This window comes from Helianthus annuus, chromosome 9, assembly GCF_002127325.2.
Source record: "Helianthus annuus cultivar XRQ/B chromosome 9, HanXRQr2.0-SUNRISE, whole genome shotgun sequence".
Lineage (NCBI taxonomy): Eukaryota > Viridiplantae > Streptophyta > Magnoliopsida > Asterales > Asteraceae > Helianthus > Helianthus annuus.
Window position 1 is genome coordinate 83237240 of NC_035441.2, and position 72089 is coordinate 83309328.

General features: G+C 39.9%; 3 protein-coding genes across 7 annotated transcripts; 2 read left to right on the top strand and 1 right to left on the bottom strand.

Annotated features, from left to right (window-relative positions):
- The first annotated feature begins 21560 nt into the window (after nucleotides 1-21560).
- Nucleotides 21561-26571, top strand: LOC110878007 (glucose-6-phosphate isomerase 1, chloroplastic). Its single transcript, XM_022126257.2, has 13 exons — nucleotides 21561-22219; nucleotides 23085-23207; nucleotides 23276-23374; nucleotides 23455-23538; nucleotides 24399-24542; nucleotides 24613-24678; nucleotides 24759-24827; nucleotides 24934-25041; nucleotides 25164-25216; nucleotides 25331-25626; nucleotides 25705-25783; nucleotides 25951-26017; nucleotides 26248-26571. The coding sequence occupies exons 1-13, from the start codon at nucleotides 21707-21709 to the stop codon at nucleotides 26380-26382; spliced, it is 1836 nt and encodes a 611-aa protein (XP_021981949.1). The 5' UTR covers nucleotides 21561-21706; the 3' UTR covers nucleotides 26383-26571.
- Nucleotides 26572-27643: 1072 nt separating this feature from the next.
- LOC110878006 (chaperone protein DnaJ) lies at nucleotides 27644-29502 on the top strand. Of its 2 annotated transcripts, none has more exons than XM_022126256.2 (6): nucleotides 27644-27785; nucleotides 27901-28034; nucleotides 28108-28185; nucleotides 28271-28346; nucleotides 29092-29165; nucleotides 29234-29502. In XM_022126256.2, exons 2-6 carry the CDS (start codon nucleotides 27927-27929, stop codon nucleotides 29303-29305), a joined length of 408 nt encoding a protein of 135 aa, XP_021981948.1. In that variant the 5' UTR covers nucleotides 27644-27785; nucleotides 27901-27926; the 3' UTR covers nucleotides 29306-29502. The 2 variants fall into 2 exon arrangements, with proteins under 2 accessions (XP_021981948.1, XP_021981947.1); XM_022126255.2 differs by having other exon boundaries at nucleotides 27701-27785; nucleotides 27865-28034.
- Nucleotides 29503-29731: 229 nt separating this feature from the next.
- On the bottom strand, nucleotides 29732-34777 carry LOC110878004 (pentatricopeptide repeat-containing protein At5g18475). 4 transcript variants are annotated; one of them, XM_022126253.2, is made up of 4 exons: nucleotides 34575-34776; nucleotides 34454-34478; nucleotides 33374-33517; nucleotides 29732-31589 (listed from the first exon to the last, which is right to left on the bottom strand). In XM_022126253.2, exon 4 carries the CDS (start codon nucleotides 31572-31574, stop codon nucleotides 30012-30014), a length of 1563 nt encoding a protein of 520 aa, XP_021981945.1. In that variant the 5' UTR covers nucleotides 31575-31589; nucleotides 33374-33517; nucleotides 34454-34478; nucleotides 34575-34776; the 3' UTR covers nucleotides 29732-30011. The 4 variants fall into 4 exon arrangements, with proteins under 4 accessions (XP_021981945.1, XP_021981943.1, XP_035833333.1 ...); XM_022126251.2 differs by having other exon boundaries at nucleotides 33374-33583; XM_035977440.1 differs by lacking the exon at nucleotides 33374-33517 and having other exon boundaries at nucleotides 34575-34777.
- Nucleotides 34778-72089: the final 37312 nt, after the last annotated feature.

A 72089-nucleotide genomic window follows, 5' to 3' on the forward strand; every position in this document is an offset into this window, starting at 1 on the left:
TAAAAGACGTAACCGTTGGTTTACCCACCTCAGTTTTACGTAATGTGGTGTGTCTATTAAACTTTAACCCGGCACGACCCGGGCGACCGAACGCATAGCAAACATGTAATTCTTTACAAGATTTAATTATAAATTATCCCAAGTTATAAAAGAGTTTGTGCCTTGTGCATCCAAATCAATTTTAGTAAACATTTTACGAAAGTGTCGGTTGAATGTATTTACCAGTGTAAACTGACGTATTTTCCCAAAAAGATTAAATGCAGGTACTAAACGTAATCGGCTGGCTATAGCTGCTTAGCATCTTAAGAAGTCTCGCAAGCTTTGATGCCTTGTCTGTTGAACAATACTTTCTATTATTTTGATCCCCCTGTGGATACCATTCAACTATTTGTGATACATTCGATATTACAATCAATGGTTGAATTATATTTATCTTTATGCTTCCGCTGTGCATTCATATAATTGTGTGGTTTGACTATATTGTTGCCAACTACGTCACGGTAATCCCCCACCGGGCCCACCGCTGATACACGTGGAAATCGGGGTGTGACAAGGGATCAGGCTGGGATGATGTTCCCTCATTTTTCTGTGAACTATCTAAATGATGATAAGCGTCCGATGTTCCTTGATCACTCATACTGTAAACTAACAAATAGTCAAATAACACATAACACATAATCACATAAATTATTTCTTAACACAGAATTTGAAATTCCAGTGTCAGCTGTGACAACTCGTACTTCAGAACCCATCTTTGTGTTTAATGTAACGTATGTGGACTCTATGTGATATGTGAACTATGATGATTAATGAGATATGTGTTATTATGTTATGTGAATATGTGTTATGAGTATGTATGCATAATAAACTTCATAAGCCCTTTGGGCCGCACGCCTTCACACACCTCTCTCTCGGCTCACTACATTTGGCCGACTCGAGACCAAGGGGCAGCCCATGATAGGGTTCGGCCCACTCCTCTTGTGTGCACAACACATACCCAATATAGGGGTTTGTTTCTCATAACTTGCAAAATACTAAACACACACAAAACCCTAGAACTCTCTCCTTTCCTCTCTTCCTTGTGCGACGGCAGCCCCCACCCGAAGCCACCCATCTCGAGCAATCTAGTCTTCAAGGCTTCCTGGTTAGTGTTAATTCTTTGATCGTTTGCCATGCTTTTAATGTCACATTGTTATGTGATGAGCTAGGGTTTTCATGATAGTAAATATATGGTATGATGAAACTAGTTTGAGTGCTCGTGCAAATCGACTTATGCATGTAAAACAATCGGTTAATATAGGGTCTTGATAATTGACGATTTCATAATTTAATTATTGATATGTTGTATGCTATTGTGGAGATCCATGACCGATTACATGTTGACGGATTAATAATTTTGAACATAAGTTGTGTTGTATTATTGGTTTGGTGAACATAAGAACTAGGGCTGCATGTTAGTATTTGAAATCACTCACTTGTGCGATCCGATTCAATGTTTCGGGATGTTGATTGACTGTTTTGATAGATGATGATTAAGTAGTATGAATATGCATGATTGTTGAATTGAATGTTGTTTGATCTGATTTGTGAAACTGCCAAAGTTGTTTGCTGATATTACGGAATTGATGAGTTGCAAATTAAGGAAATCAGGAAATCAGTTACATCTCCGGTATCGACACGGGTTGCGAGTCGAGAACCCACAGTCTCGACTCGAGACCACGCATCATCAGCACAAACATCATAACTCGAGACCATGGTTGCGGGTCCTGTTGCGACTCGAGACCGTCTAGTCTCGACTAGTACATGCATGACTCGAAACCTTCTTGGTTGCGACTCAAGATCTTTAGGCCAACAACTCGAGACCACACTGTCTCGACTCGAGATCCTTAGTCTCGACTCGAGATCACATAATCACACTTCCGGTTCGGACTTTCACTGCTTTAGACTTGTGTAATTGGGCTGCATGTTTGGGCCTTTGTTTGTTACGTGCTTTCTACTGTTGAATATATAACGTATAAACTGTTAACTGCCATGATTATGCATGTATGCCATGATCAATACTTGTATGCAACTAGATGGAATATGTGTAGAAAACATACGTGCACTACTTGAATACGAACCTGACTCGTATGGTAACCATGGTAGGACGTGGTTGACCACCAAATAGCTTGATTGACTTTTCTGTGTATCTACCGAGCAAACCAAGGTGAGTTCACACTCTTACCAAGGCATGGGATTCCCGGTGGGTAGGGAATGGGATTAAAGGAATGGGACTGAACAATTACTTGGACTTACACTGTTACTAGACTATCTACCATCGTCCTCGGATGCGAAGGACCCATACGTAAAACCTACGTATACTTGTACTTATCACTGTCCTCAGGCCGCGAAGGACACTTACGTAAAACCTACGTAAACTAATACTCACTACTGCCTCGGGTTGTGAAGAGCACTTACGTAAAACCTACGTAAACCCCCGCGTACCACTGTCCTCGAGTTAAGAAGGACACTTACGTAAAACCTACGTAAACCTCATACGTACTACTGTTCTTAGGTTAAGAAGAACACTTATGGTTACCCCTAGTCTAGTACATATACACATGGGAAGCCCCCACTAAATGAACTTACAAATGACTTAGCTAACGACGCATGATGATGCAACGAACTTACTATTACGAACTTGCTTACTGTGAACTCGCTCAACTAGTTGTTGACTCTCTGTTACATGCCTTGCAGGACCCTAGGTACTCAAGGAGCTTGCACGGGAGGCGCGGTCGTTGTGGGCACATGGACTGTTGAGCTCCATGTCAAACATTTACTTTTTGTGAACTAGATACTTAAGTTGAACTTTACGATTATGCTTCCGCTGAATACGTAAACTTTTTGTGAACTAGATACCAGAAAACGTCAGGGCTGAAGCCCTACGCGGCTCAAGACAACGATTAGAACAAAAGGAAGACGGCGCCTATTATGTAACGGGGCGTATCTGGGTCCCACTTTATGGTAACTTACGCGAGCTAGTAATGGACGAAGCACATAAGTCTCGCTACTCGGTACATCCAGGTTCGGATAAAATGTACCACGATCTCAGGACTACGTATTGGTGGCCTAGCATGAAGGCCCACATCGCAACTTACGTCGGCAAATGTTTGACTTGTGCGAGAGTCAAGACAGAATATCAGAAACCATCGGGCCTACTTCAGCAACCCAAGATACCACAATGGAAATGGGAGGAAATTTCCATGGATTTTGTTACTAGCCTACCTAGATCTCAGCGGGGAAACGATACTATTTGGGTGATCGTGGATCGACTCACTAAGTCTGCTCACTTCTTGGCCATCAAGGAAACGGATAAGTTCTCTACTGTCACACCCCCAAAATCCACCCGCGGAGTACCACCGCTTGGAGGCGTGACATGACTAGGATCAAGCCACCAATCATATTGAACATATAATTAAATAGTAAAAGTCATTCATCAATACGAAAGGTGTTTTCAAAACCAAACATAAACAAGTGTGTAGCGGAAGCATTAATGTAAAAATCCAACATAAGTATCATGTTCTCATAAGGTAAATGTTTAACATGGAACTCAACAGTCCATGTACCCACAACGATCACGCCTCCCGTGCAAGCTCCATGTACCTATGGTCCTGCAAGGCATGTAACAGAGAGTCAACAACTAGTTGAGCGAGTTCACAGTAAGTAAGTTCGTAATAGTATGTTCATGTCGTAACAGGTGGCTCTACTAGGCCGCTAATACGTTCTATTGGTGGGGGTTTCCCACATTTGTATATACACTAGACTATTTGTAACCATAAGTGTTCTTCTTAACCCAAGAACAGTAGTACGTATGAGGTTTACGTAGGTTTTACGTAAGTGTCCTTCTTATCCCGAGGACAGTGGTACGCGGGGGTTTACGTAGGTTTTACGTAAGTGTCCTTCATAACCCTAGGACAGTAGCAGGTATGAGTTTACGTAGGTTTTACGTAAGTGTCCCTCGAACCCTGAGGACAATGGTAAGCACAAGTATTACGTAGGTTTTACGTAAGGGTCCTTCGCAACCGAGGACGATGGTAGATAGTCTAGTAACAGTGTAAATCCAAATAATTCGTCAATCCTTTTCCTTCAATCCCATTCCCTACCCACCAGGAATCCCATGCCTTGGTAAGGGTGTGAACTCACCTTGGTTTGCTCGGCAGATACACAGCAAAGTTCAATTAAGCTATATGGTGGTCAACCACGTCCTACCATGGTTATCATATAAGTTAGGTTCGTATTCAAGTAGTGCACGTATGTTCTACACGTATTGTACACAAGTAACGATCATAGCATACACGTATAATCATGGCAGATCAACAACAGTGCTAGTTCAACAGTATAGTCACGTAAACAAAGTCCAAGTATGCGGCCCAAACGGTTGGGCTCGTAACAGTGTGCAAGTCCAAACGTGTGCACGTGTTCCTGGTCTCGAGTCGAGACTAGAGATCTCGAGTCGAGACAGTGTGGTCTCGAATTGTGCTGGCCTCAAGGTCTCGAGTCGCAACCAAAAAGGTCTCGAGTCATCATGTACTAGTCGAGACTACACGGTCTCGAGTCGCAACCGGACCCGCAACCGTGGTCTCAAGTTGTGCTGCCTGTGTCGGTGTTGTGGTCTCGAGTCGAGACAGGGGGTTCTCGACTTGCAACCTGTGTCGAGACTAGATGTGTAACAAATTTCCTTAATTGCAGCTCATGATTTCCGTAACAATTGCTAACAGTTTTGGCAGTTTCAAATCAGATCAATCAACAGTTTCTATCATGTTTTCAAACGAATCAAAACAGCAAATCATAATCATTTATCAACCCTATTCATGATCTAAGCAAGAATAATCAATCCACTATCATGAGGAACATACAATCGGATCCTTAAACCAACCGATTCTAAACTAGCATGCACCTTAATTTATGTGTACATCAAATCTGTTAACATGTTTTTCAATCCATTCAAGTTATACAAACACTATCCGATTTATACATACATGAGCCGATTCCAAGCACATCAACCTTAACAGTTTATAATACTTTTAGCATGAAGAGCATGTATAAATATCACAACATCATGTATAAAACAACCAACCAATAATCATAACACTAACCGGTTGAGAGTGTGTAACGAGGATGATCCGAACACAAGGATCTTCGAGAGTTGGGAGGTTGCCGTCGGGTTCCAAGGGAAAATGAGAGAGAGAAAGAGAGCTTAGGGTTTGGTGTGTGTAAAGTGTTTTGCAACAATGAGGAGTATACCCCAACTCCTAGTGTTATGCGTGTAATTGGAGTGGGCCGAACCCTTACTTGGGTTGCCCTCTTGGTCTCGAGTCAAGCATAGTGGGCCGAATGGGTTTGTGTGATCGAGTTATTGTTCAAACATTCACAAAACATAGCGTTCACTTAATCAACAAAATTCACGTAATCACATAGAGTTCATACAGGTTAACACGTAATACAAAAGACGGTTCTAAAATACGAGTTGTCACATTATCCCCAACTTGAAAGAAATTTCGTCCCGAAATTTGGTACGTACTCACTGAGGAAGCTAGTTAAGCTGCATGGTTTTCCTAGGGTGTCACATCCTCCCCCCCGTTGATCTGGAATTTCGTCCCGAAATTCCGTGGTAGCTTCAGCCTCAGTAGTGGTTGTACTGTTCGCGAACAACTGGGGATACTTTTCTTTCATCTGGTCTTCGCGTTCCCAGGTGAACTCTGGGCCACGACGGGAGTTCCAACGAACTCGAACAAGAGGTATTCTCGTGTTCTTGAGGACCTTGACATCCCGGTCCGTGATTTCTACTGGTTCCTCGACGATTCACAACTGCTCGTCGATAGTGAGCTCCTTCAGGGGAACTATGAGGGTCTCATCTGACAGGCACTTCTTCAGATTTGACACGTGAAAAACGTCGTGAACTGCACCGAGTTCAGCTGGTAGGTTTAGTCTGTAGGCTACCTTGCCTATTCTTTCTATGATCTCAAATGGTCCAACATACCGCGGATTGAGCTTGCCCCGTTTACCAAAACGAACCACACCCTTCCAGGGTGAGACTTTGAGTAGCACTCGCTCCCCAACTTGGAATTCGAGTGGTTTCCTGCGCTTATCAGCGTAACTTTTCTGACGGTCACGAGCCGCCGCCATGCGTTGCCGTATCTGAGCAATCCGTTCAGTAGCATCAACTACCATTTCTGGACCTGTGATTTGACTATCCCCCACCTCTGCCCAACAGAGAGGTGACCGGAATTTACGTCCGTACAATGCCTCGAATGGAGCGGCTTGGATGTTGGTGTGGTAACTGTTATTGTACGAGAACTCCACTAAAGGGAGATGTTTTTCCCAGCTGTTGCCGAAATCGATAACACATGCCCGAAGCATGTCTTCTAGGGTTTGAATCGTGCGCTCAGACTGCCCATCCGTCTGAGGGTGATATGTTGTGCTCATGTCTAGCTGTGAGCCAAAAGCTTTGTGCATTGCTTGCCATAGTTCTGAAGTGAATCGTGCATCCCGATCCGAAATAATAGAGGTTGGCACTCCGTGCCTCGAAACAACTTCTTTCAAGTAGATGTCTGCTAAGGTAGGGAACTTATCCGTTTCCTTAATTGCCAGGAAGTGTGCAGACTTTGTGAGTCGATCCATGATCACCCAAATGGTATCGTTCCCACGCTGGGATCTAGGCAGGCCAGTAACAAAATCCATGGAAATTCCTTCCCATTTCCATTGTGGTATCTTGGGTTGCTGAAGTAGGCCTGACGGTTTCTGATATTCCGCTTTGACTCTCGCACAGGTCAAACACTTGCCAACGTAAGTTGCTATGTGGGCCTTCATACTAGGCCACCAATACGTTGTCCTGATATCATGGTACATCTTATCTGAACCTGGATGTACAGAGTAGCGAGACTTGTGTGCTTCATCCATCACAAGTTCTTGTAAACCGCCAAATAGTGGGACCCAAATACGCCCTGTTACATAATAGGCACCGTCTTCCTTCTGTTCTAATCGTTGCCTTGAGCCGCGTAAGGCTTCTGCTCTGACGTTTTCTGGTTTCAGTGCTTCTATCTGAGCATCTCGTATCTGTGCAGGAAGACTGGATTGAATAGTAAGCTGTAGTGCTCGTACGCGTCGAGGTAGAGTGTCCTTTCGACTGAGAGCGTCAGCCACAATGTTGGCTTTGCCTGGATGGTACTTGATGGTACATTCGTAGTCGTTCAGTAGTTCAACCCATCGACGTTGACGCATGTTCAATTCCTTCTGCTTGAAGATATGCTCGAGACTCCTATGATCGGTGTAGATAGTGCACTTGGTACCGTACAGGTAGCGTCGCCATATCTTGAGCGCGAAAACAACAGCTCCCAGCTCTAAATCGTGCGTCGTGTAGTTCCATTCGTGAACCCTGAGTTGGCGCGAAGCGTATGCCATGACCTTGTCGCGCTGCATTAACACACATCCAAGGCCCTGAATGGATGCATCACAATAAACCACGAAATCATCCGTACCCTCTGGCAATGAGAGGATAGGTGCACTGCAAAGTCTATCCTTTAAGTGCTGAAAAGCGGTTCCCTGAGTATTACCCCAACGATAGGTGACACCCTTCTGTGTCAGTAGCGTAAGCGGCTGCGCAATCTTCGAGAAATCCTTAATGAACCGTCTGTAATAACCCGCCAAACCCAAGAATTGGCGTATTTTCGTTGGTATACGCGGTGCAGGCCAGTTCCTGATCGAATCTACCTTGGATGGATCAACATGAATCCCATCCTTGTTTACCACATGGCCTAGAAAATGGACTTCATGAAGCCAGAAGTCGCATTTTGAAAACTTGGCGTACAGTTGTTCCTTTCGAAGAAGTTCCAAGATAAGCCGTAAGTGCTGCTCGTGTTCCTCCTGAATCTTGGAGAAGATCAGGATGTCGTCGATGAATACAATCACAAACTTGTCTAGATAGGGTTTGCACACCCTGTTCATAAGGTCCATAAAGACTGCAGGCTCGTTCGGTAGCCCAAATGGCATGACTAGAAACTCGTAGTGACTGTAGCGAGTTCTGAATGCTGTCTTAGAGACGTCCTCATCCCGGACTCTCAACTGATGGTAACCTGACCTCAAGTCTATCTTGGAGTAGTAACTCGACCCTTGCAACTGGTCGCATAAATCATCAATACGTGGAAGAGGATAACGGTTCTTCACCGTCACCTTGTTCAGTTCACGGTAATCAATACACATACGGAAGGTACCATCCTTCTTCTTCACAAATAGTACTGGAGCTCCCCAAAGCGAAGAGCTAGGTCGAATGAAACCCTTATCCAAGAGTTCTTGCAGCTGTGCAGAGGGTTCTTCCAATTCTGTTGGAGCTAGTCGATACGGTGCGCGAGCTATAGGTGCTGTTCCAGGAGCTAGCTCGATTTGAAACTCGACCTAGCGATGAGGCGGTAGACCAAGTAAATCTTCAGGGAACACCTGAGGAAAGTCACGTACAACCGGAATATCTTCTAGTTTCTTTTCTTTCGCTGATGCATCGGTAACAAGTGCCAGAATGGCAGTGTGGCCCTTACGCAAACACTTCTGAGCCTTAAGAAAGGAGATGATGCCTACCACAGCACCACTCTTGTCGCCTTGAACTTCGAGAGGTTCCTGGCCAGAACGAGGGATATGAACAATCTTCTCTTTGCACAAGATCTCTGCGTGATGTTGGGATAACCAGTCCATACCAATGACGATGTCGAAACTACCCAGAACTATAGGGATAAGATCGATGGAGAAAGTCTGACCAGCGAGGATAAGATTACAACCCTGAACTATGTGCGTGGCCTCTAGACTCTTACCATTAGCTAATTCTACAACATGCTTGGTGTTTAAGGGAGTTGGTGCACGTTTTAACATTTGGCTAACTTTTAGAGACATATAACTTGTATCCGCACCCGAATCAAACAAAACAGTAACATAAAAGTCGTCGAGAAGAAACTTACCCATAACTACGTTGGGATCATTCCTGGCATCACCCTGCCCCAGCACAAATGCACGTCCTCTTGCTTCGTTGCCGTTGTTGTTCCCACCGTTGTTGTTTCCGTTGCCTTGGTTATTGTTGTTGTTGTTGTTGTTGTTCTGGTTTCGGTTTAACTGGGGGCAGTGTCTTTTGAAGTGACCTTCAGCGCCACAATGAAAACATCCTTTGTTGCCTTGTTGGTGATTCTGATGTGCTTGATGTTGCTGCTGATTCTGATTCGCAGGTCGCGGGCTCCTACAATCCTTGGCCTCATGACCCATCTTGACACCTCTGGCAACGACCCTTGTTGCAGTGGCCACTGTGGTGTCTGTTACAGTTGTTGCACCTGGGGTGATTTCCGCGATAAGCTCTCTGCCCGCGACTACCAGACGACTGTTGACTGGGACTCTGGTAGTGGTCAGTCTTTTGCTGCTGAACCTGAGACTGAACTGTAGCTGAACCCTTGCTGGAATCCCCCTCCCATTTTCTCTTGTTGTCACTGGGAGTAGCAGGAGTAGCAGAAGTGGTAGTGATAGCAGTAGCGCTGATACGTTTAGGCAGCCTGTCTTGTTCCACTGCCTGATCCGTGAGGCGATGAGCAAGTCGCTGAATATCCTGGATATTGTCGAGGTTAGCCGATGTCACGTGGCTCTAGATTTCTGGCGCTAGACCCTTGAGATACAACTCAATGCGCTTGATTGGAGGGTCCACCATAGTTGGACACAAGATGGCCAGTTCGTTTGACCGCCTCGTATAAGCCTCGATTTCCGATCCAGTCATTTTCAAATGGTAGAGCTCCACTTCCAACTTGTGGATGTCATCACGCGTGCAGTATTCTCGCTTAATCAGTTCCTTGAAATCGTTCCAAGGGGTGGCGTTAGCAGCCGCCAGCTCTAGAATCTGAACTTGCGCATTCCACCAAGTCAGCGTAATTCCTTCCAAAGTACCAGTGGCGTATTTCACCCTGCGAGCCTCAGGGCATTCACACATCTCAAATACCAACTCGAGCTTCTCAAACCAATGGAGGAGTCCAACCGCTCCTTCTGTGCCACTAAACGTGCTTGGACGACAGTCCATGAAATTCTTGAAAGTGCAAACTGGTTGCGGTGCGTGTTGACCTATTGTGTACGAATAGGACAAGGTTAAACACAAGAGTTGGTCTAAAAGTGTAGGATCTAAAGATCCTAGTGTGAGATACGACTGCAGGATATACCTCCTGCCTGTGCGGCTGCAAGTGCCGCAGCAACTTGTTCATTAATGAGAGCCGTCAACTGGGCTTGAGTCATGTTAACGCGTCCATACATGATCTTCATAGTAAAGGTAACATAGTGAGAGAGGTTAGCAAAAAGTGCGATGACAGAAAAGAGTAAGCACACAAATGTTCTCAAGCAATAGTGTCATGTGTATCTAAGCATACTACGAGCAAAGTTCTATGAAATCTAGCAAGTAGGCAATATAACATGTACCATATTACCTAGAATGTTGAGTCTTGCACGTGGAGCGAGGCGTCGTTGTGGATCGTTGAGCATTGTTATGGTTATATTCTGGTTTTAATAAAAACGTTTTTCCCTTATTAAAACCGAGTTCTCTATAACTAATGGCTCTGATACCAATCTGTCACACCCCCAAAATCCACCCGCGGAGTACCACCGCTTGGAGGCGTGACATGACCAGGATCAAGCCACCAATCATATTGAACATATAATTAAATAGTAAAAGTCATTCATCAATACGAAAGGTGTTTTCAAAACCAAACATAAACAAGTGTGTAGCGGAAGCATTAATGTAAAAATCCAACATAAGTATCATGTTCTCATAAGGTAAATGTTTAACATGGAACTCAACAGTCCATGTACCCACAACGATCACGCCTCCCGTGCAAGCTCCATGTACCTATGGTCCTGCAAGGCATGTAACAGAGAGTCAACAACTAGTTGAGCGAGTTCACAGTAAGTAAGTTCGTAATAGTATGTTCATGTCGTAACAGGTGGCTCTACTAGGCCGGTAATACGTTCTATTGGTGGGGGTTTCCCACATTTGTATATACACTAGACTATTTGTAACCATAAGTGTTCTTCTTAACCCGAGAACAGTAGTACGTACGAGGTTTACGTAGGTTTTACGTAAGTGTCCTTCTTATCCCGAGGACAGTGGTACGCGGGGGTTTACGTAGGTTTTACGTAAGTGTCCTTCATAACCCTAGGACAGTAGCAGGTATGAGTTTACGTAGGTTTTACGTAAGTGTCCCTCGAACCCTGAGGACAATGGTAAGCACAAGTATTACATAGGTTTTACATAAGGGTCCTTCGCAACCGAGGACGATGGTAGATAGTCTAGTAACAGTGTAAATCCAAATAATTCGTCAATCCTTTTCCTTCAATCCCATTCCCTACCCACCGGGAATCCCATGCCTGGGTAAGGGTGTGAACTCACCTTGGTTTGCTCGGCAGATACACAGCAAAGTTCAATTAAGCTATATGGTGGTCAACCACGTCCTACCATGGTTATCATATAAGTTAGGTTCGTATTCAAGTAGTGCACATATGTTCTACACGTATTGTACACAAGTAACGATCATAGCATACACGTATAATCATGGCAGATCAACAACAGTGCTAGTTCAACAGTACAGTCACGTAAACAAAGTCCAAGTATGCGGCCCAAACGGTTGGGCTCGTAACAGTGTACAAGTCCAAACGTGTGCACGTGTTCCTGGTCTCGAGTCGAGACTAGAGATCTCGAGTCGAGACAGTGTGGTCTCGAATTGTGCTGGCCTCAAGGTCTCGAGTCGCAACCAAAAAGGTCTTGAGTCATCATGTACTAGTCGAGACTACACGGTCTCGAGTCGCAACCGGACCCGCAACTGTGGGCTCGAGTTGTGCTGCCTGTGTCGGTGTTGTGGTCTCGAGTCGAGACAGGGGGTTCTCGACTCGCAACCTGTGTCGAGACTAGATGTGTAACAGATTTCCTTAATTGCAGCTCATGATTTCCATAATAATTGCTAACAGTTTTGGCAGTTTCAAATCAGATCAATCAACAGTTTCTATCATGTTTTCAAACGAATCAAAACAGCAAATCATAATCATTTGTCAACCCTATTCATGATCTAAGCAAGAACAATCAATCCACTATCATGAGGAACATACAATCGGATCCTTAAACCAACCGATTCTAAACTAGCATGCACCCTAGTTTATGTGTACATCAAATCTGTTAACATGTTTTTCAATCCGTTCAAGTTATACAAACACTATCCGATTTATACATACATGAGCCGATTCCAAGCACATCAACCTTAACAGTTTATAATACTTTTAGCATGAAGAGCATGTATAAATATCACAACATCATGTATAAAACAACCAACCAATAATCATAACACTAACCGGTTGAGAGTGTGTAACGAGGATGATCCGAACACAAGGATCTTCGAGAGTTGGGAGGTTGCGGTCGGGTTCCAAGGGAAAATGAGAGAGAGAAAGAGAGCTTAGGGTTTGGTGTGTGTAAAGTGTTTTGCAACAATGAGGAGTATACCCCAACTCCTAGTGTTATGCGTGTAATTGGAGTGGGCCGAACCCTTACTTGGGTTGCCCTCTTGGTCTCGAGTCAAGCATAGTGGGCCGAATGGGTTTGTGTGATCGAGTTATTGTTCAAACATTCACAAAACATAGCGTTCACTTAATCAACAAAATTCACGTAATCACATAGAGTTCATACAGGTTAACACGTAATACAAAAGACGGTTCTAAAATACGAGTTGTCACATTATCCCCAACTTGAAAGAAATTTCGTCCCGAAATTTGGTACGTACTCACTGAGGAAGCTAGTTAAGCTGCATGGTTTTCCTAGGGTGTCACATCCTCCCCCCGTTGATCTGGAATTTCGTCCCGAAATTCCGTGGTAGCTTCAGCCTCAGTAGTGGTTGTACTGTTCGCGAACAACTGGGGATACTTTTCTTTCATCTGGTCTTCGCGTTCCCAGGTGAACTCTGGGCCACGACGGGAGTTCCAACGAACTCGAACAAGAGGTATTCTCGTGTTCTTGAGGACCTTGACATCCCGGTCCGTGATTTCTACTGGTTCCTCGACGATTCACAACTGCTCGTCGATAGTGAGCTCCTTCAGGGGAACTATGAGGGTCTCATCTGACAGGCACTTCTTCAGATTTGACACGTGAAAAACGTCGTGAACTGCACCGAGTTCAGCTGGTAGGTTTAGTCTGTAGGCTACCTTGCCTATTCTTTCTATGATCTCAAATGGTCCAACATACCGCGGATTGAGCTTGCCCCGTTTACCAAAACGAACCACACCCTTCCAGGGTGAGACTTTGAGTAGCACTCGCTCCCCAACTTGGAATTCGAGTGGTTTCCTGCGCTTATCAGCGTAACTTTTCTGACGGTCACGAGCCGCCGCCATGCGTTGCCGTATCTGAGCAATCCGTTCAGTAGCATCAACTACCATTTCTGGACCTGTGATTTGACTATCCCCCACCTCTGCCCAACAGAGAGGTGACCGGAATTTACGTCCGTACAATGCCTCGAATGGAGCGGCTTGGATGCTGGTGTGGTAACTGTTATTGTACGAGAACTCTACTAAAGGGAGATGTTTTTCCCAGCTGTTGCCGAAATCGATAACACATGCCCGAAGCATGTCTTCTAGGGTTTGAATCGTGCGCTCAGACTGCCCATCCGTCTGAGGGTGATATGCTGTGCTCATGTCTAGCTGTGAGCCAAAAGCTTTGTGCATTGCTTGCCATAGTTCTGAAGTGAATCGTGCATCCCGATCCGAAATAATAGAGGTTGGCACTCCGTGCCTCGAAACAACTTCTTTCAAGTAGATGTCTGCTAAGGTAGGGAACTTATCCGTTTCCTTAATTGCCAGGAAGTGTGCAGACTTTGTGAGTCGATCCATGATCACCCAAATGGTATCGTTCCCACGCTGGGATCTAGGCAGGCCAGTAACAAAATCCATGGAAATTCCTTCCCATTTCCATTGTGGTATCTTGGGTTGCTGAAGTAGGCCTGACGGTTTCTGATATTCCGCTTTGACTCTCGCACAGGTCAAACACTTGCCAACGTAAGTTGCTATGTGGGCCTTCATACTAGGCCACCAATACGTTGTCCTGATATCATGGTACATCTTATCTGAACCTGGATGTACAGAGTAGCGAGACTTGTGTGCTTCATCCATCACAAGTTCTTGTAAACCGCCAAATAGTGGGACCCAAATACGCCCTGTTACATAATAGGCACCGTCTTCCTTCTGTTCTAATCGTTGCCTTGAGCCGCGTAAGGCACCGTCTTCCTTCTGTTCTAATCGTTGTCAACCCTATTCATGATCTAAGCAAGAACAATCAATCCACTATCATGAGGAACATACAATCGGATCCTTAAACCAACCGATTCTAAACTAGCATGCACCCTAGTTTATGTGTACATCAAATCTGTTAACATGTTTTTCAATCCGTTCAAGTTATACAAACACTATCCGATTTATACATACATGAGCCGATTCCAAGCACATCAACCTTAACAGTTTATAATACTTTTAGCATGAAGAGCATGTATAAATATCACAACATCATGTATAAAACAACCAACCAATAATCATAACACTAACCAGTTGAGAGTGTGTAACGAGGATGATCCGAACACAAGGATCTTTGAGAGTTGAGAGGTTGCCGTCGAGTTCCAAGGGAAAATGAGAGAGAGAAAGAGAGCTTAGGGTTTGGTGTGTGTAAAGTGTTTTGCAACAATGAGGAGTATACCCCAACTCCTAGTGTTATGCGTGTAATTGGAGTGGGCCGAACCCTTACTTGGGTTGCCCTCTTGGTCTCGAGTCAAGCATAGTGGGCCGAATGGGTTTGTGTGATCGAGTTATTGTTCAAACATTCACAAAACATAGTGTTCACTTAATCAACAAAATTCACGTAATCACATAGAGTTCATACAGGTTAACACGTAATACAAAAGACGGTTCTAAAATACGAGTTGTTACATCTACCTTGGCAGACGTCTACTTGAAAGAAGTGGTTTCGAGGCACGGAGTGCCAACCTCTATTATTTCGGATCGTGATGCACGATTCACTTCAGAACTATGGTAAGCAATGCACAAAGCTTTTGGCTTACGATTAGACATGAGCACAGCTTATCACCCTCAGACGGATGGGCAGTCTGAGCGTACTATTCAAACTCTAGAAGACATGCTTCGAGCATGTGTTATCGATTTCGGCAACAGCTGGGAAAAACACCTCCCTTTAGTGGAGTTTTCATACAATAACAGTTACCACACCAGCATTCATGCGCTCCATTCGAGGCATTGTACGAACGTAAATGCCGGTCACCTCTCTGTTGGGCAGGGGTGGGGGATAGTCAGATCACAGGTCCAGAAATGGCAGTTGATGCTACCGAACGGATTGCACAGATACGGTAACGCATGGCGGCGGCTCGTGACCGTCAGAAAAGTTACGCTGATAAGCGCAGGAAACCACTCGAGTTCCAAGTTGGGGATCGAGTGCTACTCAAAGTCTCACCCTGGAAGGGTGTGGTTCGTTTTGGCAAACGGGGTAAGCTTATTCCACGGTATGTCGGACCGTTCGAAATCATAGAAAGAATAGGCAAAGTGGCCTACAAACTAAACCTACCAGCAGAACTCGGTGCAGTTCACAACGTTTTCCATGTGTCGAATCTGAAGAAGTGTCTGTCAGATGAGACCCTCATAGTTCCTTTGAAGGAGCTCACTATCGACGAACAGTTGCGATTCGTCGAGGAACCAGTTGAAATCACAGACCGGGATGTCAAGGTCCTCAAGAACACTAGAATGCCTCTTGTTCGAGTTCGTTGGAACTCCCGTCGTGGCCCAGAGTTCACCTGGGAACGCGAAGACCAAATGAAGCAAAAGTATCCCCAATTGTTCGCAAAAAGTACAACCACTACTGAGGCTGAAGCTACCACGGAATTTCGGGACGAAATTCCAGATCAACGGGGGGAGGATATGACACCCCAGGAAAACCATGCCACTTAACTAGCTGCCTCAGTGAGTACGTACCAAATTTCGGGACGAAATTTCTTTTAACTTGGGGATAATGTGATAACTCGTACTTCAGAACCCATCTTTGTGTTTAATGTAACATATGTGGACTCTATGTGATATGTGAACTATAATGATTAATGAGATATGTGTTATTATGTTATGTGAATATGTGTTATGAGTATGTATGCATAATAAACTTCACAAGCCCTTTGGGCCGCACGCCTTCACACACCTCTCTCTCGGCTCACTACATTTGGCCGACTCGAGACCAAGGGGCAGCCCATGATAGGGTTCGGCCCACTCCTCTTGTGTGCACAACACATACCCAATATAAAGGTTTGTTTCTCATAACTTGCAAAATACTAAACACACACAAAACCCTAGAACTCTCTCCTTTCCTCTCTTCCTTGTGCGACGGCAGCCCCCACCCGAAGCCACCCATCTCGAGCAATCTAGTCTTCAAGGCTTCCTGGTTAGTGTTAATTCTTTGATCGTTTGCCATGTTTTTAATGTCACATTGTTATGTGATGAGCTAGGGTTTTCATGATAGTAAATATATGGTATGATGAAACTAGTTTGAGTGCTCGTGCAAATCGACTTATGCATGTAAAACAATCGGTTAATATAGGGTCTTAATAATTGACGATTTCATAATTTAATTATTGATATGTTGTATCCTATTATGGAGATCCATGACCGATTACATGTTGACGGATTAATAATTTTGAACATAAGTTGTGTTGTATTATTGGCTTGGTGAACATAAGAACTAGGGCTGCATGTTAGTATTTGAAATCACTCACTTGTGCGATCCGATTCAATGTTTCGAGATGTTGATTGACTGTTTTGATAGATGATGATTAAAGTAGTATGAATATGCATGATTGTTGAATTGAATGCTGTTTGATCTGATTTGTAAAACTGCCAAAGTTGTTTGCTGATATTACGGAATTGATGAGTTGCAAATTAAGGAAATCAGGAAATCAGTTACATCTCAGGTCTCGACACGGGTTGCGAGTCGAGAACCCACAGTCTCGACTCGAGACCACGCATCATCAGCACAAACATCATAACTCGAGACCATGATTGCGGGTCCTGTTGCGACTCGAGACCGTCTAGTCTCGACTAGTACATGCATGACTCGAAACCTTCTTGGTTGCGACTCGAGATCTTTAGGCCAACAACTCGAGACCACACTGTCTCGACTCGAGATCCTTAGTCTCGACTCGAGATCACATAATCACACTTCCGGTTCGGACTTTCACTGCTTTAGACTTGTGTAATTGGGCTGCATGTTTGGGCCTTTGTTTGTTACGTGCTTTCTACTGTTGAACATATAACATATGAACTGTTAACTGCCATGATTATACATGTATGCCATGATCAATACTTGTATGCAACTAGATGGAATATGTGTAGAAAACATACGTGCACTACTTGAATACGAACCTGACTCGTATGGTAACCATGGTAGGACGTGGTTGACCACCAAATAGCTTGATTGACTTTTCTGTGTATCTGCCGAGCAAACCAAGGTGAGTTCACACTCTTACCAAGGCATGGGATTCCCGGTGGGTAGGGAATGGGATTAAAGGAATGGGAATGAACAATTACTTGGACTGACACAGTTACTAGACTATCTACCATCGTCCTCGGATGCGAAGGACCCATACGTAAAACCTGCGTATACTTGTACTTATCACTGTCCTCAGGTCGCGAAGGACACTTACGTAAAACCTACGTAAACTAATACTCACTACTGCCTCGGGTTGTGAAGAGCACTTACGTAAAACCTACGTAAACCCCCGCGTACCACTGTCCTCGAGTTAAGAAGGACACTTACGTAAAACCTACGTAAACCTCGTACGTACTACTGTTCTTGGGTTAAGAAGAACACTTATGGTTACCCCTAGTCTAGTACATATACACATGGGAAGCCCCCGCTAAATGAACTTACAAATGACTTAGCTAACGACGCATGATGATGCAACGAACTTACTATTACGAACTTGCTTACTGTGAACTCGCTCAACTAGTTGTTGACTCTCTGTTACATGCCTTGCAGGACCCTAGGTACTCATGGAGCTTGCACGGGAGGCGCGGTCGTTGTGGGCACATGGACTGTTGAGCTCCATGTCAAACATTTACATTTTGTGAACTAGATACTTAAGTTGAACTTTACGATTATGCTTCCGCTAAATACGTAACCTATGTTTGGTTTTGAACACCTTTTATATTGATGGGTTGAATTTCATTTAATACATATTGTTCCATATGATTGGTGGCATTGATCCTGGTCATGTCACGCCTCCATGCGGTGGTACTCCGCGTGTGGATTTTGGGGGTGTGACATCAGTAGAACACTTCTTTGGCTTAAATCAGTGGCTGTAGCTCTGATACCAACTTCTGTCGCAACCCCCGACCCCTGCCCGGGAGCGGGCGGCCGCGAGCTACTCAGAATGGGTGGTATCGGTGTTTATTAATTTGGCAGCGGAATACATCAGGACCGTAGTTAGAAAATATTGTATCAGAGTAAAACACCTCATTTTATAATTAATAAATATATTGGGATAAACCCAAGTTTCCATTACAAACACGTTCATAGGGATAAACCCTGTTTATTGAAAACAAAATGTCTTGTATATTTAGGTAACTTTTATAGCCACTATTTCAAGCCTTCAGTGCTCTCCAGCTGGCTTTTATTGGGCTTTCACATTAAGTTACCTGAAACGCGTTTTAAAATATTTTGTCAGCAAGAAATACTGGTGAGTGCATCCCAATTTAATCAAAACGGTTTTAACACTTTAACAGAATTGAGGGCAACCCGCAATTACATTTGCTTGATCTAATCAATTACCCAAATGGTACTATCAACCCGACTTGTGGGTAATATTACTCATTGGCTAACTCTTAGTCTAATGGTAACGTCTCACAAATTTTGTATACAAAACTCCAACGTACCGATAGTAATTGAAGACTTACAAATACTCAATTACTGTTAAATATAATTTAAAACAATTGAGGTTTTATAAAAACAGTTTATAAAAAGCAGATGAACTCACATTGTAAGTTTAGATAATACTAAGACTTCCTGAGAATCTCCTGGTTATTATCTAGTAAATCAAATAATGCACTCGTGTTAGTAAAATAACTCAATTTAAATTAACCATACAACTCGAGACAGAATTCCAATGACTGAGTCGGGCAGAGCTGACATGCATTACAGAATCCTAAATCAATCGGGTGTATACACGAGACAGAATTCCAATGACTGAGTCGGGCAGAGCCGACATGCATTACGGAATCCTAAATCGATCGTGTAGGGTAATAGCAAGGTTATAGTACTTACAACGAGGCAGAGCTTCGCTATATAGTGGGTATTGAGCTAGGGCAGAATTTCTACTACTAGAGAATTGAGAGAGAATCAGAAAACTGAACGAATTGAAATGAATTCGTCGACTGCTATTTATAGGCTCGGATTAAGGCGGCTCGCACCCCGCGAAGAAGAAGGTTAGGGCCTTCGCGGCCCGTGAGGGACTGCGTGTCAACTATAGCTTCGACCAGTCATCGTTATAGCCCCGGTGAGTCATGTGCCACGTGGCCCTATGACTTGCCTGACAATTAAAGGGAGTCGCGACCCGCGACAGACCTAATTAAGGTTGTCGCGCCCCGCGAGCGACTCCTGAACTTCGTTTTTTCTTGAATTTAATAAGTGTAGGGCAATTTCGGGTCCGGTTTTCACGTACGGGGTATATTTTAGGACATTTCGGCTGCCCAAAATATTTTAGGAGGGTTGTTATATATACATACTGGGATTTCAAAAAAAAAGTTATTATCTTATTGTTATATCGATTGGTATCTAATTTTGTACTGGTCCCAAGTTGGGACTAGACACATTATTAATTGTATCGAGTTTATTAATTTATCGAGTATTAATTTATAGAGGTTTTACTGTATGTTGTATTTTTTTTTTTTTTTTGACAATGTAATGTTAAGTGATGAAATGAAATTTGAGATTTTATATTTATTGTTACGAATATACTGTTAGGTTTTCTTTGAAGAATCTTGTTCATCTCGTCTTGATGTTTCCACAATTGACTGGGGTGTGAGATATATAATCCACATCTTCAACTTCAACTTAGCTCCACATCTAGCGCGCACATGATGTTTGGCATTGATACTCCTCGTATTTGGAATTCATAGAACTAGATGATTTTCCGCCCACGCGTTGCGGCGGGGACCCAATGACTGCAAAACACGTGTCAGCAACGACAAGCAAATATCGAATATCAAAACATAAATAAAAATGACGTGGTAAAGATATTCACTCCGTCCTAAAAACGTTTTTAAATAACCTAATATATAATAATAGGACCCACACGTCTTACACGTTGGAAATTCGGTTGTTTTTAGTTCAGTTATTATGGTGCAAACACGTTAAAATATGGATGAGCTCGGTACCGGTAATGACACCGAAAGTACCGATCCGGAGAATCTTGAAATTAGGTACCGGCACCGAAAATACTCGGTACAATAATGTATGGTATTTGAAGGTACAAATCAATAAATACAGGCATGGTGCTAGACCGGTATTGAACCGAAAGTAACGATTCTGAAAACGGCAAAAGGTGGGTACCAAATTGGTACCGAAAATGATTTGGTAGAGTAAATTTGGCACCGATACGATACCGGTTTGATTACAGGATTTGATACGATTTGCTCATCAATAATCTAAATACCCAAGTTAATTTTAAATGCTACAATTCATTCATTACAGAAAAAGACAAAAAAGAAAGCAAAATAAGTTGTTATGTATATAAAACCTCATTCAAACGAAATACAGTTTACTTACTATGTGTATGAAAAATAATCTAAACGGTGCAATTACTTGCATTGCTACATTGCTACAGGAATTGATAAGCTCGGTGCCGAAAATACACCTGATTTGATAAATTTAATACTGATACCTGTACCCGATACCATTTGTTCATCGGTCAATGATTTTACTATTCATTCATTTTGATTTTTAATATATAGGGCAATTTTATTAATATAAGGTCACCAATAAATGCTTAATATACGACCCAAGTTATAAGACTAGAAGGTATGGGGGTCGGCCCTGTCCGGCGCCGCACCCCCACACTGCCCCTCATTGCTCCGTCCCGTCCTCTTCGTCACCCGGCCGATGCTCGCGATGGGTCATTCTTTCTCTCTCTCTTTCATTTTCCTCTCTCCTCTCTCTCTCTCTTTAAAATCAAATCAATTTTTTTAATTGTTTTTATAAATAGTGTGGGACCCCATCCTCCACCACATTAGTCCATCCCCTTTAAGACTTGACGTCCTACGTAGCGGCCCATCCCATCGGGGATGACGCTCACCAAACCCACTAGCCTAAGTTATAACCGGGCGGCGGCGGTTATACATGATAAAGAAAGAATATCCGAGGGGAGCTTTTGGTTAATCTGAAAGGTGCAATTAGCAATTAAATAAACAGTCGGGCCCTCTTCAACATATAATATTATTACATCCAACAAAAGCATAGCATTGTTCATGTGTGTCAGTGTGTGAGAGAGAGAAAGAGTTAAAACCTAAAAGGCTCCAAAAGGTTCCTCTCCTCAAACAACCAAGCTCATTTCCATGGTCTCTCTCTAAAATCAAACCTCCATTGTTTTCATCGATGGCCTCCTCAATATCTGGACTATGCTCCTCATCATCGTCCACTTTGATCCGAAAGCCACACTTAGCACCACCACTACCACCACCGAAATCACACCTCGCTGAGACCTTGAAACCTTCATTTTCAGGTAAAAGCAGACACATTTTGACGCATGCGGTGGCGCGTGATGCTCCAGTGGAGAAGAAAGGAGGGCTAGAAAGAGACCCGAAAGCTCTGTGGGAGAGGTACACCGAGTGGCTGTACCAGCATAAGGAGTTAGGGTTGTATTTGGATGTCAGTCGGATGGGCTTCACTGATGAATTCGTGAAGGAGATGGAGCCTAGGTTTATCAAGGCCTTCAAGGCCATGGAGGACCTGGAAAAGGGGGCCATTTCGAATCCGGATGAAGGGAGAATGGTGGGCCATTATTGGCTTAGAAACCCCAAGTTGTCGCCTAATTCCTTTCTGAGGTTGCAGATTGAGAATACACTTGAAGCTATTTGTGCCTTTTCTCAAGACATCATAGCTGCTAAGGTTAGTAGTTTCTTTCTTTCTTTGCTTGCTCCTCCGATCCGATCTCTAGCTTCATATTAGCTCAGTTTGTTAGATGTACATGATGATCTTCTTGGTGACCAAGTGCTTCTTCTTCATCTTTACGATCCAAAATGAACATGGATGGGTTCTGCAGTTTTATTGCTGTCTTACTTTGACTTCAGATATCATCAAACAAGCTGCTTTTAATAATTAATAATTACATATAAGTTGTCATATTTTGACTTCAGATATCAAACACACTACTTTTACTTGAAAAAGTTTAAGCAAACATTGAATTATATATCAAGAAACGTATGATTAGTTAGTTGGGAAATAGAAGTTTGACATTTGATTTAGAAATTGGGATATAGGGGCCGTTTGTTTACCTCTTAATGATTCAGACCTCTTACTAGTTCAGCACCTAATGGTTCAGATTGTTTGTTTCGCGAGCAGATGTCTGAATGGTTCAGACATTTGCCTCTAAATGGTTAAGCATTATACTAACTCTGAATGGTTAAAACCTCTAATCTGAATTGGTCAGACATTTGCCTCTAAATGGTTAAACATTATACTGGCTCAGACCACTTACTGATTCAGCACTTAATGGTTCAGACCACTTACTGATTCTGCACTTAATGGTTCAGACCTCTTATTGATTCAGCACTTAACCATTCAGAAGTTTTCAGACAGTCCCTATAGTATATAATAGTTTTGATCTTCAGCATAACTTTAGTTTCTAATAATAACTATTATATTATGGTTGTAAAATGACTCCTGAATTTTTTCAATCTAAACTAGTGCTATAGATGTATACACACATATCTTTTTTGCATTACAATAAAATGATTGAGCTATATGATTTCAGATAAAACCACCTTCTTCTCCGGATGGGCGTTTCACACAAATACTCTCAGTTGGAATTGGAGGTTCGGCTCTTGGACCACAGTTTGTTGCAGAGGCTTTAGCCCCTGATAATCCTCCTCTTAAGGTAATGCATTTATGATGTTTGTTTTTTAACTTGACACTCTGTTTAATGGTATGACTGGATTTTACCAGATAAGGTTCATCGACAATACAGATCCAGCAGGAATTGATCATCAAATTGCTCAACTTGGCCCGGAGTTAGCATCCACACTTGTAATAGTGATTTCAAAGGTCTGTTAAGGAAAAACACATAATATATCTTATCTAGTCTTAAATAGGCTGCTTATCTTTTATTGTAAAAAATGGGTCAGAGTGGAGGCACTCCAGAAACGAGGAACGGTTTGTTGGAAGTACAAAAGGCATTTCGTGAAGCTGGGCTCAATTTTGCAAAACAGGTTTTCATCTCAGGTTCTTCTTTTTCATGCTCCAGGGCGCATGGACCTACATTTAGAGGGTGTAAAATGCTTAGTTAAAATTTTCATTTTAGGCTGTGAGGAGAACTTAAGATATGATTATGATGGGTGATAGACACATGACCTGCAATGAATAGAATCTCAAGACTTAATTAGGCATCAACTTTGATTTGGAATAGGTTGAAAAATATGAACTTTACCAAGAGCGCTGTATGGGAAACACTTGATTATGATGTCTTCTTAATTTACAAAAAAAAGAAAACATTCTCGGAAAAATTACGAGTTTTGTCCTTTATCTTTATACCACTTTTCAGGCGGTGTCCTTTTTAACGAATGTTGACAGGCGGTGTCCTTTACTAGGTAGTTTGTTGCAAGTTTAGTCCTTTACACCCAACCCAATTAAAAAACCCTGTTAAATGTTGGGTGTAAAGGATTAAACTTGCAACAAAATACCTAGTAAAGGACACCGCCTGTCAACAATTAACAGGGTTTTTTAATTGGGTTGGGTGTAAAGGACGCCGCCTGTCAACATTTGTTAAAAAGGACACCGCCTGAAAAGTGGTATAAAGATAAAGGACAAAACTTGTAATTTTTCCAACATTCTTTCACTATTTGATTATGATAAGAATTGAAGTTTCGTACTCCAAAACAGGTTCCTTCTTTTTGTACTTTTTAGCATGTTTTTTTTAATTAAATATAAACATCCTTACCAAACGTGTGATACAATAAGGGGTTCTTGGCTTTAATGGATGCATGAATGCTCATGTGTATGAGTGTTAGCTCACCTTCTTAGGCCTGTTTTGGTTTAGTATTATGTTTTTGAGTTTGATATTATGCAATAGGGTGTTGCGATTACACAAGAAAATTCATTATTAGACAACACTGCAAGGATCGAGGGGTGGTTAGCTAGATTTCCCATGTTCGATTGGGTTGGTGGAAGAACATCCGAAATGTCTGCTGTTGGTCTACTGGCTGCAGCACTTCAGGTAAGATTCAGTGAAATTGCATTTTAGCAAAAACAGATTTTCAGATATTTATTAATATTGTTGTATTCAGGGAATTGACATCAAAGAAATGCTTGCTGGTGCGTCACTCATGGACGAGGCAACCAGGACTCCAGTGGTAAATAATGGAGTGTAGACAAGGTGTGCATTTATTTAATCGGGAACGATAAAACTAATGTTGTTTATACTTTATGTTAGGTGAAAAACAACCCTGCAGCATTGCTGGCATTGTGCTGGTACTGGGCTTCTGGTGGTGTAGGATCCAAGGTAACTACTACTAGCAAATCATTTCTCTGCTTTCTGCTATTTTCTCCTTCCAAAAATGAATGAATGATTTTTTTTTTTTTTTTTTTTTTTAAATTGGTTTGAACAGGATATGGTGGTACTTCCGTACAAGGACAGCCTTTTGTTATTTAGCAGATATCTGCAGCAGTTGGTCATGGAGTCCCTTGGCAAGGAATTTGACCTTGACGGTAACAGGGTATGCATGCTTCATCATCTTTATTATGTCCCTAACATTGTTAATTTAATAATAAAGTTAATAATCTGGAACATGTTCTGCAGTTATGCTAATCTTAACTAAAGCCATCATCATGTTTATAGGTAAATCAAGGGCTTACTGTCTATGGAAATAAAGGGAGCACGGATCAGCATGCGTAAGTTTCATATACGCCTGGCCTTGCTGTAATAGTATCATATTTTCAGGGTACTGGTACAAATATACTAAAATAAAAAGTAAAAAATGGGTATTTTGGTTTGAACACGACCAGGTACATTCAGCAACTGAGAGAGGGTGTGCACAATTTCTTTGCGACATTCATAGAAGTACTACGGGATAGACCCCCTGGTCACGATTGGGAGCTGGAACCAGGTGTCACTTGCGGTGACTACCTGTTTGGAATGTTACAGGGAACGCGGTCTGCACTGTATGCAAATGGGAGGGAGTCTGTTACAGTCACAGTGCAAGAAGTCAATCCTCGATCCGTTGGGGCTCTAATTGCTCTTTATGAACGTGCTGTTGGTATTTATGCATCACTTGTCAATGTCAATGCTTACCATCAGCCTGGTACATACATATTCTTCTTTTCCTTTTCTAGTTAATGAAAAGGATACCGTCATGATATATATAAATTTGGCAAATCAGGAGTTGAAGCCGGGAAGAAAGCAGCTGGAGAAGTCTTAGCTCTACAGAAGCGGGTTCTTGCTGTTCTCAATGAAGCCAGGTATGCTAATTAGTGTCTTCTTTGTTTATTATGGGTCCCATGTACTTGGTGTATCTGACTTGCTAGTAGAATGTCTTAAATACCCTTCAATGATGACAAAAGTAAACCTTGGTAACTGGGTAGTAAAATTTATCTAACAAAGATTCACTGGCATTGTTTTTTCTCAGTTGTAAGGACCCTGTAGAACCATTATCAATCGAAGAAGTAGCTGACCGCTGCCATGCTCCTGAAGATGTATGTACTTCGCCTTTTTGTATTTATGTTCCAGCATATCAATTGGGGTTGTATTCCTATCCCTAATGGTCGAATGGGTGTAATAAAAAAAAGTATAGATAAAAAGCTGAATGGGTCAAAACATTATATTTAATAATTTAGAAGGACAACAAAAGCCGTGCCAAAAAAATTACGCAAATCACATAACTGTTTCGGTTCCCTGTTAACATCTCGTTTCCCATATTTGGCAGATTGAAATGATCTACAAGATAATTGCACACATGGCTGCCAACGATCGAGCTATCATTGCTGAAGGGGACTGTGGTTCACCTAGAAGTGTCAAAGTTTTTCTTGGCGAGTGTAATGTTGATGCGCTGTACGCGTAAGGGTGCTCTTGGGAGGTGTGTTGGGACGATACTTTTAGTTATATTTGAGGATAAATTGTGATCTCAAATAAAATAAGAATGTTCATTCAAATTTGAGGAATAACACATATTTTGACAATACTAATGACTATGGTTTTGTTTGTTTGCTGCCTCTTGACAAATCATAGAATGATGTAGTCACTTTGGACATTTTTTTCGTTAATAGTTAATGGGATTCCTTGTGCTACAGGTGTGGGAATTTGGTCGGTCTTGGTTTGGTTTGGTTCGTTACGGTACAACACTCTTTATAGCAACCGAAAGAGAAGCTAAATTGGTTAAAGGATTTACATCAATAAAAAACCATACAAATAAAAAACGATCGAATATTTGAAGTTGATGCTAAACTCAACTGAAGAATTCATTTCTTAGGGGGTAGGGGTGCTCCACTTTCCATCACTCACCACACCCAATCATTGTTTATCACGTCATTAAGCTTGATTCCATCACTAGTGATGGATTTTAGTAGGGGTGCCCATCACTAGTGATGGATTTTAGTAGGCGTGAAACTTTGTTTGCCCCTCCCGTCGTAACGTTCTTGAAACCATTCTTCGCTTGCTTTGATGTCTCCTATAATCTTTAAAATAAATCTTTGGGTAAACGAAACCGATCTTTAAACGTCTCGGAATTGTAGACCGGATTCTCCACAAAATAATCCTTCATTAACACTTCATTGGCATGTATACGATCACAATCCACCATTTTCTTCTTTGGGCGGCTCAAATCTTCAAGTTCGTTATACGCCTTCTCGAAAAATTCAAGCGTGTCATTGTCGGAAGACGAAGAGCTATCGGTGTCTAGCGGAAACGAATCGGTTGGAAATTCCATTTTTAAAATTATGCAAGAAAGTGGTATAAAATTTTGTATTTGTTTGGATGGTATATATATAGTGTTTATTTAATTTTTTTAATTTTCTCATGGTTTCAACGGTAACATCATCTCAACGGTAACATATAACGTTCGAAATCCATCATATTAAAGCGTGATCACTATAACGCGTTTTGAAGACCACACGTGGTCGATCTGAGCGACGGCGGTGTATCACGGTACTCCACACGTGATCAATGGTCCATAACGCGACGCCCCGGGTGCCTTATAGGATGCAAAGCTATGAATTCTAATCCGAACAGTAACTTTATAAAAAAAAAGATTATATATTAAAAGTTATAAAGGAAAAGGATTGGCTTGTTTGAGTATTTTTTGTTGATGTAGAATACACATTCCCTAAATACTAGTATGGTGGAAATCCCTATCCCTAAAAGTAATATATAATGGATTGAGAGAAGCAAGTAGAGGTTGGTGGATAGATGATGATCTCGGTGGCAACATAATTTTCACAATAAACAAGCGGTTAAACAGAATTACTAGTAAGTAACCCCCAATCCATCCATACATATACATAGGAAACAAAAGAATCTCATCTTATTTTTTTCTTTTCTTCTTCTGGCGCCGCATCCATCATCCAACCCAACCCCTTTGTAGGAACAACGGCAACAGCAACAGAGACGATGAGATGGGACGACGAACAAGAACCCCAGCAGCAGCAGCAGCAGCAGCAGCAAGACGACTCTTCCTATCTGGACTTCGATACCCTTTCTCTCATTCATAAACCCAAGGTTTCCGCTTTTCTCGCCTTTTCTTTTTGATTCTAATCTCATTTCCTCACCTCTTTTTCCTTCTCCTTCTTAGGATTATTATCGTATCCTCGAGGTGGATTATGAAGCTACGGAAGAACAAATTCGATCCAATTTTATTCGATTAGCTCTGGTTGGTTGGTTTCCCCTTTTCTATTCTGACTTGTTTCTTTTAGGGCTTGACAATAATAATTAGTTGGTTGTTTTATCTTTTACAGAAATGGCACCCAGACAAGAAAAAAGGCGAGGATGGCGCTACATCCAAGTTTCAAGAGATCAACGAAGCTTACCAAGGTAGGTAGTCCGCATTCTAATACTAGTTGTTTACCTCTCAAAACCTACACCATTTTTAGGGCTTTGTTTCTTGTTGTTTTATTCAATCAAAGCACCGTGCTTATGCCATTCATTCCCCTGATTCTTCTACTTCAAATTGCTTTTGTTGTAAACATACCAAAACCGATTTTAAGCATAAACACACATACCGATTGGCGATTGCTTTATGTGATACATAAGGCAGCAGGCAGGCAGGCGGTTATGTAATCTCATCCCTATGGCGTAGTTATTAAAGGCGTTAGACGCACTCAAGGCGCATAGGCCTCGCCTGGGGCCTAGGCGCAAAAAAAGCGCGGGCCTGAGGAAAAAAAAAAGCGTACAACAAAAAAAAACTTAAAATGTTTTTATATAATAAAAATTAATACTATTCTTCAAATAAAATAAACTAAAGCTATTATATAACATTTAATATCGTCTATTTAGTACCAAAAGTTAGAAAATGCTAGTTTATTAGTGTAGATTCTGTAGAAAAGCAGTTTCGTTAGATAAAAGTAGAAATCCAGCTAGAATCTTGCCAGAATTTAGAGAATTTGACCAAAAACTCTCAAGAATCTAGGAATCTCACCGATGCATCACAGTTAAAGCAATTTGTATACACACATTTCTGCAGAAAGGGTGCTTCATTGGTCTCTTATGGTCATTTGAACTTGTGGCATATCGACAAGCAATTCAATGCTTAACAATCATACATTTCCTTTGTCTGCAGTTTTAAGTGACCCTATCCGCAAAGAAGAATACGACAGGAAAGGAATGCTATACCTCTATGATTACAACATCGTTGTAAGCATCATCACTATCACACATTATTAGTGATCTTAAAAAGACCCTAACGGAATTTGATGATGCAGGATTATCTTAATCGTTACAAGGGTCTCATCTTAACATGCAATGGGCTCGGGATGAAGACCTCCATCTTATGAGAGTGTAGATAATAAGGCAGTTGATGGTGAATTTGCAGAATTAGGTTTGTTTTAATACTACCTGCAACTGCAACTGTTATGTAAAGCTTTAATTAAATCACTGCTATCAACTTCCAACAAATCCAAAGTTGCATTGTAATATTACTACTACTACTTTGGGTATATTAACCCTTGCTCTCTCTTGTGCATAATTTTTATCTTATATCTAGCTATTACTTGATGAATAAAAAGATTCCATTTTAGAAACCATTTTGAGGTGCGTAGATGGCCGGGTGCATGTGCTGAATCAGCTCGGCTATATGAGCAGCATGTCCTGTATTTGTGGTTCGGTTATAAATTGTTCGGTTAATCAATCGTGTTTTGACCATAATAAAAATGACAAACCATTGAACACCTGTTAATTTATAACCAATGATATATAAACTATTACCAAACTGTGAAGATCTATTATAAAATAACCGGTACCGTAATCAAACCTCAATTGAATTGGTTGTTTGAGTTTTCTGCTAAGTAACATGTAAAACTTTCTTTGATGTAACTGGTGTAAGTTATCTTTTTATGTAACTGAAGTTGCATTATAAAAACATTGTTATCACAATCTATACTTATAGAATAGCTAAACACCAACAAAGGCTCTTTGAAGCTTGGTCATGTATAACCGGTGTTATCTCGTCTTGAAAAGTTGCATTTCATAAACACATCAACTTCAAATGCGACTTTCACTTGTCATGGTTCTAAATCTTTCTCTGTTCCCACCATCTGCGGTTCCTTTTGTCAATACATCAACGAGTTCAAATGTAGAGAGCAACCTTCTTTCCCTACATATTACCTCCACGAGCCGACTCCACACATGCGGTTCAGGGTTAAACCCCATCTGCGCCAACACCACCAACACCATGGCTGCATCCACAACACTTCCAGCTTCACACAGATGGACCAGCAACTCGTTCGATGTAGCAAAATGAGGGAGGAATCCCCTGCTCGCCATCACACCAACCAACTCTGTTGCTTTCTGCAAATATCCCAACTTGCATAGAGAATTCAGCACAATCCTATAACTAGATTTGTCCAAATAAACACCTTCGTAAGGTAGTCTTTCCAGCATTTCAAGAGCTTCATAAGTTCTGTCATACCTGCATAGTCCCACAAGTATAATATTAAAAGTGATATGATCACCTTTACAATCTTTTTCTTCCATTTCTTTTAAAACCCGAATAGCTTCATCGATTTCCCCACTTCTACACAAACAATTGATAAATGTGGTGTAACCAACTTTGTCAAGATGTAACCCGACACCTTTGATTTCATTGAACACCCTTTTCGCCTCTTGTAGATTTCCTTCTTTGCAAAACCCGTTCATTAAAGTTGAGTAGTTAAATATATTCGGGTCGCACCCGTTTTTCTTCATGAAGTCAATTATCTTTATAGCCCGATCAACTTTCCCACCACGACAAAACCCGTTAATTAGAATATTGTAGGTCAACGCATCAGGAACGATCTTATCTTTGGAAACCATTTCCTCAAAAAGATTGATTGCTTCTTGCAGTCTCCCTGTTTCACAAAGACCTTCCATTAAAGTTGAATAAGTGATCAAATTAGGGTAAGAAACATCCGATAACTTCATCTCCTTTACCACCTCAAATGCAGATTCGATATTCCCGTTTTTGCAGTGATGTTTAACCAAAATGTTGAGAATGCAAGTGTTGGGATGCAAGTCGAGAGTCTTTTTGGTATGCAAGAGGAAACTTCTTGCTAGATCAACTTGATTCGAGTCAACTAAAAGATTCAAACATGTGCTAACAGCTTTTAGTGACGGCTTTTCACGAACGATAGGTTGGATCGCATTGAACATCTCTACAACCCTGTTATGAAGTGAAGATTTTGAGAAATGCGTCATAAGATCAAGAAATATACTTTCATGGAACTTGCAGGTTTCATATGTCATTTGATGAAGAACCAAATCTACATGTTCAAATTCTTTTAAACGGGCGAGTTGGTGGAGGGTAACAGCATAAGTCGAGTGATTGTGACTAAAACCCCTTTGATTAGTCACCATGTTAAAAATGCTAAGAAGACGGCGTGGATCTTTCTCACGTTTGATCAACTTGATAACCGATTCGTGAGAAATATATTTGGTCTTTCTTGGGATTTCTGTTGGAGGGTCGGGTTTTGGGGATCTGGCTCTGATCCATGGAACCATACAAGGTTCTTTAGAAAACGATGTTGAGAACTGGCGTGCCCAACCAGCACTAAGCTTAAGTGAATGCATTAGAGTCCTGCAAAACTACAAAAAGTACAGGGTAAAATAGATGAAAAAGAAGTACGGTTATCAAATTACCACCAATAAATAAGTAAACAAATCAACGTTCACGTAAGCAGAACAAATTGAAAAATGTATTTCAAAGAAAGGCATAGCGTTGACAAACCGAAAAGGACTAGAAAAATAGTAATCTTATAACTCATAATAAGGTGTAGATGACAACAGTCCAACTAAATGTAGCTGCGCTGTGAGGTAACTTGATGCATATAAATTTAGGCTTGTCAATGGATGGATATGGATCGGATCATGATCCGATCCATTAATGATCCAACTTAAATGGATCATGATCCGATCCATGATCCAACATAATGGATCGTGATCCGATCCATATCCAAATAATTTTAAATGGATGGATCACTATCCGGATCGATCCATATAAGAAAATATAATAAAAACCTCTAAAAATAAAAAAAAGAAATCACAAAAAAAAAATTGTAAAAATTAAAAAAAAAATCAAAAGAAATAAAAATAATAATTTTAAAAAATAAAAAAATCTAAAAAATAAAAAACTCTAAAAAATCTAAAAAAAATCTAAAAAATCAAAAAAATTCTAAAAAATAAAAAAATGTTCTGTCGTTTTTAACAGGGGAATTTTCTTGAAAGCGTGAAATACAGAAAGCCCCAAAATATATTTTGTGACAAAAGAGTGTATAAACTAAAGTTTTTAGAGGAAAATATTAGAAAATGGGTTGATGGGGTGAATTAAAAAGAAGCTGCTTTGACCAGTTTAATGGCTGGTTTTCAGTTATAATGTTAGGCATATACAAGAAAAAAGGCTATTAAAAAAAACTCATTCTTGAACCCCGCCCAGAATTTACCTTCCTTGAACCTGACCATTACAATTTGTACAAAAAACTCTTGAATATATCTAACTGCCTATTCAAAAGGTATGATGACATTTAACTACAGAAAGGGAAAAAATAAAAATAAGAACTTGGTGAAATATGCTTGTGGAAGTAGCAATCATGTACACTATACCCCTGATCTTCATATCCTTTTTTTAACAAAATTATTACTACTTTGAATTATTATTACTTTTACCTGATAACGATGAAAAAGTTTAGTTTATAAATCAGTTACAACCTACAAACAGAGGATAGCTCTTGTTAAGCTTATGGTTAATAAACACAAATAGCAACAGCAGCAGCAAATTAAAGAACAAAATTGCCGACCTTCTACCGGATAACCATTTGACGAAGCTTTCATTTTCAATGCAAAAAAAAAAAAAAAAAAAAAAAAAAAAACAAGTTTGATTGCCTTGGAATGAAATAAATTGACCAGTTTAATGGCTGCTTTGACCAATAAATTTGTAACTTTAAGACTGAATAAGCTTAACAATGCACATAATTGTCTCAAGAAAAAGTTTGTTTGGGCACGTTTAGGCTCGCGAGCCTAGACGAGCTTTGTATTTCAGGCTCGAGCTCGGGCTCGATCACTAAACGAGCTCTATTTCAGGCTCGAGCCTGGGCTCGTTCGAGCTTTTAACCGAGCCGATAACGAGTAGCGTTCGAGCTTTTGTGTCCTTTATGTATTACCACCCGTTGTTATTTCAGTCCCAGCTAACTTAAAAGAACCCATGAAAACAGTCATACAATGAAAAGATGGGTCACAATATAACCTTTTTATATTTTAATTCATCACAGAAACATACAATTTCATGAGCATAAAGGAGCACAGAAGGACAATCTCCAATGGAAATTAGCATAGGAATCGTGAACAACTTGCAATAAACCGAAGATTGAACGTACCAGCAGAAAATATCGCCTCTGCCACTGGCCTGAATGAAGCGAGCAGAATTCGTCGTTCACCTGTATGAAACGAGCAGAATTCGTCGATCGCTGGATGAAACGAGTAGAAATCACTGGTGGCGAATACGCAGTTCTTTCCGGTTGCTGGATTGATTTCAAAAATTAGGGTTTGGACTTTTGAGAGCACGTGCAATTAGATATTCGAGTAATCTGCCACAGTAAACATTCCACACTTTTCAAATAAAAATAGGCACAAGGTTTTGAAGAGCAGCAATTTCTTGTAGTTTTTGAGGTTTGACTGGGGTTAATGGCCAAGTGAATTAGTAAGTAGAATTGGGTTTATGGAATATAATGATTTTATAACAAAAGGAGTTAGTCTCTAACCGGCATTTCCTAAAAAACTGTAGAAATTTCATCCCTTGAAATAGACAGTGGCAATGTACCAGTCCGATAAATGTTCATTGACATTTTTCTAAACACGAAACTTACCCAATCAAACAAATGTACCAGTAAAATCTCACCCATAGCAAGTTATTGTAAGAGCCGTGGGAAGGTAGGATGGGGCAAACATTTTCTCTATCTCAGATATAGAGAGGCTGCTCCCGAAACCCCTCGGCTCCAAAAACTTTTTCTTGAGTATAGTATCCAGATAACATAAAGTGTGACACACAACGAATTCAAAGGCAACAACAAAACAAAAAGTAGCAGTAAAACACGAAACGACGAGAAAACAATCAGATATTTAATAATTACTTTTAGTGAAACAATCAAGTAAGATAATTCACTTTCATAGTTATAGATGATGAAAACTATATACTCCAAAACAATTGTAGTTTTGACTTAGATGGCAAAGTGAAAACTGAGCCACAGACATTTTATCGAACATCAGGTGTGCATGCCAAGTTTTCACATACATTGTCTGTTTCTATAGTGGAAAGACAACCAGGTTTATCATATGAACAAGAAGATGAAGAAAACCCTAAACTACATATTGAATAAGTCAACACTGAACTCAATCCATCTTGATTCAACTTTTTTCATACACAAGCACTCGGTTGTAATATATGTGATGGATGATACCTTATTCGAATGAGAGGACTTCCACCTGCAGCGAGATTAGAGAACTAATAGAGTTAGCCATAATCGACGAAAAGTACCATCAGCGAAGAAGAAGATGATGATTTCGAGAGGATTCAAACACCTTATGCAGCTGAACAAGAGCCCATTCGACCCGTTTCAGTGTTATAAATAAATCACATCAAATCAAAACTCTTTGATCCTCGTGGTAATTTGGCCCACCAGGAACGAACCAGGGCTTTAATTTCGGGTTTGAACCTAAGGAGAACGAGAGTTTACGGATTTTATCTGGTTTTCGCACATGGAGGGGGGCACGGTCTCATGGCAGTCGAGAATTACTTAGTATTAATCATACAGCCATTTACAAAACACTATGGTCACAAGTTTCATAATTAAATACAATATATTGCAATACTAAACTTTTTGTCATTTATTGGTTTCAAAGAGTCTGTTTTCAGTTGACAACTCTCATAGTTGTCAAAGCATTGCAATACTAAACCTTTTGCCATTAATTTGGCCAACAAAACCTATGTATTCACCAGCATTCTTTGTTGACGTCTTTTTACATATGTTTCAGGATTTGACAATTCAAGCATGCTACACATAGGAACGTATTCGGGCCTTAGACTTCTCTTAACAAAAGACAATTACATGTATTCTTTGTATTGTGAAACAATGTTAATATAATGAAACAATTTAATACCATGTGTTATGAGCAATTTGTAACGTGACTTCCCGATGTTTCCGCCGCGTGTTGTTGTATTACGCGATTGGGATGTTACAGATTGGTATCAGAGCACTGGTTATAGGGAATTAGGTTATTAGAATTGTAACGCCCTGCGTTTCGAAACTTTTATCTTTTGGCAAGTCTCGCCCCGTTATACTTAATTTGAATCTTAATCATGTTAAACTATGTGAAACTTTTACTCTATGATACTTTTGTGATACTTTATGCAGGAACAGGTATGAATCTTGATCTTGTGATACTTGACTCTTGTGATACTAGACTCTTGTGATACTTTGAAACTCGAATCTTGAAACTAGACACTTGTTATGCTTGATACTTATTAAACGAGAAACTTGATACTTATTGAACGAGAAACTTTGATTCTTTATTGAACGAGAGACTTTGATACTTGATACTTATTGAACGGGAAACTAGCTTAAACGCAGACTCAAAACACGGAAGCTTTTGTGTTAATTGTATAATAATACCAAGTAATGGTTACTCACAATAATACGCACCGCAACACCTGATCTAGCTCGCAAAACGAATCAAAGTCGGAAAACTAGCAAACGAGTCTCGACTGTCCGAATGGACATCCGATCAGATGGCCATTCGACCGGAGAGTCATCCGATCCATTGCGCACTTACACCGACCTAACTGTCCACATCACCTATAAATAGGACCCTTAACATTTCATTTTCACCTTTGGCTCTCTCATTCGACCATACGCACTCTCAGGCACTTTAATCAAGATCCAAGCCTATTCCGTAAGTATTTCTTCCCAGATTCGTGTACAACTTTCATCATTTATCACTTCTACACAACATTCTTCATCAAAATCACATGAACACTTCAACTTTTTCATGAAAACCAACTGATTTGGGCCTCTTGAAGGTGGTTTCCACTCAGATGTTTGTACAAGCTGTTGTGGAGCACCATTTAACCAAGATCGGCCTCAGATCTAACAGTCTTAACAACTTTTATACAGAAACTAAAGAATCTCACACTTTTACACTAGATCTGACGGAATTTCACATGGTTTCTGGCTCAGATCTGATGAACAGCACGTGTTACACTTAATTTTCGAACTTTTCTTCAATTTTTATACAAAACATGGGTGAAATCAGACTCAAACGGACTTTCGACTCCTTCCTTAGTCAAAAGCCGACTTGAAAACTGAATTCCACCGGAAAACGGGCTGATTGATGGGTCCAAACATGAAACCTTATCAGAAACAGTTCGTCAGTTCGAGAAGGGGTGGTTCCCAGCCGGCCGAACGAGCCGGATTTGGTACGTTTCCGTTGTTTGACGTGTCGCTACACCGTTTCTGTTAACTCAAAACTTAGCAAATTTCACGAAACTCACTCACTGATCGTTTGTCCGAAAGGCCATCCGATCGGATGACCATTCGTCCAGATGATCTGATTATCTTGACACTTGTTTGTTTTACATGCCACTATGATCTCAACACTTGAAACTTTGACAGTTTGCAAACACCCACTGTTCGAATGGCCATCCGTTCGAATGGTCATCTGTTCGGATAACCATCCGATCAGATGGAGTCCATCTGTTCGAATGACCATCCGTCCGGATGACCATCCGTCCGGATGACCATCCGTCCGGATGACCATCCGCTCAGGTATTCAGTCTGACACTTTACTCGATTTTTGAACCATTCGACACTCTGTTCCTAATCGGGTCAGCATTTAGAGGACTTATGCTCTGTTCCCTGCACGCAGGCTGATCCAGCGCTTCCTTCGATCCTATCTTAGCAGTGTTTGGTTTAAGCACCCACTGTGAGTATACTCGATCCCGTTTTGTTTTAAACACTTTTGGGATGCAACATATATTCTATATCAGAAACACTTGACACTTGATACTTGAAACTTGAAACTTGTGATACTTGAGACTTTTATGCTATGTGAACGTTTCATCCTTGTGTGTAGTTCCGCCTTAACAATGGTAGCGCTATAGGGGTAATGCACCTCCCCGTTAGTCTTTGGGGTATTGTTAGGATAAGACATATAACCTCCCGTTAAACTTTGGGAAAGGCACTTAACGCATTGGAAACTTGGGCTATCACTTGGACTGCGTAAACTAGCATGGTGAAACTTATTATATTTTTTCATGTTGGATATGAGTTTTTAAACTATTATGCTATGTATTCAAACTTGTATGCTCGCCAACATTTTTGTTGATAGTATTTTAATACATGTTGCAGGTTGATAGTAACTGGGATTCAAGAAACTAGCTAGGATGATGCTTAGAAACTCATCTTAGATAATTCAGGAAATTGAACAATGTTTAAATGTTCATGTCATTTGATACTTTTGTGGTTGTAAACTGTGGTTGATGCTTTAGACAATTTTATGCAACTTGATTAATCAATTATCGAAACAATAAGTGTTGTGGAATCTCTTGAGCAATCTGATTCGCTTAGTGCCGCGCCCCGATGTTTCCGCCATCGGTTGGGGTGTGACAGATTGGTATCAGAGCCATAACTATAGGGAATTAGGAAAAGTAGGAATACTTTGCCTAGTCTATAGTTCGTGGAAACTTGACTCTTATTTGTTGTTTAAGACTTATGCCTTCTACCGTACATGCTTCCTAGCAACACTTCCCTGTTAAACATTACATGCCTTTCCTAAGGCTAACACAATACACACTTGGATGCTTTGAAAAAACTCTTGAAACGACTCAGCAAAACAGGGGTGATTCCCGCCTTTGATGACGACTTTTGCTCAGCAGTGTTTGTATTTTGCACGAGATTTACCCTCAAGTCAGGAGTGACATCCAAACCTTGAAGGAAATTTCCATATCGTTATTTTAGTAGGTCTTATCTTTTGATAAGTACCGACAACATTAAGGTACCATGTTGTCAAGTTAGAGGTGAAACTCACATCTTGATAACTAGTCCCACTCTTTGTTTTTCAGTCTCGCCTAAGTCTCGAAATTTTCAATCAATTAGGGACGTGTAGTGACCGAAAGGACAAATATCGTAGGCCTAACATCGATGATGTATTTGTCTAAGTAAGCCAAGGCATGCTACCTTAATTTGAAAGGGGTTCGATTCACGTTGGTTAGTCAACTTTTCTCTACCCGGTACAATCCTATGTTTTATGAGCCTATCTTTTTATGTTGTTTCGATTTTCATGAGGTTTTATACCCGATACTTTGTTCGTTTTGAAACTTTTACACGAATCGCACGTACCTCCGCAATCTAAAACAATAAGAGTCTTGATTAAACTATGAGGAAACATAATTGAACATTATGCTATGTGAAACAACTTGATCAACTATGTGAAACCTGTTGCACGTATTGTGCTATTAAACAATATGAAACTTGATGAACGTTTTGTGATGTGTGAAACAACTTGAGTCTTTATGCAATCATGTGAAACTTTATACTATACTATGTGTTTGTGAAACTATAATTAACACGAAACATTGTGATCGAGTCTCACCCGATTCTTACTCTGACTCTTTAGATGTCGTCAAGTCATCTCTCCAACCCACACAAGAGGTCACAGGCCAACACTCAGAAAAAGATGATGTCTTTCATGGCCGACTAGATTGCATGCATTGTTCCCAAGATTGTATTTGAAATCCAGGGATCAAACACTCCTCCCTCCTCTGTGGACTCGAAAGCTGTCCAGTGTAACACCTCGAAAATTTCTGCCCAATAAAATAAAGACACGTGTCATGAGAGACAAACGTGTCAGGAACCCGGATCAGATAAAGATGTATGGTAGGATTTAAAAGGGCATCATGTTATTAAAATACCTCTGAACGACCCAAGGGCGACATGTTATTAAAACACCTCTGAGCGACCCAAATTTATAAATCCCAAGATCCTTAAAATCGTTTGATAAACATCTGAAATATTAACCGGTTGTTTCTAAACAAATAAAATTTCCATATTTTATATGGAAATTGGGTTATTAGGAATGTTACTACTAAAATTCTGATTTAAATCCCACTCTAATGGGAGTTGGAAGTAGTTAATTAAACTTGTTCAACTATTATGAGAATCCAAGACTTGTTCTTGATATTTCCGTCAACTTTAAACTCTCACATGGATCCAAAAGCATGTAAGGGACTTGCAAGCATGCAATGGCTGAGCTAAAGGACCCACAACTGAAAAGGATAACATGTGAATTCGGACTTGTAAGTTGCATGGTCAAGATTTGGAAGTTTGTAAAATTTTTGGCTTCTGGCCATCGGTTACGGACCGTATGGCTTTAAGCTTACGGTCCGTAAGGTGTATACCTGGGCGATTTCAGCAAAGGTCGGTTACGGACCGCAACCATCTCAGCATACGGTCCGCAAGAGCTGCATACGGACCGCAAGAGCTTAGGCTTACGGTCCGTAAGCCTGTCGCTGGCAGCAGAAAATGGACAGCTGCCTGTTCAGCCTGTTGCACCGACTTAATGTTATGGTTTTCGAAACCAGGGACTTGCTAGGCAGTATTTAGCCACACAGGGGCACCTGGAACCATCTCACATCAATTGTAGAGTCACTTGGCATGATCTTGAGCCATGAAGTTCACTATATAGGGAGCTTGAGTTGTGAACATTAGTCTTGCTCATTTGGATCTTTTATTCAAGACTTCTCTGGAGCTCCTGGACAGCAACAAATCTTTCTTAGGCTCCATAAGCATTCTTAGGACTCTTGTAAGTGTCCTTAACCTCCCTCAATCCATTTTAGCTTCGTCAATTAGCTAAAAGTCAAACCGTCATAATTAAGGTTTGACTTCGAGATTAGTCAATAATTGCTCAGTCAAATCTCGAATTAAAAATACCTATAAGTAGGTAATTATGTGGATAACAAACCCTTAAAAGGGTATTTCCAGATTCCCACTCTAAACATGATAATTGTCGAGTCAAAGCTTACTTTAAAAAGTCAACAGAATGCTTACTTTCAAATTAATGCATAATTAGCAATGTAGGATACATGCAACCTGTTTGACCACTAATATAACTTGGTAATTAATGTAAGAACATGTCCCAACATGTTCAACTCGACAATTTTCTGTTTAGACCCGGTTTGGAACCGAAAGTCGCATAGTTTGACTTTCGCTTTGACTTTCAGTTCTGACCCATTTTAGTCAAGTTTAGGATTGCCTTAGAGCTTCTTTCGGATCTAGTAACATGTTAGTATAACCCTCTGTGATTATACGGCTTGGTTCACTAGTTGTCTAATTATTATGCAAGTTTCCGTTAAATGCCCATATGTTGACCATTATGCCCAAATGCCCATAAAATATGATTTTTGAAAATATAAAAGGGTAGACATCTTAGTTACTAAATTATAAACTTGTACCAAAAAAATTTGACATCAGTTTGAGGTCTAGACTAAGAGTTATGCTCATTAGCGTAATTAGAAGCTTTCTTAGTAATTAATTGGCATATTTAGCATATAGCCTATCTAAACCCAAATTTTTATAACAAACTTTATACCCACTGATATATAATAATATTTTGGGATTTTTAGAGATTTTTATTTATTTTTATGCTGAGCATAACTTAGAGTTTTAAGCTTAATTCAGTTATTGCCGGTTATGCCCTTATAGGCTATAAAATGAGTTTTATAAATCCTTTTGACCTCAAACCTTTTTCTACTAATTTATTATGTTAAATATATATTATTTTGAGCCTTCTGGAATTATAAAAATATCAGTTTTTCTTTCAAAACCCGGAATTGGCTCCAAATCGCCTTTTTAGGCATTTTTACGACATAGTATGGATCAAAACTAGTTTATATATATAAGAGTTGATACCTACTGAAATATTTAGGAAATTTTTATATTATAACAGTAAACTAAGGTTTCAAACTCAGGTTTCCAGTTTTGACCTTTTTGGCTTATGTGAAATTACCAAAATGCCCTTTCGGTGCATAAGATGGTTATAATTAATGAAATTCACATATATTTGATACTATACTGTTATAACACAGTTAACTAAGTATATTTACTGATTTATTCAGATATATAACTCAGATTGCTAGTTTAACTCTTTTATACCCTTATTAATGACCAAAATGCCCTTATGAGGCGTAGTTTGAGTTTAAAATTATTTTGGGCATAATAGGACATATCTTACTGATATTACAACATATTGTATATGGTTTATATGGTTACCCGTTACGCACTTTCGCGTTCGGATCGGCTTATGTAACTAGTTTACGCATATTAGCCGAAACAGGTCAAACCATATCATCTTTGTCTCAAAAACCAGAATGTGTTTAGTTTACCCATATTATATAAGTCTCCAAACTTGTTGGGTCTAAATCACATTCCTTTCCGGTTTTCGCCTTTCATGCGATAAAACCGTATTTATTCCTTGAAACTAACCGGTCTAAGCTTAGGCTAAATTAAAGACCCGTTAGGATTCTAATAGGTTATTATAAACCTTCGTTCCAGAATAGGAGACCCAGTAAAAGATACTTGCACTTGCTTGTTGTGGTTTGTACTTGCTCAGGTAAATACTTTTAACTTATTTTCCCTTATATGGGCTTGGGGTACGGTATATAAAATACCGCTTGGTCGGGCAGTTGACCCTAACTCATTAGTAGTTGGGTATTATCAATGTGACCCGTTTAAAAATTGGTTTTGTTTGTTTTACACCTTTGGGAGTTTAATGACCATGTCCCGGATATCCTTGGCATCATTCATGAAATGGCCACGACCTTGACACGCGGGTGTAGGCGTACACCCGACAAAGTGTCCATATTTATTAAGGTATAACCGTTGGCTTCCCGCCGCGGATTTATTCTATGTGGTGTGTCTATTAACCTTAAACCGGGCGACAGAACGCATAACAAACATGTAATTCTTTTACAAGTTTAAAATTGATTAATTATCCCAAGTTATAAAACGTTTTGTGCCATGTGCATTCAAATCAATTTTTTTAAATATTTTCAAAATGAGTCAGTTAAATTGTATTTATTAGTGTAAACTGACGTACTTTCCCCAAAAAGATTAAGTGCAGGTTCTACACGTAATAGGCTGGCTACTCCTTAGCATCGTTAGAGTCTCGCAAGCTTGGATGCCAATTATCTGTTGAACAGTTTACTCCTTTTTATTTCGATCCGCCTGTGGATCTATTTTAGCTTCTATGTGATACTTGGATATTACATTTTGTTTGGTTGAAATAAATCTATTTTATTGCTTCCGCTGTGCATTATAATTTGTGTTGTTTGACTATGATGATATCAATTACGTCACGATACTCCCCCACCAGGCCCACCGGTGACACGTGGAAATTAGGGGTGTGACAGGTTGGTATCAGAGCCAACACTGAGTGAATTAAACACTGGCCTTTTGTGTTTAATCTCAGTGCACGAATTGCACATTATTCGAGTTCCGAGTCTAGACATCGAACATAGGACAAACTCTGTTTTGTTTTTGTTATTCAGTCTTTTATTTTTATATATATTGGTCGTTATCTTAACCATGTTTGCAGGTCGAAAATGCCGACAAGATTTTTGAGAGGTCGAGGCAAGGGCCCAGTTACGGGCCATGATCATGAAGCCGGGCCTTCACACTGACGAACGCCTTCAATCACCATGAGTATTAGCCCGCAGGAGCCATGGAGGCTCTACGTTGAACCTGGGAGGCGGTCAGTCTCTCTCAATTCCTCACCTTCGTATTTGCATTCTTTTGGGCCCCACTCGGAGAACGAGCCCAACAACCAACCACCTTCTTTTATACCTTTGCAAAGATCGAACTCACGCCATTCCTTTGACAACCCTACCCCTGTCTTCTAGAGCCGGTTCAACCCGGCTAATATCTTTCAAGAACCCGTGGGTTTTAACCCACTAGGACCTGAGGATCACTTCTCAGGGGATCACGCGGACGACATGGACGAAGACATGGATCCCGTGGAGCCTGCGTCCGGAACACCGAACCACCCCATCGAAATCTCCGATAGGTCATCTTTTCATGGATCACCTTATCGTGGTCCTGACAGCTACGAGGCGAGGTTCAGGCAGATTGACTGGTATTTCACTCCCTCTCACCATTCGTCCCCTTATCAGCAACAGCAGCAGGATCATTCCGAGGATTCTCGATTTGTGGCAGTCACTCCGCCACCACCACCACTAGTGGAACCGCAACCGCCTCCGGAGCCACCGAGGCGGAGAAGGTCAAACGCACGGATGTCCGTGCGAGGAGGAGTCCGCATCAGCACTCCTCAGCCCTCGAGTGGCAGTCATTATCCGCCACTCAGGAAGAAGAAGAACCACAGATGGGAGGTTCATCAAACCCCATCCCAGAGATCAACTCTGCGCCTATGGCGCCACCAGTGGGTTTTGACAACCCAATCCCTGCCTACGTCGGTTTAGCGGCGTATAACCCTTTTGAGCAGCCGGCGCATACCCATTACAACTATGCTGATGTAGACCCATACCAGGAGGCATGGGACTACAATGCTAGTCACCCAGAGGGACCCTATGGTGGTCTTTGGACCACTGGTTACCCAACTTATGGGTACCAGCGTCCGCCACCTCCTCAACCTCTGTACCAGCCGCCGCAGCCGCAGTTGATCCCGCCTGAGCGCCAGCAAGAGGTCCTTGAGAGATTGGACCGATGTGAACGGGAAATCCGAACAGAGCGCAGTAACACACGAGGCTTCTTCAAGGGATTATCAGACTTGATCAAAGGGAAGTCCAAAAGAAGGGGTCATTGAAGACTTTTATTGGTTATTTTAGTTGTAATCAAGTCCCTGCGTGGACTTTTTGCTTCAGTACTCAGCCCCTGCGTGGGCTTGTCTTTTGTATTTTGCCCCTGCGTGGGCATGTCTTTTAGTTGACCCCTGCGTGGGTTTGTTTTGGTTTTTCTGCCCCTGCGTGGGCATTTATTTTCGTAGAAGTCCCGTTTAGGGCAAAAGATGTATTTGTTAAAACAATTTATGAGGTGTTGTAGTTTAAATTTTCATTTTATTTATTTATTATTAATTATGTGCATAAAACATGAAATAAATGAAAATAATTAAAAGATCTGCCATCATATTAAAATGGTAAAATCTAAAAAGGGACAAAGACCTAGCCAAATGTTATCATAAAGCAAGGAAAAGATAGTAGTTCCATAATTAGATTAAGATCCATATTAACATCTCAATTTAGGACTATTCTGCGTTAATTATTAAGGGAATCTTAGAGGTAAAACCTATCCTTTATGTTGTTGCAGACATGGCCAAGATGGTAGAACCCAAATAATAGATTCCAATTATTGTTAACATCTGTTAGTATGTTAACATTCTTGGCAAACTGTGAATCAGTAAAGTCACACAAGGCATCCTTTAAAAAGGGTTAATTTAAATTCCCTTAATTATATAACCGCTTCTTAAAGGCGAAGTGCCTGTGGGCAATAATTAAATGTCCTTTGGGACTAAAGACAGTGGTAGCTTATGACTCCCTGTTAATAAAGGGTGATGAACTGTGGTTCAAACTTGAACACCTGGACACTGTAAAGTCCTGGTTTATAATTAAACTAAATTGTCCTTGTGAATAGGCCTTATGTGCTATTATTTCATAAATTAGGGTAATAATAAAGATCCTAAAATTTTAACAAATTAACCTAAAATGGCATTTTAAAACCATGGTTAATAGAATAAGAAATACTGTAAAAACCTCTAAATAAAACCTTGCCCATTATTTTATATGTAGCAAATAAAGCTACATGGCTGGGTCGGATGAAGTAAATAGCCATCCGGTGGAAAACTACGATAACACTAGAATACAGTTGACTGGTGCGGAGCTGCAAGCACTAGTGGACAACGCCGTTACAAAAGCTTTGGAGAGGCAAAACAGTGAGTCCTCTGGGACCCAAAGTAGAACCCTGTTTACACCTCATTCTAAGCCAAAAACCCATTCTGAAGCTCATAGCAAACCACCCTCTGTCCGGCCTAAGTCTAAGAAGGATGAACCAAAGAAAGATGATGACCGACACTCATCAAATGAGAACAGTGTTCACCCTAAGAAGATAGTGTTCGATGATGCACCCCGCGCCAAGGGTTGCACATATAAATACTTTGTTTCATGTAAGCCCCGAGATTTTACTGAGGAGAAGGGCGCTGTGGATTGCATGACCTGGCTGGATGAAATGGACATTGTTGTGGACATTAGTGGTTGTGTTAAAAGGGACATGGTAAAGTTTGCATCCCAGTCATTTAAGGGTGAAGCCCTAGCATGGTGGAGGTCATTGATCCAAGCCTCTGGAAAAGTTGCCTTGCACAACATGTCTTGGGAGCAATTTGTTGCTCTTATCAAGGAAAACTATTGCCCTCAGCATGAGGTTGAAAAGATAGAATCTGATTTCCTATCGCTGGTCATGAAGAATCTGATTTCCTATCGCACGCTTTGATTTGTGAGATAAGCCTGGCAATCCAGGTTCTTCATGACCAGCGATAGGAAATCAGATTCTATCTTTTCAACCTCATGCTGAGGGCAGTAGTTTTCCTTGATAAGAGCAACAAATTGCTCCCAAGACATGTTGTGCAAGGCAACTTTTCCAGAGGCTTGGATCAATGACCTCCACCATGCTAGGGCTTCACCCTTAAATGACTGGGATGCAAACTTTACCATGTCCCTTTCAGCACAACCACTAATGTCCACAACAATGTCCATTTCATCCAGCCAGGTCATGCAATCCACAGCGCCCTTCTCCTCAGTAAAATCTCGGGGCTTACATGAAACAAAGTATTTATATATGCAACCCTTGGCGCGGGGTGCATCATCGAACACTATCTTCTTAGGGTGAACACTGTTCTCATTTGATGAGTGTCGGTCATCATCTTTCTTTGGTTCATCCTTCTTAGACTTAGGCCGGACAGAGGGTAGTTTGCTATGAGCTTCAGAATGGGTTTTTGGCTTAGAATGAGGTGTAGACAGGGTTCTACTTTGGGTCCCAGAGGACTCACTGTTCTGCCTCTCCAAAGCTTTTGTAACAGCGTTGTCCACTAGTGCTTGCAGCTCCGCACCAGTCAACTGTATTCTAGTGTTATCGTAGTTTTCCACCGGATGGCTATTTACTTCATCCGACCCAGCCATGTAGCTTTATTTGCTACATATAAAATAATGGGCAAGGTTTTATTTAGAGGTTTTTACAGTATTTCTTATTCTATTAACCATGGTTTTAAATTGCCATTTTAGGTTAATTTGTTAAAATTTTAGGATCTTTATTATTACCCTAATTTATGAAATAATAGCACATAAGGCCTATTCACAAGGACAATTTAATTTAATTATAAACCAGGACTTTACAGTGTCCAGGTGTTCAAGTTTGAACCACAGTTCATCACCCTTTATTAACAGGGAGTCATAAGCTACCACTGTCTTTAGTCCCAAAGGACATTTAATTATTGCCCACAGGCACTTCGCCTTTAAGAAGCGGTTATATAATTAAGAGAATTTAAATTAACCCTTTTTAAAGGATGCCTTGTGTGACTTTACTGATTCACAGTTGCCAAGAATGTTAACATACTAACAGATGTCAACAATAATTGGAATCTATTATGTGGGTTCTACCATCTTGGCCATGTCTGCAACAACATAAAGGATAGGTTTTACCTCTAAGATTCCCTTAATAATTAACGCAGAATAGTCCTAAATTGAGATGTTAATATGGATCTTAATCTAATTATGGAACTACTATCTTGGCCTTGCTTTATGATAACATTTGGCTAGGTCTTTGTCCCTTTTTAGATTTTACCATTTTAATATGATGGCAGATCTTTTAATTATTTTCATTTATTTCATGTTTTATGCACATAATTAATAATAAATAAATAAAATGAAAATTTAAACTACAACACCTCATAAATTGTTTTAACAAATACATCTTTTGCCCTAAACGGGACTTCTACGAAAATAAATGCCCACGCAGGGGCGGAAAAACCAAAACAAACCCACGCAGGGGTCAACTAAAAGACATGCCCACGCAGGGTGTTGGATCTGAGTTTGATTTTAATTGTATTTTATGTTTGTAAATAAGATGAAGATGGATGAGTGTGCAGCGGAAATTAAGATGAAAACAAACTTTGCATACAATCAAACGAGAGTAATACTTTTATCAAACATCTTTACACAAAGAACCGAAAGATTGAATTTATTTCAAACACGATTACAATGATTGATGAATGAATGCAAACTCCCCCTCAGCCAGAGCTCAGTAGTTTGTTCGTGCAAAGAAGACAAATGATGCAAAGAGCTAATAGAACAGTACAAAGTACTGAACTATTTATAGGCACTTGCAAACTACTGAGCATCTTTGCTGACGTCACCATGAAAGTGACATCTAACCTCCTAACAAACTCTAACCTCTGATCTATACAGACACTGCTTGTGTTAACTACTGCTAATACATTCTATTACAAAACAGACTTTAGAACAGCTGCTGCAACCTTGTACTGCTGTGAACCCAGCAGCACTTGTCCGGATCAGCCGTGCTTGACTTAAGGCAGTAGATTGAATCAGCAGGACTTTAGTCTTCCATCAGATCTTTAGTTGAACAGCAGTTATGGGTCAGCAGTTTAGCAAGATCAGCAGATAGGAGGTCATTAGTAGTTGTAATCACTTTCAAGGGGAGAGATTTGTATATCAACATCTGCTTATTCAGGATCCACTGCTCTGATCCAGTTTTGGCTTTAGTTATCTGTTCCTCTGATAGGGTTCAATCCCAACAATCTCCCCCTGGAACAGATAATGCCAAAACCCTTCATTATTTGTGGATATTTTATTGCCTCATTAACAGCTCCCTTATTTGACCTTTAAATTGTAATTCAAAGTCTAGGGTATCTGTATCTTCATCATCCCTGCTAAGTGGAAGATCAAGGAGATCCGGCAAATCTTCAAGACTCAGGCCAAGAGCTTGTTCCCTCGATATTTTCTCCACTTCTCCACCAGACCTGAGCAAAGTCAATACGCAGGTCTGTTTGTCAGTTTCCCACTTTTGTATTTTTGAGCCTGGTGGGTTTCTTGGGAGATGCTTATTTGCAGAAGTATTTGGTGAGGCTGGCTTGTTCATCACTGGCTGAGCAGTGGTAGCAGAGTTTTCCTGTTCAAGTTCTTCTTTTATCTTTCTTAGCAAGCCTTCTTTTACAATAGCATTTCCAGTAAGAATTTCTTAAACTATTTCAGCTCCTAACTGGCTTTGTTTCCTTCTTTTGTAGAAGGCAGTACCAGTAGGAGCAGTGGCTTTCCTGGTGTGCAGCTTTGTTGGCCTTTTTGAAACCTCTGCTTCAGGATAGTCAGGTTTTTGAGGAATTTTTGGATCTTTCTTACTTAATTCCTCCAACCTTTTGTAGGTTGACCTGACCACATCTTCTTTCCATCTAGCAATTTATCTTTTTGTACCAAAATCAGCAACAACCAGTTCTTCTTTCATTCTCTTCAGTTCCATTTGCTTATCAGGTACATTCTTTCTGAACTTTGCCCAATCAGGAGGAGTGTGAGTGACTTTCCTTTTTATCATGTCTTGAATTCTTGCAGCTTCAACTTCAAGCTCAGGAACAGTCCACTCTTTGTACATGTGTCTCTCTCCTTTGTATCTTTTGTGAAACATAATGCTTTCAATGTAGTCTTTCTTCAAAGTTTCAGCTGCTCTTTCTGAAATTTGTTGACTGACATTCTTTGCAAAACGTTCTAAGGAACTGACTTGTGTGAGCAGATATTGGTAGTATCTTGATACTTCTTTGTCAGATTTCCCTTGTGTGTTTCTTTTCGAGATATCCTCTGCTTGCTTGGCCTTTATCTTCAAATATTCATCAATATTTTTGGGCCAGGGATATCCTTTGATTGAAGGCAAACTCCTTTTGGCAGGGTCATCCTCAGTATAAAAAGATTTTATTTCTTCTCTAACAGCTTCTAGTTCAAGAGGAAATTAAACACCTGCAGGAGGTAAGGGCTTGTGCATTGGAACAGAAGAGAGTGGGACTGGTTTTGGTATATTGACAAGAGCTAAAGGTTTTGAAGATGTTTGGGATGGTGAAGTGACATCATCTTTAGGAATTAGCCTTCTCCTCTTTATTTGAGGAGGGACTGATGATGTTTTGGATGGAAAGGTGGTTGTAGTGGCAGTGGTGGGTGATAGACTAACAGCTGTTGAAACAACTGGTGTTCCAACCACTGTTGTCTTTACAGCGGACGTTATAACAACTGCTGTCTTCTGCCTTTTGACAGGAGGTGATTTTGATTTTGGTGGTGATGGTGGTAAAGCAGTGGATGTAGTGTGTGTTGAGATGGTGTGTGTTGAAGTGGGAGCAGATGTTGAAACTACTGAAGTACCAACAGCAGCTGATACAACAGGAGTTACAACATCTGTTTTAGGCGGTGGTTTTTGAGCAAACTTTGAATATCTGACTGGAATGGATTTGGGTAGCCTTACTTTTCTTGTAGGCTTCTTCTTTTCATCAATGAGATTTTCATCATCTCTTGACCCTGAAGTACCCTGATCCGGATAATCCACCCTGGCTTTCTTTTTGGCCTCTCTATCCCTTTTCACACATGCAAGTTCTTCTGCAAGTGCATTGGTGGTCACATCAATTTTCTTACTCCCATCTGGCAAAGGAATCTGTTTGGTTATATTTGAATTTTTTGGTGCAAGGTAGAGACCATCTGTTATTCCTTTCCTTCTCCACTCCTGAATTTTCTCCCCCTTTTGGCATTATCTTCGGGGAGTTGATCAATGAAGAACACAGGTGGAGGAGCAGTGCCAGAGTTGTGCAGGATCTGAGTTTTGAGAGCCTTGAGATCAGCCTGAGTGTCTTTGAACCTAGACTCCATAGCATTTCTCAGCTCTTGAACATGTTTTTCATGTTGCTGATCTACTACTTGTGCTTGATGATGGAGAAAAGGTTGAAAGAGATTCCAGAGCTCATTTGTAGCAGGTGCCTGTTGGAGAGCAGGTGCTTGAGGTGGAACAGCAGTGGATTGTACCTTTTGTACCTGTAACAACTGTTGGAGCATATCTTTGAGCTCTGCAACAGAGTTATCAAGTTTTTCAACACGAGCCGTCAATTTCTGGTACTTTAAATCATCACCCAATTTAATGGGATCATCTGATTTCCCACTAACAGTGGTTTTATTAGTGGTTGAAGTAGGGAGTTTACTCCAAACGTTAACCACTGATGCCCCTTTTTCTTGCTACTGGGGTCTTCTTCCTTTAACACTTGACAACCTTTTGATGTTGCCAGTAGGATAAATAAATCCACTGGTGGTTGGCAGAGGTGCTATAAAAGGAATTGCCTCCAAGGAAGTCTTATTGATGTAACCACTGTCCAGCTGTAAACCAGTGGGTTCAACAGTTGTAGTGGCTGCTTCACTTGGATTACCACAAAGAGTTACTTGTAACTCAATGGGTGTAACCTCCTCAGGTTGTGTTGGTGGGTTAGCAATGAATGATACAGCAGGCTCAGTCATTTGTTGAGGCATATTCTCATTGACAGGTGATTGAGAAGGACTGAGTAATGCCTGGTTCAAATCAATTGCATCCAACAGTAGTTGTGTTTTTGGTGGAATTGTGGATGTGATGGTTGGTGTAGAAGGCGGACTTGCTCCGGGCATTGAGATGTGGATGATGGAAACGAGTGTATCCAGAGCATCATAATGTGGTGGCCCTTTGTGTACAACCTGTTCTTTTTGTGAAGAAGCATGAGGAGTTATGGTTATGGGTTGAGATATTTGTACCAACTGCTGTGAGGAAGAAGCAGCAGTGGTTTCTTGTGACATTTGTGTTGTCACAGGCATTAACTCTGGTATCTCATCCTCCAGAGTTGCCATTTTGATTGGTTTGGGGGGTTTTTGATTTTTCCTTTTGTAAAGCCTTTTGGGTTTTGTAGGTGTGGGTTTCAAAACAGTTGGTCTGCTGCTTTGATCACCTAGAGCAGTAGGCTCAGCAGCAGATACCTGAGGAGCAGTGGTAGCTGCTAAATTCTGCTCAGGCACCCCTGCTTGTGTTTTGCATGGTGCTAACATTCGTGAAAAAGTTTCAGATGTTAGGCAGTTTATTACAGTTATTCACCTTGGTTTATTAAAGCTAAATCATCCTTACTGAATTTCTTTTCAAAATATTAACTTAAAAACCTTGGAAATAGTAAGGATGATTTGGTTTCAACATTATTAACCAAATCTTTAAAGATTTCCCGAGAAGAGTTAAAATTTTCTTCTTGAAGAATTGCATATCCCAGATTTTGAATCTTTATAGGGATCTCATTAAAAGAAGTGGTTTTGTTTGAAACACATAGTAGGAGGGTATGAAATAGGAATCTGGGTGCAGGAGGAAAATAACCTTTTTCTAAGGTTAGTTTCTTCATCATTGTGGCTTCATACCCTCGTTCAATGAAGTCAATGTGCAACTCGTTTTTAGTGAAGGAAGTTTTACCTGCCTGATCATCGAGTTGAAAGACTTCGGAGATGGATTGTGGCGTGATTTGGACCTTTTTACCCTTTATAGAAGAGTGTATGGTGGTTGCAATGTCTCCTTGTTTGTCAAGGGTTGCATTCTTCCAAAACTCCCTTTGGGTCGCCAAATAGATTGGTGCATCGGCGGTGAACAAAGTTTTGTACTTTGATTTTGCCATGATGTTGATGATGGAATCGAAAACATCGGTGGTTCCTGGTTTTGTTAGAAGACCCAGGAGATTGTGAGATGATTTGTATGGAATTTCAGTGGAGATTGCCTTTTTAGAGGCTGTTTTCGATGATTTTGATGTGGGTTTTGCAGATGACTTTGATTTTGTCATTTTTGAAACGAATGATCGAAGGAATTTGTGAGAGATGAGAAGAAAAACTGCTTTGAGAAGAGAATTTTTAAGAATTCAATTCGACAGTAAAACCCTGTTTTGGTGGTGAGTGGGGAATTTTATAGGAAAGAGAATGAATGCTGACGTGGCAGCCGTTACAAAAGGTCTGACTGCTATGTACTGCCCACGTGACAACCACTGGTGAAAATGAAGGACAGTACTTTTGATGAAAGCAACTGATGAAAGCAGTGGAAAGGGGGCAGTGGATGATTTTCACTATCAGTGGATAGCATATCAGTGGATAAGACACTGCTTTTGAACAACAGAGGTTATCAAGAAATGAGAGAACAGAGGTTGCCTTTCAGCAGTGGGCAGGCTTTTTGAAGTATAGAAGACTTTTGAACAATCAGTGGTTATGGCAGACTTTTAAAGATTTTAATGAAATTTTCATTTTTAGCTATTTTTAAGGATGGATATTTTGATTTTCTGAAAACATTTTGTTGCTTTTATTCATAGAAAAACAAGATGTTGCTTGTTATTCCATGTTTAGCATCCCAATCCTAGAGACCAAGCTTTCAAAAGTGGCTGTATCAAGTGCTTTTGTGAGCACATCTGCCAGCTGGTCTTTAGTTGGGACATGATGCAGAGAAATCAAACCTTTTTTATAGCAATCCCTCACAAAGTGATGTCTGATGTCGATGTGCTTTGTGGTAGAGTGGGAAACTGGATTTTTTATGATATTTTCTGCTGCCTGGCTGTCCAACATGAGTGGTGTTGTCACACCCCCAAAATCCACCTGCGGAGTATCACCGCTTGGGAGCGTGACTGAGCAGGATCAAGCCACCAATCATATAGAACAATGTATAAAGTAAAAGTAATTGCAATTTAACCAAACCAATCCATATGAAAGGTGTTCCAAGACATAAATATGTTATCACTGTTTTGCGGAAGCGTATAAGTAAAACCCAACATAATAAAGTATGAAATGTCATAAAGTGTTTAACAAAACATTCATGATCCATGCCCACAACGACCAGCTCCTCCCTGTGCAAGCTCCATGTACCTAACGACCTGCAAGGCATGTAACAGAGGATCAACAACTAGTTGAGCGAGTTCACAGAAAGTAAATGCGTAATAGTAAGTTCGTATGTAACATGTGGCTCTACTGGGCCGATAGTACGTTCTATTGGTGGGGGCTTCCCATGTTGTATATCCACTAGACTATTCGTAACCATAAGTGTTCTTCACAACCGAGAACAGTAGTACGTACAAGCTTTACGTAGGTTTTACGTAAGTGTCCTTCTGTACCCGAGGACAGTGGTACGCGTGGGGTTTACGTAGGTTTTACGTAAGTGTCCTTCCTGACTCCGGAAGACAGTAGCATGTTATTGTTTACGTAGGTTTTACGTAAGTGTCCTTCCTGACTCCGGAAGACAGTAGCATATTCCTGTTTACGTAGGTTTTACGTAAGTGTCCTGCTTAACCCGAGGACCATGGAAGATAGTCTAGTAATTGTTCAATTCCATCATTCAACCCATTCCCTATCCTCGGGAATCCCATGCCTTGGTAAAGAGTGTGAACTCACCTTGGTTTGCTCGGTATGCTATGCTCTAGGTTTATCAAATGTCTAAGTCCGTTACACACGACCTAGGATATGTTGCACATGATACGATGTAAGTGTTTGCATCAAATTAGGGTTTGAAAATCATTGACATTCAAGCAACTGTGTTTTGTGTGCTTATTGTGTACAGGATGATATCACATAGACCGATTCATGCATGCAAGATCATACAGTTGCATTCAGTATCATACGATCATATATATATATAGAATCATACATCACGTAATCAGTTCATCGTATTCACATAATTCATGCGTCACACCTTTGCTTTCACATTTCAGTCTAGCATGAAGGTTAACATATTTGTCATTGTGACCATACTTCGTATATTCAACGGCGTTGATAAACTAAACAAGTTTAACTGAGTTAGCGGCTTAAGAAAGTGACATACACATCTTATCAGATTCAATCATTATTTAATACACATTCATGGCCTCATATTAAACACACATCAGAATCAGACAGGGCCTTGCCTTTCATAAAAACTCAGACAAGTGTGGGGGGGGGGGGTTTCCCCTATTTAAAAGTCGGATAGCACATGAGGGTTTCAAAACTTGGACAACTTGGGGACATGGGATCAAAACTCGGACTAGGGGGTATGGGGGGTTAAAAGTCGGACCAATGGCATGGGGTTAAAATTCGGACAAGGGTAGGGGAGGGTCACAAAGGTCGGACACCTTAATGGGGATTAAACTCGGACCTAGGCCTTCACAAAAGTCGGACATGAGAAGGCTCTCAAAAACTCGGACCATAGGTGCCTTAACAAAACTCGGACTCCTTGATTTTATGAGAAATTCGGACCCTTGTAATCATCAAAGGTCGGACAACATACATGTGAAGAAACTCGGACCCTTTAGTATACATGAAACTCGGATCACATATCTAGTTTAAAGATCGGACAACATCTCTATTACAAAACTCAGACATTTAACTCAGGGTTTCAAAACTCAGACAAGTATATTAATCCAAAACTCTGACTAACAATAATGCGTGAAATTCCAATTTTTGCACAGAATCAAGCATCAGTTACAACTTTCATTCATACGATTAAAAACCCTACTCAATCCTACGTATTGCAGAATTCACAAGCAATCAATCGATGATTACAACAATCATTATGTGAACAATCTTATTGGCATACAACTAATCATTCATCATAATCACCATTATCCAGAATCAAATCAAAATCACAGAATATTGTATGAGGAACTAGGGTTTTCATGAACACATAATCAAGAATCAAGAATTGATAATAATCAAGCAATCAATTAGGGTTACAAGTATCACAACAATCAATAAACAATTACCTTGAATGATTCTAGAGAAAATGTGGAAATCAAAGTGCTGAATGTCTTGTGCCAATGATGATGGTGGTGATGATTGCTAGAGAAAAGTACGTGCTTGGATTTTTGTGAAATGATTAGTGAAAAAGGGATTAGGGTTAAGTATCATTAGGATTTCACTAATTGCTCTCTACACCCTGAATTACTATATCTTACAATAGTACACCATCTCAAACAGTTTCACAGTTTCACCACCAAGTTTATGCATTTGACAAGTCTATCACAATTAACACATAACCATGCATAATCACACAATACACTTCATTGTACTAAAACGTTACAGTTCCAAAGCCAATTATTTGTGCAATTAAGCAACTAAACAATAAATGAACGTGCAATAAATGCGAAATAGAATTCTTGGGAATTCGAGTTGTCACATTATCCCCAACTTAAAAGAAATTTCGTCCCGAAATTTGGTACGCACTCACTGAGGAAGCTAGGTAAGCTGTATCGTTCACTGGTTTTCCTGGGGTGTCACATCATCCCCCCGTTGATTTGGAATTTCGTCCCGAAATTCCGCAGTAGGAGCTTCAGCCTCAGTAGTAGTTGCATTGGTTCCGAATAACTGGGGGTACTTTTCTGTCATCTGGTCTTCGCGTTCCCAGGTGTACTCTGGGCCACGTTTGGAGTTCTAACGAACTCGGACAAGAGGGATTCTCTTGTGTTTGAGGACCTTAACATCCCGGTTCGTGATTTCAACTGGTTCCTCGACGAACTGCAACCGCTCGTCGATAGTGAGTTCCTTAAAAGGAATTATGAGGGTCTCATCTGACAGGCACTTCTTCAGATTCGACACATGGAGTACGTTGTGAACTGCACCGAGTTCAGCTGGTAGGTTTAGTCTGTAGGCTACTTTGCCTATTCTTTCAGTGATTTCGAACGGTCCAACATACCGTGGATTGAGCTTGCCTCGTTTACCAAAACGAACCACACCCTTCCAGGGTGAAACTTTGAGTAGCACTCGATCCCCAACTTCGAATTCGAGCGGTTTTCTGCGTAGATTGGCGTAGCTTTTCTGGCGATCATGAGCTGCCGCCATGCGTTGTCGTATCTGTGCTATTCGTTCTGTAGCGTCAACTACCATTTCTGGACCTGTAATCTGACTATCCCCCACCTCTGCCCAACAGAGAGGTGACCGGCATTTACGTCCGTACAATGACTCGAATGGAGCGACTTGAATGCTGGTGTGGTAACTGTTATTGTACGAAAACTCCACTAAAGGGAGGTGCTTTTCCCAGCTGTTGCCGAAATCAATAACACATGCCCGAAGCATGTCTTCTAGGGTTTGAATCGTGTGCTCGGACTGCCCATCCGTCTGAGGGTGATAAGCTGTGCTCATGTCTAAACGAGAGCCAAACGCTTTGTGCATCGCTTGCCATAGTTCTGAGGTGAATCGTGCATCCCGATCCGAAATAATGGAGGTGGGCACCCCGTGCCTCGAAACAACTTCTTTAAGATAAACGTCTGCGAGGGTGGAGAACTTATCCGTTTCCTTAATAGCCAGGAAGTGTGCAGACTTGGTGAGCCGATCCACGATCACCCATATAGTATCATTCCCATGCTGAGATCTAGGCAGGCCAGTAACGAAATCCATGGAAATTTCTTCCCATTCCCACTGTGGTATCCTGGGTTGTTGCAGTAGGCCTGAGGGTTTCTGTACTCTGTCTTGACTCTCGCACAAGTCAAACATTTGCCGACGTACGTTGCGATGTGGGCCTTCATGCTAGGCTACCAGTATGTAGTTCTGATGTCGTGGTACATTTTATCCGAACCTGGATGTACTGAGTAGCGAGACTTATGAGCTTCATCCATCACAAGTTCTCGTATACCGCCATATAGTGGGACCCAAATGCGTCCTGTTACATAATAGGCGCCGTCTTCCCTTTGTTCTAATCGTTGCCTTGAGCCATGTAAAGCTTCAGCCTTCACGTTTTCTGGTTTCAATGCTTCCACCTGAGCATCTCGTATCTGTGCTGTGAAAGATCCATAGGATTAAGGGACATGCAATTGGTATCAGAGCATTAGGCTCTTGATTGGCTCGGTTCAAAATTGGTTGCTGCAGAAAAAGGTGGATTTTCGGGTTATATTGTTGAATTTTCGAAAATTTTGAAGGTTTTAGAACTAGGGTTTCGAAATTTTGGAGGAGAATTTTCAAAATTTTTATGGTTTCTGGTTGAAAATAGGCTATTGTTGGTGTTCAACGCATTTAGTTCTGCATATTTGGTGTTTTTCATTGAAGGAAACTTGAAGATTTGAAGAACTGTTCTTCGTGTTCTTCGTGGTGTTCATCAAAGTTTGTTGGAAATTACTGATAATTTGCTGTGTTGATTTACAGGAAAGTGTTAAAGAGATTTGGAGAATCTGGATAAAATCTTTTCAAATTTTGAAAAGATTGGATTTCTAGCATAATTAATAATTACACCGACTGACCAACATATTTAAATCCAAAGGCGACTTTGGTAACTGTGGTAATAGTCCTCAGCGACATTATCACGGTGATCGGCGAATTTGCTAGTCGTCGTAATAGTGAAGTGATCAGCTAGCATAATTAACCAGAGTATTTAATTCTCAGCATATTTATTCTCGCCAGCATAATTAACTTGGACCAGCGTAGTTACTCAGTGCCAACATAATTAACTTGGACCAGCATATTTACTTACCTGAGCTTTTGACTAACCAGCATAATTAACTTCAGCATAATTGGCTAACCAGTGCATTTGCTAGAGGAATTAAAAAAAAAGTGGAGTATTTATTTTGGTGGAGTAATTGGTTGCGTATAGAGTATTTAATGTTTTCGTAAATAAAAAACGATCCGTAAACAATCTTGACAAACCGTTTGCACGGTTAGACTCGGCTGATTTTTAAGAAAAAAAGGACTCTGGAAAATCCCGGAATAGGTTTTGGACAATATATATCATTGGATTCGTAATCTCGAGACGAGTCTAACGGTATAATTTGTTAAAAACAGTTTTCGGAAAAATTTTGTACGGTTTTAACGATATGATTACGGTAAAAACATGACAAGGATCAGTAGAGAAGTTAGGTTTGGATTTTGACACAGGTTACCAAAATCCATTTGAACTTTTAAGCTGCGTGATGACAAAAATGGATAAGGTCAGTGAGACTGTTAAGAATTGGCCAAAGCTTATAAACGTCAAAGAATATGCTGACTGGAAAGAGAAGTTTAAGGTATTTGTGAAAAGTGAAGATACTAAATGTGGAGTTGTATGATTGATGGGTACATTGCTCCCACACACGAGTTGACGGGAGAGTTATAGTGATTTCTTATGAGAAGATGGATGAATATGAGAAACAGGTGGTTGATGCTGAAAAGAAAGCTTTAGCAGCGATAAAGATGTCCTTGCCCGAGTGCATCAAACATACCTTTAAGAAGTATGGGTCTTCTAGAGAGCTGTGGGAAGCTTTAGAAAAACGTTATCAGATCTCTTCAAGACCGAATACTTGTGATCAAGCATTGGTAGCTGAGCTTGCAGCAGTGAAGATTGGAGTAGTAGCTGCTGAGGTAGAAGAGGATAAGGTGAATGTTGAGAAGAAGGATACCGAAGTTTCAAAGTGCTTGAATGGTGTGAATGAACTTACAACAGAGGTGAAGGTAACATCAGAACCTGTAAGTCATACATGTCATAATTGCACTGAACTACAGGGTAAAGTTAATAGCCTATCGGAGCAAAACAAAATTCTGTTAGCTGAATTGGAAAAACTAAAAGAGTCAAATGTTCTTTTGATTAAAAGAGAGTCAAATTGTTTAAATAAACTCAAATCAAATGAACAAGAAATCTGCAGTTTAACAAGCAAAGTCAATGAACTGTTACAGATCATTGATTTGGCTCGTGAAACTGTGAAGGATAAAACTAATGAATTTTCTTAAAAGTGTAGGGAATAGGCCATTGGACAAGACCAAATTGTTGAACTTAAAGGAAAGTTAGACAAATATGAAAAATCTTCATTAGTTAGGACTCAAATTCAAAAAGGGCTAAAAAAGAGTAACGATAGAACAGGAGTGGGGTTTAGTAAAGCTTCACCTTCTAAGAATCAAGACTACTCTTTTTTTACCTGATGAGAATGAGTTAACTGATTTTGTGCCTACTACACCAGCTGTAGTGGATCCGATAGCTGTGGACTTGCCGAATAGTCCAGTTTCTTTGAAAGAATCTGTTGAGGCTAACAGCACACCTCATAAATCAGATGAGGATACTGAAAAGGAAAAGAAGAAAACATTTAAAAAGAGATTTAACAAAAAGAGTATTTATAAGATAAAATCTTGTTTTAAATGTCACACTAAAGGACATGTGGCAAGTTGTTGTCCTTTGAAGAAAAATAAGCAAAAAGTTGATGAGGTTAAGGATGGGAATAGGGTTGGTTTAAATAATAATGTGCAACCACATTTTCAAAGTAATCAACCAAGATTTCAATCTAAACCTTCAACATCAGAAAGATTTGATAGACCACGAAGTATTTCTCCTAAATTTAGTCATTATAATGGTAAATCAAATCGGTTTCAAAGTCAAAAAAGAAATTTTGGATATCAAAATCGATATCAGACTTCTGGTAATCAAAATTTTCAAAGAAGAAATGAACATAGGGGTTTTAGTAACTCAAATGTTCAACAACATCCAAAATTTTTTCAAAAGTCATGGTGCGATAATGGGAGAAGAAGGTTTGAAAAGGGTAATTGTCAAAGGTCAGAAAATCCAAGAGTTTATTGGAACTCTCGCGATCAAAGACCTAGTGGAAGTTATAAATCGTGTTCAACAACGGGTAAAACATCCAAGACACCAGTAAGGTGTGATGGATATTGGTTAGAAGCATCTTATATGGATTTACATGGTTGACCCAAAACTGGTAAGGTTTAGGTTCTCAAGTCTAACTGAGTTGTTGAGAATATGAAGGATGACCAAGAAGGACTGTTTGATGTGTTCAACAGTGGTTATTCCTGTAAAGCATCTGAGGTGAATAGTAGGTTAAGAGTGGTAACAAACTATTTACTTTAGTGATTGATTGATGATTTATTGGTGAAAAACTTATTGTCAGGTTAAAGTGGGAGTCTGTTTGTTTTTAATTTTATGTTTTTGAAACTTACTCCATAAAAACAAAATTTTGGGGGGGGGGGAATTTCCCTTAGCCAAAAAGAGTTTAGATAGTGCGTGTATTTAGGGGGAGTAAGTTATAAAATTCTAGAAATAAAAAAAACGTTGAAAAATGAAAAACATAAAAAAATGAAAAACTGAAAAAAAGAGATTTCATGGTGTAAAAAAGAAGAGATGATACATCGAGAATTAGACTGTCACATTGAAACTGAATTAAAATGCTTAAGTGTGATAGCAGCTTCATCATACGATGTACCAGTAGGCAAAAAGCATGAAATAATCAACTTACCAATGTGATATAAACATAACAAACTGAGTATGAGTGGGGAACACATCAGTGGTGTATGGTTTAATGACCTTACATCTTGCGTTGATAGATTGCCAAAATATGAGGTTTTAGGTCTTTATACTGTTATTTCATCCGGGGGTATCAGGGTTGTCCTTCTGCTGCATCTTGATACATACTGACCTAGGCACAACCAGGATATCTTAAAAGAGCTAAAAATGCCAAAACCCATAAATGAAGAAGCTCTCCTAGAGAGTCATTCAAATGTGCAAAATGCATAATTCTTACCAAAAATGGTATTTGTCTTAGCCCTCGTTAGATATTTTGGTCTCTTTGCTGTACAGAAGTACTGACCTGATCACCAATTATCTATCGTTGTAAAACAAAATAGATGAATTCAGTATACTCACCTACTACGAGGAATCCTTGTGCATACCTTGATCACGGGGGTACATCCTGAAGTGGGACACACTAGTATATCAGAATAATATTACCTTAACGTATCATACGGTAATGGCACTTGAAATGTTCATGCATTTTGTTTAAGTGGACAAACATACTGGTAATCGTCTTGAACTGCTTTTCACGAAAATCAAAAGAGAAAACTAATTGCTTGTGTGAAATAGTTTGATTTAGCTGATATGATCTTCATGCACATGATTCTCACAAAAAGAAGTATTGGAAATATTTTTTTGAGTTTTATCTAATTGTTTTATTTATAAAAAACAAAACAAAAATATTTTCTTTTTAAAAGACTTCCATGTTGAACTGACAGATTGTTGTTTTTGCATGATAAGATAAAATATTGGTTTATCTTGAATGTGAAAAAGACTAGTGTTTTTTCAAGATACTTGCTTGTGTTTCTAAACAGATTGATGCAATTATCAAAATGAAGTGCAGAATACAAGTAAAGTGCAGATTGAGAGTGAAGTGAAGATGTGTGAAGATGCATGGTAGGATCCTTCTACTACATTGCAGAGTGATATGGAAGAGTTGGAGTTTACTTGCTTAACCAAAGATTGCTAGTTCACTGATCTACAATGAATGAAAGTTTTGGAGATTGGAAGCATCAGCTAAGGGGGAGTCTGTTGATGTCGGAAACTGTGTAGCTGACGCTATCCAAAGACCAAAAGAACACAAGATGTTTGAAGACAAAGTTACACTATGAAGCTATTGTCAAGGGGGAGTCTGTTGGTGCATATTCGGTGACAACAGCTTAGTAGTTTGTTTATTTAGTCTTTTGATAGTTTGTAATGGGCTTAGCATATTGGTTAGTGAGTTATTTGTTGTAATGGGCTTGGAAAATGGCGTAGCCCAGTAGGAAGCCCACTTCACAAACATGTGGTATATAAACAAGTTTTGTGATTAGGGTTTTAGGTTTTTAGTTGTTAGAGAATTCTAGAGAGAGAGAGAAGAAATTCGAATTTAGGGTTTGAAGCAAGATCACAGAGAGTGGCTGTGAGGTTGTGTAGGTATTGAATTGATTATAAACTGCATGTTGGATAATCAATAAAATACCTGTTTGATAGTAATTTCTGTTTCTACTATTTTCTGTGCAAATCTGATCTAGATGATTCCGCACTCTAGGTTAGATAGACGATTCTGTGAAAGATCCATAGGATTAAGGGATCTGCAATGTAGCTAGGGTAAGTCGAAAATCGTATCCACGAAGAGCATATGGTCAGTATCGTACGACATGTTCGACTAGTTAGACTATTTACAAAAATGTACAATGTGATTATGAAGTTTGCTAATTTTATTTGGTTGTTTGATTTGAAAAGAAGTCAGCGTGAACCAACAATTTGATGTTATCTAAAACCGCAGTTTATTAACTAAGATTGCAAGACTAAACTACTAATTGAAAACGAGAATTGGAAAATGGATCACACCCGGTTTGATAATTGTAAGACCTAGGATTCCTACATGTTTTAACTTGATTCAATTGTATATAGTGATTAACGAATTTCTATCACGGAGCTTAGGTGTCAATTGCTATCAACGTCATAGACAACGGATGGTAATGCACTTTATTACTTCGGACATGTAAATCCTAACCTAAGATAAGGCATGATTGCACATAACCATTTCGCAAAGTCAAATTTTATCATCACTCGACAATTTACGAATTCGAAACAAATGCAAGACAATTATCAAAGGTTTCAAATACAAAACAATTTGTCACAAAACCAAATCAAAATACAAATGCATAAACCCTATAAAATCTTACAACAATCTACACCGGGGTGAAACCGAAGAGACTAGCCGCTCATGGTTGAATGGACGCGATCGTCGGGCGACAAGCGCGAACACCGAGCCATGACCTTTGAGTCTTTGAGGAGTGGTGGAGGTTAGGGTTTGAAGGTGAAGGTGGAAGGATGAAGATGAGGGTGATGATGATGGTGGAATTGATTAGGGTTAGGGGTGATGGAGAATTGGTTCGGGTTTTAGGTTAGAGGTGAAGGTTAGGGATGAAGGTGTGACAACCCTCACAATTACAGGTATCAAACAATTAATTAATCTTAATAATGTGCTTAATGACTGTGCTTGATTACAACTGACAATTTAAACTGCTTTATGATTTTTGTATCATACATGCATATGCATCATATTTCATACTGTCACTCCATTTATTACACACAAACTTTAGTGACATACTTGATGCACAAAGCATAGTTAGCACACTGAACGGATAATTCAGAAACATGCTGACAATGCCAGCACATGGACAGACTATGTCTTTAAGGCCAGTATGAGCCAGAGACAGGGTACTACACTAGTATGGAGTGTAGGGAAGTGAGGACCATAAAAATGCGTCACTATGTGAGAGTTAAAGTGCCGGGAAGTGCCTAAAACCCACTAATAATGCAAAATTCTGCATTAGCTATCAGAAATTCAGCATTTAATATGCTAGTAATGTGCAAAATTTTGACAGAATGGTCCCGTATGCTTTCCTAAGTGCCGGGAATTAAAAGGGTTACAAAAAGTTATATAAAAGACACCTTACGGTATAACTTAACACTTTAACGGAACGGTATCTAACCGAACAACCGGACATTACCCGGAACACTAAAATTTTGCCAAACACATTGTTTTATTATTTCTTGGCTAGTCATGATCCCCGTACATCATAACACCCCCTAAATATCAACTAACTAACACATGTAAGTATATACTTGAAAACTAACTATCATTTACCCTTTACCATACCCGATTTTGGTCACCAAGGGACCCACCCAAAATCCTCACCATACTTCCTAGATATTATTTCAATATTTTAATGGATCTTTGCTTGTTGTTGTTGCCAAGATATTAGAAGACATACCTTTAAGTATGGCCTCCAAGATCATAACATCACTTCCATATCTTCACACCCCACTCCCCCACTCTCTCCCCCTTCCTCTCGACCTCACTATAACCGCCACCACCACCACCATATCAACACCACATTCTTCCATTTTTAAGTTACATTCAAGTGCTAGAAGGAGGATTAAAGGAGCTTGAAGTTGTAGATCATCAAGGAGCTCTTTCACTTGCTTTTCACCATCATTTTCTTCATCTTTTTCACTAGAGTTCTTCCCTAGCCTTTGAGCTAGTTGTAAGTCTTTGTTTAACCCTTGCTTATTTCTATTTTGAGTAGTTAAAAGATGTAGTGTGATGAATATCACAAGAACACTAAAAGGTTTAAACAAGAACATGAACACAAAGCTTTACATAAAAATGAAACATAAAGAAATGTTGTAGTAGGATGCTGTTATGAATGTATTGTTGAATTCTTGTTGATTCTTGGTTATGTGGTGTTAATCACCATATGGATCTTGTTAAATGATGTTTAGAAATATGATTTAAGAAGACTAGAAGGTGATTATATGTTACATAGAATAATCATCTTCTAAGTCTAAGCATGAACTTGGAAGAAAATGATTTTTCTTGAAATATAATTAAACAAGTAGGTTGATGAGCATGTAGATCCAAGTTTTACAAAAGACTTTTCTAAATAAACCAAGTTAGAGAATCGATTTTTGGAAAAACATGACTTTTACATACACTTGCACCATTTTTTGAAAACAAAATAAGTGTGAAAACACTTTATTTACAAGAAGAGTTCAAAAGGTTAATTTTTGTAAAAATTGTTTACAAGTTGTAAACACTAAACTTTTGTAAGAAATGATTTTTAAAGAAATAATTACGCTTTGAAAGGTAACTAAGTCCACTAAAAGCTTTACCAAGTTACTACGCGTTTTCGGAATGTATCAAGTTCATGATTAATATGTAACGCACATAGTTTTCGCTCTTGGTGATGTAAAATTGTTTAAGGATTGATTGTTGATTGATTTTGAAATGAAAATGATATGCTTAATAGCATGGACACCTCCGTTTTTAGGGGAAACTCTGGCGAAATTTTCTAAAAATCCCAAGACTTAGAAAATTATTTTCTAACAAGTGTTTACAAATGTGTTTAACTTTGTTTTTCGGAAGTAAACTTTGCCATAAGTTTTTTTTGGTTACAAAATTTCAAATTGTCGGAGGTGGATTTTCGTAAATAAAAGCGGATAAGTATATATATTTAGAATATATATTTTATACTAAAACGCTTGTGTGAATATTTGTTTGATTGGTGAACTAGTTATATTATTTTAGGGCAAAATAATGTAACTTAGCGAAATACCATCACAATTATAACTCCAGAATAATACCAAAAATTTCGAGGAATAAATATTTAAGTTACATACTTGGTATTGTGAAATCGAACGCAAAAACGTAGCTTACGAAATATTCCGGAAAATATTTTTTTTACGAAGATATTTTTGGATAAATATTTTTTGGATACAAATAGTGAAAAATATATTATTTTTGGGAAAAATATATATATTTTGGGAATACATTATTTTCGAAAAATGTGTTAAATATATTTTCTAAGTGGAACTTAAAAATATATTATTTTCGGAACTACCAAAATACATATATAAATACCCCAATCCTTGGGAAGGAAATAGGCATATAAAATACTTGAGAAGTATGAATACGAAATAGTTGTCTAACTATTTTTCCAAAACCCTAAAAATATAATGTAAGTTAAAATAATTATTATTATTTTAACAATAAGTTATAACTTGGAATAATATCAAAGTAACGTAACTCAAACCGTAAAAACAAAAGCAAGGCACGGCCCGTTCGTCTAATAGACATTAGTACGGTGTAGGTTATCGTATAGCTGACAAGGTTTGAGTACGAGCACAGGAGACGCACTACAGTGAGTTCATGTCCCCCTTTTCTTTTAACTGTTTTCAGTTTTATACTTCGGGGGTGGAATACATGTTACAAATCATTACAGACATTTTATACATGGTATGGTTAGCCTAAGGAGGGTATACTACTTAGATTATGTGAGTGACAGGCGCGACACTTAAGACCGTTAATCCTCATCGTAGGACCGAGGGACATGAGTGATAGATCTATTTGGGTGTAGCGAGCCCACACCCATGAGGCCGGGGCAGCCCATAGTGGTGACTGTGTCTTACAGCCGGAAGCCCGGTGCAACTCCGCTAGGTTTGAGTTTTCCTGCATCACTTCACACATACCAGTGGCTTTGCAACCCATTGGTGATCTCTTTTTCCTTATTGATACATACCAGGGACTTTCATACATACAGACATATTTCAAAGGTTTATACATACTCACATACACATGAACTCGCTCAACTTTTGTTGATTTTTCAAACTACATGTATTTCAGGGAATTGATCGGATCTGGCAAGTGTCTACATATGTGTCAAGCTACGTACTAAATAAAGATGTCATCCAGGGTCGTAGGGTCTGGGAGGTGTAACCCTTTCCTGGACGGGTCACACGTCTCCAAACCTCGTTTTATTTAAAGTCTTTTGTTGAGTCTTTGAGAACTCATTTTAAACAAGTCATGGTTGTAACTTATTTTGGGATGATGTTTCAAGACAAGCCTGTTATGGTATTTTCTAAACTATATTAATGGATGAACATCATGTCTTTTTATCATATAGCATTGTTATGATTGTTGCTATGGTATTAAGAAGTCACACCAAAATAATCCACGCTTCCGCAAAAGCCAGGTTGTGACAGCTTGGTATCAGAGCCTCGATCATAGCGAACTAGGGTTCTTTCTCGAGTCTAGACTATGATCACTAGGGCTCTCATGAAAACATTTTACATTGCATACACTAAACGTCCAGATCTAGGGAACAAACATTTTACAAACAAAAAGGCACAAATATATATTCCAAAATTTATATTCAGTCTTAGAGACTGAGGGAGTTCAGCCTTAGAGGATGAGGAGGTTCAGTCTTAGAGACTTTGGGAGTTCAGCCTTAGAGGCTGGGGAGGTTCAGTCTTAGAGACTGAGGGGTTCAATCTTAGAGATTGGGGAGAATTTAGTCTTAGAGACTGATGTGACAAATGTGATCTGTAATCATCGTATTATGTAAAACACTGTCCGTTATCAATAAAACAATATGCTTTGGTGTTATTATGTGTTTTTTTGGTGTTACTATATGTGCGATTGTGTTTATTAATTTTACAATTTGATTCGATACCAATTTCAAGCTTTAAATCACTTTCTGGAAGGTTATACGCAAACTGGTGCTTAAACGCAATCAGTTTAACGCAACATACACTCCGGAACTGTGACATAAGCCAAACATACCCTAAATATCCCTTACATAACTTAGAAATAAGTTTCGAAGGATTCGGTATGGCAAAAACATGTTTATTTGAACTAAAGAACTAATTACGACAAAACTGCGAAACGAACGTTGGTGACCACCCGGATAATAATTAAATCCCACAAATATTCTATTATGATTAAAATCTTATTTTAATCAGGTTCGTGTTGAAAAATAAATTAAAACGCTTAAAAACGTTATTTTTCAAGTTTAAGCGCGTACCGTGTGTTTCTGCGCGACACAGTGCTTTTACTGCGAAACGCAGACAACGCAGCCAGTCTCGGCAACTGAAAGTTATTTCAGTAATATTTTGGCGAGTTTATTTTTATAAAATAATAAAAATAATTTAGAACGCCATAAACCGGGATTTAAACGCTAGATAAAATACCCGGTATCCAGTTAAACACCCGTTTTAGCCTACATACAACATATTTATATAAAAATTACATTTAACCCCCCCACCCCATATATATTTTCGGTCATATATTTATGTGTGGCCCCACCATATATCTCCTAGATATCTTTCTTGATATGGCTTGATTGTGTGACCTTTCTTGGATTTTTTTTAGATTATGCAATCTTTACAAATCTCTATATATCCTTCCATATCTTCTAAGAGATCACCAAATATTTTGCCTAGATCTCTCAAGATTTGATGTGATAATCCTTGGATTTCTTTTGATTTCTTGGATTTTATTTAGATTTCCCTAGATTTTTTTTGAGATCTTGGCCTATATATATGAACACCATAGATCACCACACTCATTCACACTCCATCACTTCTCCTCTCTTTCTTTGAAATCGGCAGCCATCAACCACCACCCTACCACCATCATTTGACCTTGTTCCATCCATTCTATTACCATACAAGGGTGCAAGGAGACACACAACGAAGCTTGGTGCGTTCGGAAGTCGAAGGACCGCTCTCGTTTTCTTTTATCCACCACTTTTCTACACTCGAACTCCCCTAGCCTTGTGCTAGTAGTAAGTTCCTTAGATCTTCATCTTGTTCATGTTTTTATGTGGTTAATGATGTTTAAAGATCAAAAGATGGAAATCCTAATGAACATAAACAAGTCTTGAAGTGTAACTAACTAAAGATGGAGTATGGTTAAAGTAGTGTTAAAATGATGAACGAAATATGATATTGCTTGATAAATCTGATATAAATAAGTAATAATCTGCTGTAAGTATTGTTGTGATCGCTAAACATGTTAACGGAATCAATCGAACGCACTTTATGATGATAAGAGACTGAAAACAGCATGCTGATCTGCTTTTCCAGCCACCTTTAACTGGCTGTAACTGCATCGTAACTTAACAAAAACTTTATTTTCTTAAGTCTATAATGTGTTATTATAAAATACGGTTCTAATGACACCGGAATCGTAATTTTTGGACCCCGTTTACTATTTTTAAAGTGCCTTCCCGTAACAGCAGCTTAAGCTGAATTTTTCTGCTGAAAATGTGCGTCCTATTTTCAGTCATAACCTGGATTCTGTGTAGGATTAGATCATGAAACTTATACTGTAGATGGTCACTGTTGTCGCCGTGACCCTCCAACTGGAATTACGTCAATCGGACTTGCGATTAATTTTTAGTGAATTATTCCATAGACTGCGGTCAGAAAGTAACAAATCTGACTTCAGTCCGGGAAAATGAATTTTTATAAAATAATGGTAATGAACTAGACCCCGATATTTTTACACAATAATATATGGTTCGCGTAAGATGTTCTGTAAAAATTTGGGAATTTTTAGAATAAGTTAACCATTTTATTTAAATGTCCGAAAACAGTCCAGTTTCATATACATTAAAACAGAAGTGACATAAGTAGTAATTGCATGCCAAAGTGTGGTTCTTGATTATTAAAAATCATTCTTATTTAATTTAGGGCAGATAAACAATTGAGGGATTGTGTTAACGTTTAAAAACGCACCCGAAGGTGAGTACATAGTTCCCCTATTTTACTGTTTTCAATTGTTTTGGGGTGATTCATATGTATCAAAACGATTTCGATGTTTTAACGATGGTTTCACAACGAGTAAGATGGTTTATATCAAACTAATAACAATTTAGATAATGTGAACGAGCTTGTTGGTTGTAATTACATAACAAATGACGTTCATTAATTTCGGCCAAACCGACCAGTATTAGGTTATGGTACCATAGGATCCGACAAATCCCGTTATCAGACCGGACCCATGGTTATGTGTGGGTTAGGTGGGTAACGACCGAATCTGATGATTGTTAACTTACCCTTTTGAGGTTTGTTAATGCGAAAACGAGTTGAACAATAAACGAGTCACACAGGTTTGAATGTTATTAGCGAGACGACCAAAAGTAGTTTCACGGTCTAAAACGAGAATGATTTAAACGACTTAAGCGATGTTTAACGAATTAAACGATTTGGGTAAACAATTGGAAGCGATGTCACACAAACGAGGTTTTCGAAACGATATAAACTATACGAGTTTTATTACGAGAATGATTTACGATTTGGTTTACGAAAAACAAATGTTTTGGGTAAAGATTCAGGGCTTCGAGGTTTATAAATTATAACCAAACTATTTTGATTCGGTTATTCATTTTACGATACAAACATTTTATAAAACAAGGTTTTCTAATGACAATTAACAAGGTTGCACAATTTATTCCAACGTATAAACGAGCCATGAATCTGACATTCTCACAAAACCTATGTACTCGCCAGCATTTCTTTGCTGACTTTGTTTTTACATATGTTTCAGGTGAAGTTGCTTAGTCTTGATTGCGAATAGGAAGCATGCTCACTTAGGACCGGACGAGGCCTTAGTGATTTAATAATGATATTAGTCTATGTTTGATTTGCTTGTTTAACTTTAAAACAATGTTTAATATTTAATGAAATGAAACTCTTCGTATCCATGGTTTGAAACAATAATTCTGTTACAACACTCCCCGGCGTTTCCGCCACGATTTGTCGTTTTACGTGGTCGGGGTGTGACAGAAGAGTTGGTATCAGAGCCAATGGTTATAGAGAATTAGGTTATTAGTAAAAATTTCGACCTAGACTATAACTTTCTAGGACCCCACGCAAGTTGATTTGCGTTTAGAATTTTAAAAACGAAACACGAATCTGCTTCGAAAATTAATCATCCGTTCTAGGATAATTGATTACTAGGTTTCGAACCCTCCATTATAAGGTTTTGAACCCTCCCATTTTGATTCATTTTTGGCTTAGTGCCTTCTGAGTTTTCAAATCTCGTCAAAGTTTGGGTCTAAATAATGTGAACACGTGCAAACTGGAAGAGTGAATGCCTGTACCCTGAGTTTTCTGTCTAAGGCTAGAGTGTTCGTACAAATCCACATAATCGGACCAGTCACTCTTACCTGGGAACTCTTGGGGTGAGTGTTCACTTATAGGCGAGCATGTCTTCGCGATACATTATTTCGATTCATTACTTTGATTAGTCACTGCGTGTCGTTTGTTTGTTCGAGGTAACGAACAAATGATCGCCTTCCTTATATTTCGTCGATATTTTCAAAACCTCTTTTGTTTTTCCTAATCGTCGACCTCACACGTTTCTCATATTTCCTTGTTAGACGATGCCTCCTCGACGTGATGCACAACCTTTTACCGCTGAAGAAATCGCAGCCCTTGTCTCTCAGCAAATGGCTGCTGTGCTTCCAGGCGTTGTGACCCAAATCCACGAGCTGTATAACAACAATAACAATGCACAATGCAATTTCAAGAGTTTCAACTCCGCTAAGCCGCTAAAGTTTTCTGGGTCACAAGGAGCGACTGCACTTCTCCAATGGTTCGAAAGTATCGAGAACACATTCAGACATGTGCAATGTCCGAATGGGCGTAAGGTTGAATTTGCATCAAGTGTGTTCGAGAAGCGTGCCCTTACTTGGTGGAACGGAGTGATGCGTGATAGGGGTGCTGAAGTAGCGTTGGCACAAACCTGGGAAGAGCTTCGAGCTCTCATGATGAGAGAGTTTTGTCCCCGTCATAAAATTCGAACTTTGGAACGAGAGTTTGACGATCTAAAACAAGATGGGGGAGAACACCGTGCGTACACGGATCGATTTGAGGAGCTCAGTCTTTTGTGTCCTACTATGGTTACCCCATTGGAGAAAGCGATAGAGAGGTATATCGATGGGTTACCCGATTCCATACAAGACATTGTGACTGGTGTTAATCCTACTACTGTTAGCCAAGCGATCGAGTTAGCTGCTACCCTGACTGAGTCGCAAGTCAGGAAGCGTAAACTTACCTGCAAGGGTGATAAGAAGAAGTCAACTGATTCTGCTAAAGACAAGGAAAAGGGTAAGGGTAAGAAGGGTGAGTCATCGAAGAAGTCGAGGAAGCGAAAGGGTGCTCAGAATTTTGCAGTAACTGCACAAACTGCTCAGAACCCTCAGAACCCACCAGCTCAACAACCTGCGAAGAAAGTGTATGCTGGTACCGCACCCCATTGTGCTCGCTGCAACGGTCATCATGTTGCGCAACAAGCTTGTAGACAATGCATAACGTGTGGTAAGCTTGGGCATCTAGCCAACGTCTGTCGTTCGGGTCAGAATCAGATTGTTCAGAATCAAGCTCCAGTTCAGGGGAATGCTGCTAGATTCCCACCGGGTTCATGCTTCAATTGTGGAGAGTATGATCACTTCCGCAACAACTGTCCGAGGTTGGCAAATGCAAATCCGAACGTGAATGTCAATGTTAATGCGAATGCGAATCCCGCTCGTGGACGAGTATTCAATCTGAATGCAAACGAGGTGCGAGCTGACAACCTCGTCGTCAATGGTACGTTTCTTGTTAATAATCGACCTGCATCCATCCTTTTTGATTCTGGTGCCGATAGAAGTTTTGTTTCGTTATCTTTTAAGCCTTTGCTTGCAATACCTAGAACTAAACTAAGGAAACCCTTAATTGTCGAAGTTGCTACTGGTAAACCTCTTGTTCTCGATTCTGTTATCCGTGATTGTCAGTTAAACCTTGATAACCATCTTTTTCCCATCGACCTCACGCCAATGCAACTTGGTAGTTTCGATATTATCGTGGGGATGGATTGGTTAACCAAACATCATGCTGAGGTGGTTTGTTTCGATAAGATTTTTCGTATTCCTCTTCC

Bases quoted from the DNA above. Each gene is read 5' to 3' on its own strand.
- LOC110878007 (XM_022126257.2), top strand. From the start codon at position 21,707: ATGGCCTCCTCAATATCTGGACTATGCTCCTCATCATCGTCCACTTTG. The intron at 24,543-24,612 runs GTAAGATTCAGT...TGTTGTATTCAG, and splicing joins TACTGGCTGCAGCACTTCAG to GGAATTGACATCAAAGAAAT. The intron at 25,627-25,704 runs GTACATACATAT...TTGGCAAATCAG, and splicing joins CAATGCTTACCATCAGCCTG to GAGTTGAAGCCGGGAAGAAA.
- LOC110878006 (XM_022126256.2), top strand. From the start codon at position 27,927: ATGAGATGGGACGACGAACAAGAACCCCAGCAGCAGCAGCAGCAGCAG. The intron at 28,035-28,107 runs GTTTCCGCTTTT...TCTCCTTCTTAG, and splicing joins CTCTCATTCATAAACCCAAG to GATTATTATCGTATCCTCGA. The intron at 28,186-28,270 runs GTTGGTTGGTTT...TATCTTTTACAG, and splicing joins ATTTTATTCGATTAGCTCTG to AAATGGCACCCAGACAAGAA.
- LOC110878004 (XM_035977440.1), bottom strand. From the start codon at position 31,574: ATGCATTCACTTAAGCTTAGTGCTGGTTGGGCACGCCAGTTCTCAACA.